Source organism: Eptesicus fuscus, chromosome 13 (assembly GCF_027574615.1).
Source record: "Eptesicus fuscus isolate TK198812 chromosome 13, DD_ASM_mEF_20220401, whole genome shotgun sequence".
Lineage (NCBI taxonomy): Eukaryota > Metazoa > Chordata > Mammalia > Chiroptera > Vespertilionidae > Eptesicus > Eptesicus fuscus.
Window position 1 is genome coordinate 51,942,224 of NC_072485.1, and position 64,898 is coordinate 52,007,121.

The following is a 64,898-nucleotide window of genomic DNA, read 5'->3' on the forward strand; positions in this document are numbered from 1 at the left end:
AATTGACCAAAGTCACATTATTTTGCTGTGTTCACACAAAAATAATTTCTTTTTTTATGGCAGTTAATTTAAAATGAAACAGACCTGTTCAAAAATAATGAGATGTCTGTTCCACGACAGTAGGATAAGAACAAACCATAAAGAGGAAGGCTTTAAAAGTTTCAGGAACCTGTCCTTGGAATTTTGTGGTTGCTAATAACCTCAGAAGACCCCAGAATCCTAGGACATACAGTATCACCATGAGGAAAAGAAAGATTGAGCTCCATTCTTTGCCCCTTCTTTTACACAGTGTTAATATGTGAGGACAAGACTAGAGACCGCATTAACCAAGTTGTATATATTTTTTACATGCTTGCTTTTCGTTTTTTAAAATATATATTTTTATTAATTGCAGAGAAAAGGGAGAGGGAGAGAGAGATAGAAGCATCGATGAAGAGAGAATCATTGATTGGCCTTCTCCTGCTCACCCCCTACTGGGGATCAAGCCCGAAACCCAGGCATGTGCCCTTGATGAGAATTGAACCTGGGACCTTTCAGTCCGCAGGCAGATGCTCTATCCGCTGAGCCAAACCAGCTAGGGGGATCAACTTGTATTTTTAAAATGAGATAGTTAAATCTCATGAATAGTGCTATCTTAGTGCTATAGAGTGGACATAATAGCAGTGCCTTCTCCAAGCGTTGTCAGTCGTATTGATAAAATTAATAGCTAATAGATAATGGCTATGTAGGTCACATTAAAAGACAGAATGTCTTCTAGACTACAAACACATAAAGAAGAACTTGATAGTATTAATATATTGAAAAGAAGGCGCATCAAAAGAATGAAATATGGTAAACATGGAGTCAAAGAGGAAGATTTTGGCGCCATTTATCCAGAGTTGTGTAAGGAATGGAGTGAGACTGAATCTGAGGAAGAAACACTGAAACTGGAGAAACACCAAAATGGTCATAACTTATATCTCCATTGTGGGATAGTGATTTTTTTTATTGATTTTTTATCATGACTTGAATGAAATCTCTCTCTGGTTCGTACAGTTTCTGTGCTTGCCAAGTAATTTTAATTTCTAAATTTGCCTCTTGATTAACCAGCTGCCAAGAAGTAGACACAAGTATACTATCAGTGGTGGAGATATACTCTACATTGCAAATTAATATATTTTCATGGGACTTAGGACATTTGACCTTCTGGTTTATATACCACTTATTGAGAATTTGAGGTCCACCAGCTTGAATTGATCAAAGGAGACCACAATCTTGGACAGTGATGCTTTCCCATGAGACTCCGTCTAGACAAATACTTCTTTTTTTTCTTCAATTTTTTTATTAAGGTATTATATGTGTACATTAATACATTAATGTGTACATTACCATTGCCCCCCACCCCACTCCCATATATGCCCTCACCCCCCAGAGTTTTGCAGCCATTGGTTATGCTTATATGCATGCATACAAGTCCTTTGATTGATCTCTTATCTCCCACACCTCTCCCTAACCTTCCCCCTGTAATTTGACAGTCTGTTTGATGCTTTACTTAGACAAATACTTCTTAACTCAAGTAAGTTCTTTCTGCTCACTTTCAAAATTGTCCTCTGACCTAAACTTAAGTCACATCATTGGAAAAGTGGAAAAATAGTTTCTCTTGTTGGTTGCTTGCCAAAAACTAAACTAAAATAAAATAAATTCCTCTGTCCAAATATATGGTTTTATCTCCAGTCCAATTATGAAAATCCAGTTCCCAAACTGTTACCTATCTATGCATAGTTGATTCAATATAATAGGCGTTTCATCAAGGAGAATTGAATTTGTCTTATAGATGCCAATTGAAAACTCCCAGATTTCAAACATCTATCTTTAATGAACTTTAGGAACTTCGTTAATACTCTAAGTGGTTTGAACTAGGGGAATTAGAAGCAATTAGGAACAATGAGTCAACATATTTTAAAGCTCTTTCTCAGACTTAACCCAGTTGGAAATCTGGCTTCAGTTGTATAATTATAACTGATTATCTATAAGCTAAACTCTAGCTATGACACAATATGTTGATCTAATGATACATCTGAAAATAACTTAATTTTAAACTGTTAATTCACAGGACGAGGAGTTCAGTGCTGAGTGGGTGGTATAGTTTAAGAAGCTTAGGAGTGTTCTTTTTATTGAATGCTTGATATATGACATGACAAAAAGTTAAAGGCAGAAAAAATTACATAAAAATTTTTATAAGAAGCTTAAGATAGAAAAGTAAGAAGCTTTAGGTCCTCACTATATAGATGGAAAAAAAACCATAATAACCCACTGATTACGCAGTCAGAAGAAAACAGAAAAACTCATTTCCTGGAATTAGAATTTTCAAATATCTTTTCTTTAATGGATTTCATTTTTAAAAATGTAAAAGGCTTTTTGTTTGTTTCTGATTATAAAAGTAATGGGATTGATGGGAAAGATAGTGGTATAAGTACACATTTATCTGTGCCTAACATTTACTGAAAGGAAGCAACAGAATCAACAAACAAAAAGAAAACTTCATTAATGCTGAACCTAGAGCAGGCTTCATCTTCACAATACAATGTCTGGATACAGGATGCGGAGGGCACACAATGGTGGCCCTGCTCGCGAGCACAGTGGGCTGGGCTGTGAAATGTGGTCAGAGATGGCGCAGAAGAACCCCAAGTGGCAATTCTCAGCTAGAGGAGCAGATACTGGTGCAATAAGTGCGCTGCAGGAAGGATGGCACACATCCTTTTTTTTTTTTTTTTTTTTTTTTTTGAGTGGAGGGGATGCTGGAAAAGAAGCTGTATGGCTAAATAATACCATTCTGGCCCTAGCCAGTTTGGCTCAGTGGATAGAGTTTTGGCCTTGGGGACCGAAGAGTCCTGAGCTCGATTCTGGTCAAGGGCATATGCCTGGGTTGTGGGCTCAATCCCCAGTAAGGGGTGTGCAGGAGGCAGCTGATCAATGACTCTCTCTCGTTATTGGTGTTTCTCTCTCCCTCTCCCTTCCTCTCTGAAATAAATAAAAATATTAAAATAAATAAATAAATAAATAAATAAATAAATAAATAAATAGTACCATTCTGTTTCTCTGACTTAACTTCCTAAGCAAGTAAAGCTCTATAGATGAACTTTACTGGATCTGTGGGCTAGAAACAATAATACCCACTCACAAAATTAACCCTGTAAAAGAAGTCTCAATATTGAAATAGATTCTACATCAGAAGAAGTAAAGTAAGTGCAAATTTAAGGGGTGCCCTGACCTCCTCCATGGAATAAGGAATAGCACAAAATGAATGATAATAAAAATTTTTGATAAATTCAGAAATAAAATTGAGAGTCAACTCTTCCAGACTATAGTTGTACATAGACACACTCTCTACCCTTCCACTCACCTCTACCACAGGCAGCTAAGTAGTGGATGAAAGAATATTAACTCTAATACCCACCCCTTAAGCTTTAGTGCATATGGAAATATAAAAATAATGCTTTGATTAAATATCTCAAGGAGGCTATACGTCCTAATCTAGGACAGATATTAGACTTACATTTATGAGACAAGTATGCAGGGAAACACCAGCATGCAAATAAACATTTTATAGCAAAAAGGAGTAAAGGGACATTTTATTCAACAGATGAATGAAAATACCATTTTGGAACATTTACTCTAGGAAACAAAAATGTTAACTGTAGCCATTTTGTACTTTCAGGAAAATTAAAATGGATCCAAGCAGGAGATTTTACAATAAAGTGAAGTGAAAAAGTGGGTGGAGGTGTGAGAGGGTATAAGGGAGTTAAATGGTGATGACAAAAACAACACACAAACACTACAGTAAGCCCTGCCTGGGCGGCTCAGTTGGTTGGAGCACTGTCCTGTGCACCAAAAGGGTGCAGGTTCGATTCTTGTCAGGGCACACACCTAGACTGCAGGTTTGATCCCCTGTTGGGGCTTGTCCAGGAGGCAACCATGAGGCGACCGAGAGATGTCTCTCTCTCTTTGTCTCTCTCTCTCTCTCTCTCTCTGTCTGTCTGTCTCTCTTTCTCTCTCTCCCTCTCTCTAAAATCAATAAACATATCTTCTGGTGGGGATTAAAAAAAAAAGAATTAAAAAAACCCTAAGGTGCTGAGGCCGGTTTGGCTCAGTGGATAGAGCATCGGCCTGGGGACTGAGGGGTCCCAGGTTCGATTCCGGTCAAGGGCATGTACATTGGTTGCGGGCACGTCTCCAGTGGGGGGTGTGCAGGAGGCAGCTGGTCGATGTTTCTCTCTCATCGATGTTTCTAGCTCTCTATCCCTCTCCCTTCCTGTCTGTAAAAAATCAATAAAATATATTAAAAAAATAAATAAATAAAATTAAAAACCCTAAGGTGAGAAAAAAGGAAGAGGAAGATAATCTTCTAGACATAAATAATGTTATACCAATGTTAATTTCCTGTTTCCTGTGTGGCATAGTGGTAAAGAGTGATCCTTAGAACTATAGAAGGAGCTATTTAAAAATACAAAAATGTAGACTTCCCTCATATCTTTAATTAAAGGCTCTGAGAAAATGATAGAAGTTGATAACATAATAGTAGTGAGAGACTTCAACATATCTTAGTCCTTGACAGATTACAAAAATAAGAAAAGTCCACAGAAGATCTTAAGCATATACTTAACAAGCTTAATCTAATATAGCAATTTTTAAACATCTTTAAAGCTGAGTGACTTTTTCTTCAAAATACACTTTATATAGATTCTCGAAGATTAAGAGAAGCAGTTCTGATACTTGTAATGTGGCTATTGATTTGGCAAATGCATTCTTTTCAATACCCATAAGTAAGGCGCCTCAGAAGCAGTTTCCCTTCATTTGGGATGAGCAATAGTTCACATTATGAAGTTGTGCTGTGGTCTGTGTCTGCCTCTGTCACAATCTAGTAGTCTGAAGAGACTTTGATAACCTGAACATTCTTCAGGACATCATATTGGTTTAATATCTTGATGACATCATGTTATTTGTTCCTGATGAGCAAGAAAGAGTAAATGCTCCAGATGCCCACATAAGACATATACACTCCAGAGGTGGGAGATAAAACTCGAAACACCCAAGGGCTTGCCACATTGGTGGAGGTTTTAAAGTCAAATGATCTGATACAAACTTTGGCATCAGACAGAATTGGCTTGAGTTCATGCTCCATTATTTGTTAGTTTTGAATAAGTTCCTAACCTTCTAAGTTGAAGTAAGGTTTAAATGATTCAATTTATGAAGATCTTCGAATGCTGCCTGGCATATGTTTAATTAATGTACATGACATTCTTCTTCTTCTTACTCATATTAGGAACCAGAATCTTGACTGCAATTGTTATTTGGGTCCAGCCAGTCCAGAAATCTATTTATAATAATGTGTGGCAGCATTTGTTAACTCAGAGTTATAGAATAATACAAAAGGCCAAACTGAGAAGATTGAGGCCACATTATGGAAATCGAAACTGGAGTGAGTTTAGTTATATGGATGACTTCAGTATAATTTATTTTTATGATTCATTATTATTTTAAATTAAATGTATTATTACCCATGCATCTTCTCAGAAAAGATGGAGTCTTGACCTCTCTCTTTTCTATCTCCTTACTTATTCCTTATAACAGGAGAAGTAAATGATCTGATAGATATAACCTAGAAGAATTATTATTTTTTAATTTAATAAATCTTTATTGTTCAGATTATTACAATTGTTCCTCTTTTTCCCCCCATAGTTCCCCTCCATCCGGTTCCCATCCCACCCTCTGCCCTTACCCCGCCACTGTCCTCATCCATAGGTGTACACTTTTTGTCCAGTCTCTTCCCATTCCCCCCACACCCCTTTCCCCCCGAGAATTGTCAGTCCACTCCCTTTCTATGCCCCTGATTCTATTATATTCACCAGTTTATTCTGTTCATCAGATTTTTTTATTCACTTGATTTTTAGATTCACTTGTTGATATATATGTATTGGTTGTTCATAATTTTTATCTTTACCTTTTTCTTCTTCTTCCTCTTCTTAAAGAATACCTTTCAACATTTCATATAATACTGGTTTGGCTGTGATGAACTCCTTTAGCTTTTTCTTATCTGTGAAGCTCTTTATCTGCCCTTCAATTCTGAATGATAGCTTTGCTGGGTAGAATAATCTTGGTTGTAGGTTCTTGCTATTCATCACTTTGAATATTTCTTGCCACTCCTGTCTGGCCTGCATAGTTTCTGTTGAGAAATCCACTGACAGTCGTATGGGTGCTCCCTTGTAGGTAACTAACTGGTTTTCTCTTGCTGCTTTTAATATTCTCTCTTTGTCTTTTGCTCTTGGCATTTTAATTATGATGTGTCCTGGTGTGGTCCTCTTTGGATTCCTTTTGTTTGGGGTTCTGTGCGCTTCCTGGACTTGTAGGTCTATTTCTTTCACCAGGTGGGGGAAGTTTTCAGTCATTATTTCTTCAAATAGGTTTTCAGTATCTTGCTCTCTCTTCTTCTGGCACCCCCATAATTCAGATGTTGGTACGCTTGAAGTTGTCCCAGAGGCTCCTTACACTATCTTCATATTTTTGGATTCTTTTTTCTTTTTTCTTTTCCAGTTGAGTGTTTTTTGCTTCTTTGTATTTCAAATCTTTGACTTGATTCTTGTGATCCTCTAGTCTGCTGTTAGGTCTCTGTATAATATTTTAAAATTTCAATGAGTGTATGCTTAATTTCTAGTTGGTCCTTTTTCATATCGTCAAAGGTCTCGCTAAATTTATCGGGCTGTTCTAGAAAATTCTTGAAAAACCTTATAACCATGGTTTTGAACTCTATATCCAGTCATTTGCTTTCCTCCATTTCTTTCATTTGTGACCTGTTTCTTTGTCTCCACATTTTGGCTGCTTCCCTGAGTTGATAGAGTGGCTTTGTGTGCTAGGTGTCCTATAGGGCCCAGTGGCTCAGCCTCCCCAGTTACCTGAAGCGGACACTCATGGTGCACCACTTTGTGGGCTGTGTGCACAGTCTTGTTGTAGTTAAGCCTTGAATGTTGTTGGTATCACTGGGAGGAATTGACCTCCAGGCCAATTGACTGAGGATCAGCTGTGTCTACACTGGGAGAACTTGTGTGCTGGAGATACCCTTATGAGACAAGACTTGCAAAAGCCTCTGTGCTCAGCTTTGATGGGGCAGAGTCTCAGGGCAGAGCAGACAGCATTGGCTTCCTGTCAGCCCTGCCCTAATAGGCCCCTGTGTCTCAGTGTCCCGTGGTAATTGCTGCAAGCACCTCTGAGAGAAAGCCACCCTCGAGTTTCATCCGCTGCCAGACAGTTCAGTTTCTCCCGGAATGAGTCTGGGTCCCCAGAGTCTTGCCAGGAACTGGAATTCAGAGCAGTAGGGAGCTTTTGTCTCACTCCTGCTTGAGAAAGCCAGCTGCGTACTCAATCGCCTGCCCTCTTCACATGCGCACGCCTTGGTACCTCTGCCTTCTGCAGTTCCTCTGAGTCTCAGTGTGCTTTTCTCTTTCCTGACAGTCCAGTTTCACCCCGTATAAGTCTGGGTCCCCAGAGTCTCGCCTGGAACTAGAGCTTTTGTCTCCTTCCCGCTTGAGAAAGCCAGCTGCACACTCAGTTGCCAGTCCTCTCTGCACGCATCTCAGTACCTCTGCCTTCTGCAGCTCCTCTGAGTCTCAGTGTGCTTTTCTCTTTCCTTCTAGTTGTAGAATTTCCACTCAGCCATCCTTCCTGTGGTTCTGGATGATGTCCGTTTCGTCTTTTAGTTGTAGTTTTGAAATTGTTGTGTGAGGCAGCAGTTTAGGTGTTTACCTATGCCTCCATCTTGGTTTCTCTGTCCCCTAGGAGAATTATTAACAGCAGACAAACTTTAATAGGGGCAGGATCATTGCAATACAAAGTAGGTTTGTCTTTCTTCCTCTCTTGGGCTACATGCTGATAAGGAGCCAGCTTCAGGAAAGGATGCTGATTCCTGCCCAAGGAAGGCAGATCAGGTTTCTGCTCTCTGGGTTTTGGCTTCTTCATTGTACCTGGAGAGTTGAGTCAAATTAATCCTTCATCTACAACTCAGAAGACAGGTTCATTTGGCCTCTGGTCTAAACCATTTTCTCCAATCTTTTTAAAAAGCTGATTGATATTTTGGCTTAACTCTATTGTTAATCTATACCATGATTACTATAAAATGAGATTCTGATATTCATTTTCTTTTCTTTAGCCATTGATTGATCATTGATTAATTTATTCACCCACACATTCATTGTGGATATTTATTACTCAATATAAATTGAGTTCCTATTATGTGCCAGGGATTCTAGTAGGCACTATAGCTACAAAGTGCACAGAACAGATTAAAACCAATGACTCCATGAGACTTATATTTTATTAGGGAACTCAGACCCTAAATAACATCAATAAATAAAACATAGAAGTGTATAAAATATAGGTAGTGATAAATGGTGCTAAGAAAAAATAAAGCAGGGGAAAAAGGTTAGGGAGAGCATGAGTAGGATGGAGTAGGATGGATTGAGTGGCCAGGGAAGATGTCACTGAAATGATAAAGGACTGAAGGAAAATAAGAGCATGGGCTGAGGCTGCTGGGGGAAGGATCCAGGTGGGATGACATGATGCACATGGGCCAGAGGTGGGAGTGTGAGGAGATGGTCTGTGTGTTGGTAAGGACTTTGACACTGTGAGTACAAGGGGAGATTTTGGAGGGTTTTGAGTGATGATATGCTCTACATACTAGGAGTGCACAGAACAGACAAAATTCCTGCCCTCATGAAACATATTCTAGTAGGGGAGGCAGACAATAACATAATAAATAAAATCTATAAGGTAGAAGGTGGTAAGTGCTGTGAAGAAAGAGTAAGGCAGGGAAAGAGGACTTTCTGGCTACAGTGTTGAGAACAGACTACTGGGGGCCCTGGAGAGGATGCGAGAGTAGGAACAGGAAGACAAGTCAGAGGTTGTTGCAGTCATCGAGGCAGGAGGTGGTGAGAGTGGGCGCGGGGAGTAGGGTGGTAGCGATGGAGGTGGTGGCAAGCAGGTGGCATGGGAGGTTAAGATACACAGTTGATAAGTGGCAGAGTTAGGGTTTAATTCCAGGCAATCTGGCCCCAGAGTGCATTCTGGATTCTCAGAACTTCTAGAACATGTTAGCTATCGGTATGATTTCCCTGTTTGTTTTTTTTATTCCTTGTATTAGGGCATCCGTTCCCTTTTTGAAAAATTTATCTTTATTATTGAAAGTATTACAGATGTCCTCCCTTTTTCCCCCATTGACTCTCTCCACCCCACACCCGTCCCCGCTCCCCAGGCCTTCATTGCACTATTGTCTGTGTCCATGGGTTATGCATATATGCATATAAATTCTTTGGTTAGTCCCTCCCCCCTTCCCCGTCCCTTCTCTCTGAGATTCGTCAGTCTGTTGCTTGCTTCCATGTCTCTCGGTCTATTGTCAGTTTATTTTGTTCATTAGATTCCACATATACGTGAGATCATGTGATACTTGTGTTTCTCTGATTAGCTTATTTCATTTAGCATAATAGGCATCCATTCTTAATTTGCTTATGAACCTGTTCAAAGTTCAGTTTAGAGTCTGCTATTTATCAATTTTACTTTTAAGAAGTATTGTTACCACCAATATACTTTGCAAAGTATAATTTCTAATTGCCCTCGAAATGACCTATCTCTATTTGCCAAGTCCTGTTGCTTCCTGTCTGCTAATTTGAGCACTTTGTCTTCTGTATCTGGCTGATCAGCATTCTGTCTTCGCAGCAGCAATGCAGGGATTCAGTTCTGCCTGCTTCAGTGGGAAGAGCCAATTCCTAGTTGAGATTCCATCTCCCCTGGCTGCTGCCACTTGGGGGCATTCTTGTTTTGCCATTTCATGTCCATTCTTATGTGGACAATAGTTGCATAGCTAAATGGCAAATCAAACCCTTAAGTTTACTTTGGTCACATCACATACATAATATATAGCATATATCATATATATTTTAAAAACAATCAAATGATTATTTCTTTTAAAAAATATGTATTATATAATATTGATTTTAGATAGAGGAAGGGAGAGGGATAGATAGAAACATTAATGATGAAAGAGAATCATCGATTGGCTGCCTCTTGCACACCCCCTGGTGGGGATAGAGCCATAACCCAGGCATGTACTCTGTCCAGGAACCGAACCATGACCTCCTGGTTCACAAGTCGATGCTCAACCACTGAGTTACATTGTCTGGACTCTAATAATTTATAAGATCCTTATCCAGGATCTTATTAGATAAAATATGATGTTTTAAAAATTTAGAAAATGTTTTGGTAATTGGTAATGTATATTTTATCTTCACTTATTCCTTTTTTTGATACTTTTTTTTTTCCTTTATGTAGAGCTGAGTTGCTGACCTTTATTATTTTTTTTCTCTTTAGAAATCTTTTAACATTTCTTACAAGGTACGTGCACTGGCAACAAATTCTCGAACTTTTTGTTTGTCTGAGAAAGTACTCCTTCTTCATTTTTGGAGGATAATTTTGCAGGGTATAAAATTCTCGGTGGCTGAGATTTTTTTCCCTCTCTCAACACTTTAAATATTTAATTCCACTCTCCTCTTGCTTGCATGTTGTGAGGAGAAGTTGAGTGTCATTCTTATCTTTGTTCCTCTATAGATAAGATGTTTTTTACCTCTGGCTTCTTTCAGAATTGTTTTCTTTATTTTGATTTCCTGTAGTTTGAAAAGGATATGTTTAGGTGTAGGTTTTATTTGTGTGTTTTGTTTCTGCATTTATTCTGCATAGTTCTCTGAAATTTCTGAATCTGTGGTTTGGTGTCTGACATTAATGTGGAAAAATTCTCAGCTATTATTGTTTCAAATATGTATTCTTTACCTTTTTCTCTTCTCTTGGTATTCTCAGGATGCATCTCTTTATTTTATTTTTTTTATTGATTTCAGAGAGGAAAGGAGAGGGTGAGATAGAAACATCAATGATGAGAATCATTATTCGACTGCTTCCTGCACACTCCTGATTGGGGATTGAGCCCACAAGCCGGGCAAGTGCCCTGTCCAGGAACTGAACCGTGACCTCCTGGTTCATAGGTCACTGAGCCATGCCGAACAGGCAGGATGCATGTCTTATACATTTTGTAGCTATCCCACAGTCCTTGAATATCCTCTTTTGTTTTTTCCAGTCTTTGTTCTCTTTGCTTTGTAGTTTTGGAAGTTTCTGTTGACATATCCTCAAGCTTCGAGATTCTTTTCTCAGCCATGTCCAGTCTAGTAACAAGTTCTTTAAAGGCACTCTTCATTTTGTTAACAGTTTTTGATCTCTAGCGCTTCTTTTGGTTCTTTCTTAGGATTTCAATCTCTCTGCTTACATTGCCAATCTGTTCTTGCATGCTGTCTACTTTATCTATTAGAGTCCTTAGCATATCAATCATAATTATTTTAAATTTGCAATCTGATAATTCCAACAGCCCTCCATGTCTGCTCCTGATGCTTCCTGTGTCTATTCATATTGTGTTTTTTTGCACTTTAGTATGCCTTATGATTTTTTCCTGATAGCGGAACATGATGTGCTGGGTAAGAACTGTTGTATATAGGCCTTTAGTAATGTGGTGGTGAATGTGGAGGAAGTAAAGTGTTTTATAGTCCTAATGAGGTCTCAGTCTTTTTTTTTTTTTAATATATTTTATTGATTTTTACAGGGAGGAAGGGAGAGGGATAGAGAGCTAGAAACTGATGAGAGAGAAACATCAACCTGCTGCCTCATGCACACCCCCCATTGGGGATGTGCCCGAAACCAAGGTATATGCCCTTGACCGGAATCGAACCTGGGACCTTTCTCTATCCACTGAGCCAAACCGGTCTCGGCGAGGTCTCAGTCTTTTAATGAGCCTGTGGCTTTGGACTGTGAACTTCACAAGTGTTTCTCTGTGTTTTTTACTTGTTTGCTTGCTTTCTCTGCTTGGGTAGAAGGGGATGGCTAGAGTGAAAAGGTTACAGCTGACTGTAGTTGGGAGGTTCCCTTCTTCTAGGTCTGTTGGGTTCTGATAATACCCCAGCAGATTAGGCGCTGGTTAACTAGTTTCTCCTGAGGGCAGTCTTTGTTAAGAAAAATAGAACGATCTAGTTTTTAACTCTCAGAGGTCAATTACAGCTCAGGTTTTCTCTCCCTGGCACTGATTCCCAAGGTTTCCCCTTCGGAGTCTCTTCAGTGAGCCGTGACTCCCTGTATTCGCCTGTCTCTTCAAATTTGGAAGCAGCAGTTTTTCCTGCGTTCTCACTTGTATATGGATCCCAGGAACCAGTCTGTTCAGATTTTTACTTGTTAGGATGGAGTGGCAAATCCCAAGCTCCGTATATGCCATGCCAGACCACCAGAAGTAGCAATCGATAACTTTTCACCAGGTAAGGATTCTAAATATTTAGGTTTAATCATAGTTTATGTACCATAACAACTTAAAGCAACAGCTTTACTTTGTATTTCTAAAAACAATTGAGCTGTATTTTTATAAGGGAACATTCATATTACATAGTTAATTGAGAGTAACAATCTATGCTTTTGAACTCTTTGTAAAAAAATATAAAGTATGGTTTATGGACCAAACCCACCTGCCTACTGCCTGTTTCTCTATGGCCCATGAGCTAAGAATTCCTTTTCATTTTTAAATTGTTAAAAAAAAATGAAGAGATAAATGCTATTTTCGTGACACATGAAAATTATGTGTCATACAACCTGCAGTATCTATAAGTAAAGTTTTATGGGAATACTGTTTACATATTGTAGATGGCTGCCTTCACACTACAATGATGGAGTTGAGTAGTTATGACAGAGATTGTATAGCCTGCAAAGCCTAAATATTCACTATCTTCCCTTTGCAGAAAATGTCTGCCAACTCCTAAAATAACTAATAAGCAAATAATGCTAAGGTATCCTTGGTAAGGCTGGAATCCTGCATCATCTTTTTTTTTTTAGAAATATTATTTATTTATTTATTTTTCTTTCTTTTTTTATTTTAATGAATCTTTATTGTTCAGATTACAATTGTTTCTCCTTTTTCCCCCCATATCTCCCCACCACCCAGTTCCTACCCCCCCTCTGGCCTTACCTCCCCCCCGCTGTCCTTATCCATAGGTGTATGATTTTTGTCCAGTCTCTTCCCATACTCCCCCCACACACACCCCTTTCCCCCTGAGAATTATCAATCCACTCCCATTCTATGCCTCTGATTCTATTAAGTTCACCAGTTTATTCTGTTCCTCAGATTTTTAATTCACTTGATTTTTAGATTCACTTGTTGATAGATATGTATTTGTTGTTCATAATTTTTATCTTTCTTCTTCTTTTTCCTCTTTTTAAATAATACCTTTCAGCATTTCATATAATACTGGTTTGGTGGTAATGAACTCCTTTAGCTTTTTCTTATCTGTGAAGCTCTTTATCTGACCTTCAATTCTGAATGATAACTTTGCTGGGTAGAGTAGTCTTGGTTGTAGGTTCCTGCTATTCATCACTTTGAATATTTCTTGCCACTCCCGTCTGGCCTGCATGGTTTCTGTTGAGAAATTAGCTGATAATCGTATGGGAGCTCCCTTGTAGGTAACTAACTTTTCTCTTGCTGCTTGTAAGATTCTCTCTTTGTCTTTTGCCCTTGGCATTTTAATAATGATGTGTCTTGGTGTGGTCCTTTTTGGATTCCTTTTGTTTGGGGTTCTGTGCGCTTCCTGGACTTGTAAGTCTATTTCTTTCATCAGGTGGGGGAAGTTTTCGTTCATTATTTCTTCAAATAGGTTTTCAGCATCTTGCTCTCTCTCTTCTTCTGGTACCCCCATAATTCTGATGTTGGTTCACTTGAAGTTGTCCCAGAGGCTCCTTATACTATCTTCAACTTTCTGAATTCTCTTCTCTTCATGCTTCTCTGGAGGAGTGTCCTTGGCCTCTTTGTGTTCCAAATCTTTGAGTTGATTCTTGCGATCCTCTAGTCTGCTGTTGGGTCTCTGTATAATATTTTTTATCTCAGTCAGTGTATGTTTAATTTCTAGTTGGTCCTTTTTCATATCCTTGAGGGTCTCATTGAATTTATCGGCCTTTTCCATGAAATTCTTGAAAAACCTTGTAACCGTGGTTTTGAACTCTATGTCCAGTTGCTTGTTCTCCTCCATTTCTTTGGTTTGTGATCTGTTTCCTTGCCTCCTCATTTTCTCTGCTTCCCTGAGTTGGTAGGGTAGCTTTGTGTACTAGATGTCCTATTGGTTCAATGGGTCAGCCTCCCAGTTACTTGAGGTGGACACTCTTGGTGTACCCTTGTGTACTGTGTGTCCCCCAGCAGGAGCTACAGCAAGAACTAGTTTTCTCCTCCTTTGCTTGGGCGGTTTTGGAGTAGTCTGACTGGAGCTGCAGTTAATTTGGTTGAGCTGCCACAGAACAGGCCATTTATATGCAAAAGCTGCTGTGTGGAGCCTGGGCGGGTTTGTAGAATGTGCGGGGCAGGGTCTCAGGGCTGGGCAGGGTCTCAGGGCGTCACTAGGCTAGGGCATGGCCAACGGCGATGGCTGGCGTCAGCCGTCTCTGCCTTTCCACGTTTCCAAGTCCCCGTGCCCCGCGCTCCAGCGCAGTAAAACAATGATTGCTGGGCACACCTCTGCAAAAAAGTCACTCTCACTTTCCGACCCGATGGCCGAGAGTCCAGCTTCTCCCCGTAGGTGTCTGGGTCCCCCGCATGTCCCCAGAAACTGGATTTCAGAGTGATCGGGAGCTTGTCTCCCTTTGGGTTGAAGAAAAGCCGCGCACCCAGTTGCCCGCCGCCAGCCCGATTCGCGCGCCTCCGTACCTCAGCTTTTCAGCGTTTGTGCTCCTTTCTCTCCTTAGTTGTAAATCTACCACTCAGCCAGCTTTCCCGTGGTTCTGGGTGGTAGACGTTTTGTCTTTTAGTTGTATTTTTGAAATTGTTGTGTGAGGCAGCAGATTAGTTGTTTAACTATGCCGCCATTTTGGTTCCTCCCAGCGAGAGATCGAATCCTGCATTATCTTGTCAGGATCTGTTTGTTGCTCTACTTACAACATGTAGATCCATCATTTGATGGTGGTGCTGACTGCAATCAGAGGAGACAGAGAAAAAAAATCAGCCTAATTCCATATAACTCTTTATCTTAATAGAAGGGCCCTTTGAAAATTAGATGGTTCTTCTAAATTGTTGCCTTGTGTTCTGGAAATAAAACTGTCATTGAATGTGGAATTGCATTTTGTATCCTATATAATAAAGGCGTAGTATGCAAATTGTCCCCTCGACCATGAGTTCATCTGGGAGTTTGACCAGGCGGGAGGGCTGGCCTGGGGAAGGGAGGGAGTGGAGTATGTGGCTGGCAGCTGGTAGCCGGCAGCCACTAGGGACCCTACCAGTGCATGAATTTCATGCACTGGGCCTCTAGTATATATATCATTGATTTCAGAGATGACGGGAGAGAGAGAAAGGGGGGAGAGAGAGAGAGAGAGAGGGAGAGAGAGGGGGGATAGAGAGAGTAAGGGAGAGAGAGATGGGGGGATAGAGAGAGAGAGGGAGAGAGAGAGAGAGAGAGAGATGGGGGGGTAGAGAGAGAGAGGGAGAGAGAGAGAGAGAGAGCGAGAGAGAGAGAGAGAGAGAGAGACATCAATGATGAGAAAATCATTGATCGGCTGCCTCCTGCATGCCTCTTACTAGGGATCAAGCCTGAAACCCGGGCATATGCCCTGACTAGGAATTGAACTGTGACATCCCAGTTCTTAAGTCGACGCTCAACCCCCTGAGCCACACCAGTCAGACTAGAATTACATTTTGAAAGCCTCAGTAACAGGATTTTTTTTTTTTCCTGGAATGAAAATTATTTTATTATTTATTTTTCTAATAAAACTATGCATTTAGTGTAAAAAGTTATAAAAACACAGAGAAGCATTATATAAAAGTAACAAGTGTCTAAAATCCCACCTCTCAGAGATAACCACAATTTGACCTCTTTCTACCCTGTGGCTCAAGAGAAAGAGCTCATATTGATTTTTTAGCCTGCCACTTTCCTACTCAAAGGGCAGCCCACTGGCCCTTTGCAGGTGGTGAAGGGTTAGCTGAACTTGGTGAGGCTCTAGCTACTGAGACTCAGGTGGGAAGCCAGTAGGTCTGGCTGCTATCTACACCTCGGTAGCTCAGTTTATACCCAGCGTAAAAGCAGGAAAATACTCAACAGAAAGCATTGCATGTGCATTCATTCAACCATTCAATCAACCAGTCAGTGACTAGTAGCATATTAGTTTCCCAGTTGCAACAAATGACCACAAACTAATGGCTTTAAATAATACACATTTATTCTTTTACAATTTTGGTGGTCAGAAGTCTAAAGTCAAGGTGTTGGAAGGGCTGCGTTTCTGCTGGAAAGCTTCAGGGAAGAAGCCGTTTCCTCACCCTTTTTCGCTTCCAGAGGTCAATGGCATTCCTTGGCTTAGGGCCTTTTTCTATCTTCAAAGCATGTTGCCCCAACAGCTGGTTTTGTGGTCACATTTCCTTTTTTTCTCGCTTTCCCTCAGCATCTTGCCTCCCTTTTATAAGGACCATTGTGATTATATTGGGGCCCCATTCAGGTAACCCGGGATAATCGCCCCACCTCAATATCCTTAATTTAATCACACCCGAAAAGTCCCTGTTGCCAAGCAAGAAACATATTCACAAAGTTCTGGGGATTATAATATGGACATCTTTGGGAGGACCTATTATATAGTAGACATTTTTCTGTCTACCACAGTATGTGAGCGCCTGCTTTGTTTCTGACACTAAACTGATCTCTAGGAAATTAGAGATCAATGAACATGGCTCCTCCCCCTTGAAGAGCTGAATTCCAGCCCAGAGGAGGGAGCTTGGGCAAAGAAAAGGCACAGAATCATGAAGTGGATGGTATTTGAGAAATGGTGACCAATTCAGCACTGGAAAATTCCGTATATTAGTAGGTGTTTTTGGCTGAAGCTTTAGATACCAACTTGATCAAATATGAAAATATTTTTCTTAAAAAGATGTAGGATGACAAATGAAACTCAAGGTTAAGAGTGCAGCTGGGCCCTAAGGAAGACCTGGACCAGAAGCTGGGAAGTGAACAGAAATGCAGGCAGCTTCTCTCCATGTGCCTGTTCCTGGTGCCCAGTCCTTAGGGCTAAAATGACCACGCTATAGATCCCGAGCTATGTTTTCTTTAAAAAAAAAAATTACAGTCACCTCTTTGTATGACTTCAGATTCTTAGGAAAGAGTCCAGTTTACTGTTGACTTTTGGTCCAGTTCACTCTGTCCTTGGTGATATCAGATAGTAATGTCAAAGGGAAACTCTTGAGAATGTCTTCACCTTGGAGGTTTGACTATCATATTGCTTTGCCATGAAATGACTTTTTCCTTCTCAAGGGGAGGCAGGTCCTTGATTTACTATCTTGGTTCTTAGATTATGCAGGGCCTAAAGGCACAGGACAAATGTCACTGCACACATTGTAAAATATCTGTCTGATTTTTCTGAGAGAAAATAAATAACGTATCCTAATTCCATTCCTTTGGTTGGGAATTTTGCTAGCTCACTTGATTGTACATATGTGTCTCTCTCTAACCCAGTGGTCCCCAACCCTGGCTGCAAAGTCACGTGGGGAAATTTTTGTAAAATAATCATGCTCAGGCTCCTCCCCAGACCAACTGCATTAGAATCTGAGGTGGGAGGAGATCTATGTTTTTAAAAAATGCCTTGGGTGAAATGAGTACATGTACCAATTGGTAAAGTTGAGTAAGGTCTGTAGTTTAGTTAATAGTATTGTACTGATGTCAACTTCCTGGTTTTGTCATTCAGGGAAGCTAGTGAAGGTACAGGGGACCTCTTTGTACTGTTTTTGCAACTTCTTATAAGTTTAGAATTGTTTAAAAATAAAAACAATCCACAAACAAACAAACAAAGGAATATTCTCCCTTCTCAAATGAAGAGTTATCAATTTGACAAATGATTTTTTGACAGTGTTAAAAACAACAACAATGTGCCCCAGGTAATTCTGAGGAGGATTCAGAATGACTGCCTTCATTTATTTAGGGGAAGCGAGTTCCTTTGTGTAAGATCAAATTGGATTCCCCTAACGAGGACCTCAACCAAACAAGGTTTTGATGGGATTAAATTCAGGAGAGTTTATGGGTAGAATTCATCTTCTCTCAATTTCAGGGAATGTAATTAAAGGTCAGGGCACCTCTTACCTGGCTGTAGAAATGACTCAGAAATTTTCTGTAGGGGTTCAGCTATAAGCTTCAGACACCCCACCAATGTTATTTGTCCACAACATGAATGCTCAATCCAGTTTGGGGTTCAGGCTGCCTGAATAATTGACATTCCGCCTCCAGGCAGTGTGCTGAATGCTAAAGGTGATACAAAAGGATTAATATGAAATAAAAGGGCACGTAAAACCCTCTGTCCTGTTTGTGGGTTTTTCTTAGTGTCCTGAGATTTCTGTCTGAAAACAATTTAACAAATAAAAGTGTAGTTAGGCTCAGAAAGGAGGGATCATTCTTCATCTGGAGCAGATTCTCAAGTACAGGATAACTATTTGGGTGAAAGAGATACTTAAGGAAGTTATTTTGAACTTAACAAATAATAAATTTCATTCCTAAAAGAGCTGTAGGTATTAGAAAGGGTTATGTTTTGTATTAGATTTCAGGCTTTGTTACAAGCAAAATGTAGGTACGACTATTGCACTAGTCAGGAGTCTTTTTGATATAACTGACAGAGTAATATGAAGGGGAAGAAAAGGAGTATTGATGACTGGGAAGTTGAAAGCATGCTTGCCTTCATCAATGGCTGGATCCAAATTTGAAGCAATGGCATTGGATTGACTCTATTTGACTCTGCTCTCCTCTATGTTAGCTCAGTTCTCAGCAATTTTTTTTTCCAGTGTGGTGGCAAGGATGTATGTCAGTTGTCCCAGGCATGCATTTGATCCCCAAAGAAAAAGAGTAGCATGTTCCCAGTGTCTCCAGGCAAACTCCCAGGCATGGCTTTCATTGTCCTGGCTTAAGTCACATGCCCATCTCTGAAGCAATCACTTTAAAAAATATTTTTATTGACTTCAGAGAGGAAGGGTGAGGGAGAGATAGCTAGAAACATCAATGATGACAGAGAATCATTGATCAGCTACCTCCTACATGCCTCACACTGGGTATCAAGCCCACAACCCAGACATATGTCCCAACCTGGAATTGAACCGTGACCTCCTGATTCATAGGTCATCACTCAACCCAGGAGCCACGACGGCCAGGCAGTGTTTTTATTGATTGTAGAGAGTGGAAGGGAGCGGGAGAAAGAGATAGAAACATCAATGATGAGAGAGACTCATCGATTGGCTCCTCCTGCACTTCCCCTACTTTGGATCAAGCCTGCAACCGGGGCATATGGCCTGACCGGGAATCAACTCATGACCTATCTTGTGTAGTTTGTTTTATATTCTATATACTGCTGTTTGGGAAGATGGAAGCAGATTTCTCATGGTGCAGAGGGGCAAGTTAGTGGGGAAAGAGAACAAGGCAGTGTGGAGGGGAGCTGGAGAGAAGAAGAGCAGAAAAATGGTGTGTATTTAGATAGAATTTAAATGTCAGATTCATGAATTTTTATGAATGAATGTTACACAGCCATAAAAAAAGTTGTAAAGTGTTAGTTTGCTTTATTGGCTCATCCTTAGTAGATTCCCCATGAATCGTCCACAGGCCAAAATGTTTCCACACATTTGAAAAAGTGCCCCAAACAATTATCATGTGCTCCTGCTGTTGAGATAAAGATGGGATAGAAGGATTCTCAGAGAGCTGAAACATTGGGGGGCATGCAGAAAGCTAGCAACCACAATGTAATTTCCAAAAAGAATGTCAACAACATGTGCTAGAACATATGCTTACCATGCTGAAAGCCTTGAAGTAACTTAAGAAAACTTCAGGACTTACAAAAATGTAAAGAGTGGTCTTTTGAGATAGATGTAGAGATCTATTGCTATCTTTTTCTGAGATCAATTACAGATTCAAGCAACTCTTTCTAGTACTATTTGCTGGGTTTTCATGGGTACTAAAATAGATCCACTTCCCCACAAAAATGTCCTCCACTCTTTTTATGGGGGTCTTTTCAAGCAGTTCCAGGTCAGTAGGTAGAGGAAAAAAGCTTATTTCCTGGGAAGATTTTCTTGTTAATTAGGAGTACCAAGGTAACTCTTGGAATGAATGGATCCTTTTTAAATACATATTCAGTTAGCTACTTTTATAGTGTTTTAAATCTTTGGTTGATTTAAGAAGCCTCTGGATTTGGTGAGAACAGAATAGAAATGGAATGGGAAGATTAGGATTCCCATCTTGGCTTTACCATACACTGGATGCATATCTTTGGAAAGTTAGGATATTCCAAGCTGTAAAGTAGTACAATACTACCTACTGCAGAGGCTTGCTTTGAACATTAAGTAGGTAAAGAAACCTGCAAAATGCCTGGCACAGTTTGGGAAACAAACATGGACAAAAGCTAATCAGGGGGTTATAGAAATAATAATCTCAGTTCCAGCTGTAGCACAGGGTCCCACAGATGTATCTGTGGGTTGTTCTTGTTGGTGAATTTCCATAGAGCCAGCAGTTTACTACATGAAGCCCCTGAGAGTGGTGAGCTCAAAGAGGCTTTCAGAAAGTATATCCACCACAGGAATTTTAGTTGCCTGTACGTTGTTCCAAACTATTTAGTCAGGGTTAAAGATGCAGGACCATCAATCTGAATATAAATACATATTTCTTTTTAAAAACCCTGGAGTCAAATTACAAATTATGACCTATAAATGAACCCAGGGCATTTATGCTTCTTCTTGGAAGATTTCCAAGATGCCATTAAAGAGACTTACAGTTACTTATTGGTGAATTTAAGCATTACCCTCCCCCAACACACCATGCCAAGGTATAGTGGTTAAGAATTGATCTTCTTGTTCCAGATAGACCAACAACAACAACAACAAAAAGTTGCAAAAACTACACGGGGAAGGTGGATGGAACAATGTGTGCGATCTTAATGCAGATGGCATTTGTCTGACTCTGTTCAGGCTGCCATAACAAAATATCATAGACTTGGTGGCTTGAACAATAAAAGTTTATTGCCCATAGTGCTGGAGGCTGGGAGTTTAAGATTTTATTCTGAAGCCTCTTCTCTTGTTGTGTAGGCAGCCACCATCTTGCTGTATGCTCACAAGACCTCTTCCTAGTGTGCATATAGCAAAAGCATTAGTCTCTCTTCTAATAGGGACATGAATCCCATCATGGGGGCCCCACCCTCACAACATCATCTCAACCTAATTGCTTCCCAAAGCCCCCACCTCCAAATACTATCACTTTTGGGGTTAAGGCTTCAACATGGGACACAAACATTCAGTCTTAATAGCATTTATGAGCGTCAAAAGATGTGAGAAAAATGTGGCCACGAATCCAAAAGGCACATAACCTCTTGAATCTGACTGTTCATCCCTCCACTGTAAAATGAATTGATTATCTCCTTAAGTCATCTTGCTCTTCTCCCCACCTACCTAAGCAACTTAAAACCTGTTCTACCTGTACCCAGATAATTATTTTAGAATTTACCAGTTACTCAACTATGACTTATTCATCACCAAGTATTGTGATTTTGACTGACAATATTACCTTGTTTATGGAGGGGAAGGAAACATAATTTTGCAAGAAATAAGTATTTGTATAAATAGTAGTAAACATAAATGTTGCAATCTGTTTGAAGTTATGTTTTGCAGGATTATTCCCACATGAAGTCTATAAAAAGTAAAACCAGAAGATAATAATTTGTCAGTATTGGTTCAGCATTACCCAAAGGGCACAAAGACTGTATCTTAAAGATAATTCTAATCAATGAAGAAGTAACCTTTCTTTGTAGAGCAGGATCCTATCAGTCATTGCCAGTGGTCAGAGAAAATATCCCTGTGGGCTGTCAGATTTCTTGCCCCTCAATTTTTTTCTGCCCACTAATAAAGATCCTGGTAAGTAATTTAGTTCCTCAGGTATCTTTTTAATATATTTTTTATTGATTTCAGAGAGGAAGGGAGAGGGAGAGAGAGATAGAAACATCAATGATGACAGAGAATCATTGATCGGCTGCCTCCTGCATGCTCCCCATTGGGGACTGAGCCCACAACCCTGGCATGTGCCCTGACTGGGAATCAAACAGTGACCTCCTGGTTCATAGGTCGATGCTCAACCACTGATTCACACTGGCCAGGCATTCCTCAGGTGTCTTAATGAGGAAGAGTGAGCTACAGAAAGTGGTAATTATACTTAAATAAATAGAAATAAATAAAATTTAAAAAATTCTGGTTCTTAGATTGAGGAAGGCATGTCTTTCATTGTAAATTACATACATCAGACTTTGGTGAATTCTGTTCACGGGGGGAGCGATGGGGTGGTCAGTTCCCCAAACCTGGTCAACTCTGGGTGAACTGAAAAAAAATTTTGAGTTTTTATACTTTAAATCTTAGAATTAGAGCCTAGATATAAAGACTATAATGCTTAACCACTGAGCCTGGCTGGTATGGCTCAGTGGTTAAGCATTGACCTATGAACAGGAGGTCATGGTTCATGCCTGGGTCGTGAGCTTGGTCCCCAGTGGGGGGCGTTTAGGAGGCAGCTCATCAATGTTTCTCTCCCATCATAGATGTTTCTGTCTTTCTCTCCTCCTCTCCCTTCTTCTCTGAAATCAATAAAAATATATTTTAAAAAAGACTGCACCAAGATACTGACCACAGTATGATCTTGCTACAATTGTCAGTATATCCATGTCTCTTAGACCTGCTCCCTTGACAAGTCTGAATGGGCAATGCCAGTTGCCACCTGCCAGCTATTGCGTTATCTTCATATACCCAGGGAATTATCTCCCCTTTCTGAACTCACAGAACAGCTCTGCTCCATGAATAGAATACTTGGCAGCACACACAGTAACTGTGCCAGAATGCCATAGGATGTCAAATAGAATTATATTTTCAAGATCTCTGACAATTTCTTCATACGCAACATCCTGCCTCCTCAAAGAGTACGCAAAACAACCTAGTTTTAAGGGGACACATTTTACACTAAGAATCAGTGTGAGTTTTTGGAAGCTGCAAAAACATTTAAAGGCAGTTGTGCTTTCCTCCTGTAAGTAGAAGGTTATACACAATACAGTTTCAATACTGAGTCCAGCAGGGCCTGTCTCGCCAATCACAGTCCTTAGCACTGGAAGTTAGAAACTGTGTTCTGGGAGAAGACTGGCTACAAATTTTGAGGCAAGTTTAGTAGAAGGTGTTTTCACTCATTCATATCGCAGATTAAACATCCTGGTAGTTTTCTGGCCACTAAGCCATTTAATACTGATATTCTTAATTCACTCTTTTATGCTATTTTTTTTTTTTAAATTCTGTTAACAGAATCTTGCTGTAGGTATAATTTCTCTAATTCTTCAGGGTACAAATTTTATTGAACTGCATGCATTGGTATAATCCCTTAAACAGACCTTTGTCCTTAGAACAGCTGTCTCTATGAATATTTTATTAGTGAATGTTTACTAGTAACACTTTTCCAATTCTCCTTTTATTTGAAACAACTTCATTGGTTTTCCTTTGTTACTGGATTTGTGTATTTTAAAAAAAAACCACACAAACCCACCAAAAAATTATTTCCAGAGACCATCTTTCAGATATGCTAGGAATTTATAAGTGTAACATCCATAAGTTTTTTCTAAGTAAAGATGTCAGTGACGTCCTGTGTATGTATTATTGACATAAAATAACTCTACAAAACCAATAATCCCTCAAAGAATGAAATAGTGAAGCATTTAAAGCACAAAAAGACAAAATTCAAGAATTTTTCCTTCCAAATATCTGTTGCTCTCAGACAGTGAACAATCCAACACCGAGTCCCATTGTGAGGTCTGCCCTCCCAGGGCCATCGCTGAGAGTGTCTTAGCATGTGTTTCCTAGGAAACAGAATCTGAGGCAAAACCTTACATCTGAACATATTAGAGGAGAGTTTAATCCCAGGAAAGCACAAGTGAGGGAAAATGAGAAGTGAGGCCAGGGAAGGAGGGAGGGCAAATGCGGGGGGATGTATTACTGAGCTGACACGACCTCGTGGATAACCAGCTCAGCCATTTGCTTGGCCTCATAGATGTCTTCAGAGCGGCCAAGTACTCTTACTGCACCTTTGAAACAATCCATGGTGTGGGGACTGGTGGGAGGTGGGGGAGGAAGAGAAGAAGGAAGGTAAATTTATTTATTTTGTTTTATTTTTTTTTAAATATATTTTATTGATTTTTACAGGGAGGAAGGGAGAGGGATAGAGAGCTAGAAATGTCGATGAGAGAGAAACATCGACCAGCTGCCTCCTGCACACCCCCTACTGGGGATGTGCCTGCAACCAAGGTATATGCCCTTGACCTGAATCAAACCTGGGACCTTCTAGTCCGCAGGCTGACGCTCTATCCACTGAGCCAAACCGGTTTCGGCAAGGAAGGTAAATTTAGTTGTCTCCACCGTCTTCTCCCATTCGTCTGGGTTGTGTTGCCTCATCTCTCCAGGCAGCTCTTGGGGAAGCAGAGCTTCTGCGGGTCCCTTCTTCTCAGTCAGCTCTATGTCTGGGTCCATGTGACCTGTGTGTGGGGTGGGAGAGAGGGGCAGTTTCAGGGACCTGCTCTATGACCATGGGGACTGTGTGAAGGTTGCTTGGTTGGGGATGGAGGTGGGCATAAACAAAAGTATGTGGTCGGGAGAATCTGGGATAATGCATAAACTGAGCCTGGTATTGGTGTGTTCAAAAAATAAGTGATCTGCCCCAGATTTATACCCCACTAGATTCTCTCTGGAAAATTCCACAGGAGTAATCAATAATACATTTCTAGCATGAATTCTCATAAAACATTTATACTTCTTGCTTTCCCTAAGGCACCCAGCAAAGTGCCTGCCACATAAAAGGCTCTGGGCAATTTGATTTTAGAAGCCTTGTAGTTCTTGCAAAGCCATCTCCAGTGTCCGATGGGCCCAGCAGACAAATTACCACACTAGTCTATGGAATTAGCTTCTCACAAAGCATACCTACTGGCAAGAAAGTGAAAACAAAACCAAACCCTGTTTCTGATATTTCACTTACTTACCTGGTTCAGTTCTATAGCTTAAATCTCAACCTACAGGAAATGATTTTTGTCCTTTTTGAAAAATTTGCTATTCTTTTTCTTTGAGCACACAGGCATCTAAACCACTGTTTCCTAGTTAGGATAGAACACTTGAATTCTTATGCCTTTTTAAAAAATAATTCAAAACTGTTTAATTTGAACTTAAAACAAGCAGAAATGCCCATTAGCTCAGGTTATATGTATAGTAGGTATATGTTTAGTTTTGGGGGAAGAATGAGGATTGGGGATGATAGTGGAAGGTAAGAGGGAATCCAAAGAGGACTAGAGATATATTGATTCTTATTTGGAAATGGAAGAAGGTGGGTTGTTGTTTGTTCTTTCTTTTTGAAAACCAAAGGATTCTTTTCTACAATTCATTAAGATTATTTACCAGCATTGATAAATTAGTTTTCTCAATCAATATTTCAGGTGCTTGAACTATCAGTTTGTGAAATTCACCCCACACCAGCTGTTATATGCTTCAAGAATTCACATATCAATCACAATCAATCATTGTGATGGTTTAGTTAAAAGTGTCAGTCATCTGCAATAATTCCTATTAAATAAAGGTCTTCGCTATTTTTTCTGAGGTGAAGATACATGGATATGTAAGGGGATGCCTGCCTATTCTATCCAATTAGAACACTAGTGCAGGAACTAAGATCTCAGCCTGTTCTACTGCACTCAGGTATTGCTTCTTAACAACCACTTGTAAGATTTTTAAAAACTACTTTTTAACAAGAATAACAAAATGTTATTGGACAAGGTTGAACTATATGAAAATGGGAGCTATTTAGAAAATGCTTACATGTTTATTATATATCCATGCTTTATAACATATATAATTTATATTGTAAATAACATATTATGTATATTTTCAATATTGTCTTATGTGACAAATACTATTTAGGCATTCCTGCAGTGTGTATTGGGGCTAACTATCAATACTTTCTCACAAGGGCATTGGTGAAACCCTTAACCAGAATTGTAAAAATTGTGGGTCCATTCTGATCCTTGTCTGGACCTTTTGTATCAATCTTTCAGGTTAAGAGTCTCCATCCCATGTCCTATGACTTAGACTGATCTCCCTCAACTGCCGACTTCTTGATACCTTTACTAATCTGCTTTTTACTGAGGATTCTCAGCCTGTTTGTCTGCAGTTGCCCAAATTTCCATCCCTGATGCAGAGTTTATTAAGAACAAATTTATGCAGCTCAAGAGATGGGACTTTGGATATACTTCCCTTGAAATGTCTGACATATATCCTTTGCTATGTGCCACCACTGTGGGGTTGTTTCCACAACTGATCTATTTAACATGTATTTATCAAGTGCCCACTTTGTGCCAGGGGTTGTGATAGGTGCTGAGAATACAGAGGGGAGTGAGATATGCTTGGGCCCTGGATGTTATGAACAATAACATAAGCAGTTATAGTAGTGAATGTGGGGTAGGGGAACCATAGGATGCCTTGAGGTTAAATAGAAAAAGAGGTCAATCAGGGTGGGTTTCCTTACAATAGGATGTGTTATATGACGGAAGAATGTGTAGGGATTAGCTAGATGTGGAGCATTTTATAGTTCTCAGAGACTTAAGTGATTAAACAAAGTTAGGTTAAGTGTCTCCTTTACTTAAGATTGTCCCTGTCTCTCAATGAAATGCAGGTTAAGTACTGGCCTCCAAGTCATATGAACCTGGTTTGCCTATTGTTTATTTGTTTTTAAGTCATTCAAATAGAAACCTATCAGTACATCTAAAATCAGCAAATATTTATTAGGTGCTTTCTATATGCCAGACACTATTAAGTAACTTGGTTTACATGGGAAAAACAGGCAAAGATCCTTGCTTAGAGATCTTACATTCTAACTGGGTAGAGGGGAAACAGACAATAAACAATAAGCACTATAAATAAGTAAATTATATGGCATGTTGGAAGGTGGTGTTATGCAAAAAGTGTAGAACAGTCTAAGGAAAATAGCATGAGGTTAGAAAAAAAATTTTCTTATTTTTAATGTATTTTTTAGATGAGCTTGGGTGTGAAATCCAGATCTCACAGTGATTATTCAGGGTGCTTAGTAGTAGATAAAATTCACAAACTCAGTTAAACAGAGAAGTGTTTGTTTACAAGAGATTAGAGAGTTAAAGAAACATTGCGAAGGCCAAGGATTCAAGCCTGATTACTACACAGCTAAGAACACAACAGCTTGGAAACTCTCAAGTACACCAGAGGGACTGTTGTAGGGGATTTCTGCTGCCTCTACTGCTGCTGTGCCTGTGACATTGGGGACCAAGAACTGAACCTCCACAAAGCTCCTCCAGAAGGGACATGTGCCTCAACCAGGAACAGTCTCCGTGCAGAGAGGCTCCACCCAGGTGTTGTTTGTGAAAACCTCGGCTGCACATAGAGCCCAGTTTTAGGGGGTCTGTGTAACGTAGTTTCTAATTTTCCAGACTCTATGATAGTGGATGCTATTTTAGAAAGGAGTTGGAGTGAGTGTTGAATGAGCCAGTTTTCTTTATATGTCACATTCAGTTGCTAGTCATGTGACTGTGAGAAAATTGCTTACTCTTTCTTAGCCTTAGTTTTCTCATCTGTAAAATGGGCATATCTCATCAGGTTCTTGTGAAGGTTAATAAAATAGATAATAACCCAGTTGGTTGGGCATTGTTCCATGCACCAAAAGGTAGCGGGTTCGATTCCCGGTCAGGGTACATGCAGGGAGCAGCCAATCAATGTTTTGCTCTCATGTGGATGTTTCTCTCTCTTTCCCTTCTGAATAAGTCCCTCTCCCTCTCTCTCTAAAAAAAAAAAAAAAAAAAAAAAAAAAAAAAAAAAATCAATAAAAGAATAAAATAGATAACAAATGCTGAGAAGATGAACACAATAGATAACAAATGCTAGCACTTAATTTAGATATAGGAAATTGTCAAATAAATGTCTTCTATTGGTGCTATTATTATTATTATTATTATTAAGTGGCCCTACCTCAAATGAACTACCTGGCCTTGGAAATAACCAAGTCAGGTTGTGTTTGGATTTTGCTGTTGAGCTGTTTTGTACTGAGCACACACATGGTACTTCGCTAAGTCTAAGGGGCATTATCGGTAGACAGAATAACTGAGATTGGGGGTGGAACAAGGAAGGGTTGGCAAGACTTACAAAGCTTATAAAAATTTCTGACTGCCTGTTTAGCCATCTAAAACTTGAGCTTGAGCGCTTTAGTCTTTTGGGTCTCTTGGGTTTTGTTCTTTGAGTTCTTTAAGAATTGCAACAAAAACCATTGTCAGCCTGTCTTGTATTTCTTGCCTACCTATTTTAATTATGAGTCCTCCATGGGAGAATAGTCTCACTGTGGCAGAATTTATCTTCATAGTGTCTGTCCTCTCACCTTAGGGGCCTGGGATTGTCATGTTCCTCAGACCATATGCCCCGCGGTTTAGCTACCAGTGGGCTCCATTTAGATTTTCTCTCTGCAGACTACCAAGTGTTTTGCTAATAGTTATAACTACTAGTAGGAACCAGTGTTTCAGGATCCTCATCTAATTCCGAATGAGCACTCTCCTTACCTCCCTTATGCCCCAACACTTAGCACTGAACTCCTGTGTTGGGCCCCATAAATTAGCTGCCTGGTTCTTTACTCCATTTCAGCACCTTCACAGTGGGAGGGCTAGTTCACAGTGGGAGGGGGGATTTTGGCTTCCAGTTCCCCCAGTTTGAGTGTTGGGATGAAGTCCATACTCTATGACTTAAAATATTTTAGACTCTTGATTGGCCCCTTCCCTTGTGGATTCCTGATCACTGGGTTTCTGACACTCAGTGTTGATTGCTCCTGGGGTAGTGTCCTCTTGGAGACTACTAGGTTGAACAACTTTGCTCTCTTCTGCCAGTTGCTGCATTTAGGTTGTAGTCCCTCAACCTCTATATAGAAGTCCTCTATCAGAAGATCCCATTCCAGATCCACCAGGCTTATGATCACAGTGAAATCTTTATGAGCACCCTGTGGCAAGTCTTATGGATAGATAGATAGATGGGATAGATACCTTTGGGGGAAAGGGCCAGCTAGCATGTCTGAGAAGATCTTTGCGTCATTGGTCTGCAGGGCCAGCCTTGGCGACATCATTGTTCAGAATTTGATGTACAGAGCAATTTGTATATACAGCATCCCTCCAGCTTTCATTTTCAAAAAGGGTTTATTTTTATCCCCCAAATATCCTTCAATTCATTTATCCTAAGGAGCCCTGCTTCTTTGGCAGTTTTCCTCTAGCTGCATTAGTTAGAAATCTCTCTGAGCACCTCCCCTTGGCTGCTGAAGCCTGTCTGACTGACAGCATTTAAGAGATGACCTCTCTCCGGGAATAAGCAGAGGGATTTCTCAGGAATAACTAAAAGTCTTTTAGAAAACAAAGCCCTTTTCCAACCACTTACAATTTCCCTTTGAGTGCTCAGTAAAGAGAGATAGCTCATGGAAATGTCCCTCCTTGCATTTGCCCTTTGTGGGCCAGCCAGCCACTTTCTCTGTCCATTATATAAGGCTCTTTGGTCAGAACAGTAACTTAGAGATGTCACCCTTTCATGGAAGGGTTCCGTCTTTAATATGCAGAGTAGATGGAAGCACGTAGAAATGTGAGTGCAGTGTAAAAAGATTTTTCATTGCAGTGTGAATGATGACAATGTTTTTAATTGAGAAGAGCATTGCTGTGCATGAGCCAAGAATCTCTTTCTCCGGCTGTTGGGAACTATTTCCTCCAAGACTCATCCCACTAGCTCTTCATCAGGTGAGAGTGTTTCTTGGGCTACATGCCAGTTCTTGGATGGCTGAAATACTTGCCTGGACTCTGGCTGCTCGCCCCACAGTGCTCTCTGAAACAGAGTTGCCCAGAGTGACTCACATAGAAAGCTGTTACCTCATTTTGTTGACTTCCATTGTGTAGGCTGAAGGTTGAGTTTAGCTGGAAGAGTGGAAAATGAGGGCCAGAGATGAGGCAACTAATTGCCAATCTCAATTACCAAATGACATATGAGAACATTGAAGCTCTTAATAAGGAAGGTAAGGTGACAGCTTTGCCCCTTACAGGATTTCTTTTGCTAAAGGTGCTTGTGAGTCACAGTTGACCTGGGGGCAGGTATGGTGAGTCCAAGGGGGTTGATGCAATAACATGAAGAATTTTCAATGAACAACTCCCAGTGGGACCTAACGGAGGAGTAGAGTAGGTGATGACTCCCACTAGGACCTCATAGAGGAGTAGGATAGGGGATGACTCCCATTTCTACTGAATGAAAGGCAATAACCTTGAGAAATCACTTCATTGAATGGCTATCTTGATGCTGATAGAGTCCAGATATGAGTTGATCTCTATCAACTTCTTACAACCCTTTATAAGACAGAGGAAGCTCAAACACTTATTTCATGTCTTTTAGTCTCTAGGTGTGTGCTGTCTTTGATTTTGCCTCTTGTATTCTCTGAGATCAAAGTCAACCCCTTCATTGGTTTCCTCAAACATATCCAGTGTAACAAAACAGAAAAAAATATAGTCAGCTTTATTAAAGATATGGAGGTAAAGGGAGAAGTCATATCATAAGTTGCTAGGTAAATAAGCTAAATTTTCATATCACCATTTCTCTTCTCCCCCTCACCTCCTCCTTTAACTACCAAGAAGAGTTTCTCACATTCTCTTCATCCCTCTGAGTTCTAGAGCTTCAGTTGTCTCTTCTCCCACCCCCAACCCCCTTTTTTTATATAAGAGAATATCCTACCTTATAATAGAGAAATATGCAAATTGACCGCACCTCCGCTATGCCCATGATTAGGCCTGCGAGAGGCTGGGGGCGGGACTCCGGGTGGCCTATCCGGCCGTTGAGAAGAGCAAGATGGCGGCGCCCAATCCTCTTAGTTCCGGGGGTCTGGGGCGGCGATCGCCACCCGGGGGGGTGTGTCCGGTCCCAGCCAGGCGCTGCCGGGGGTCTGGGGCTGCGATCGCCACCCTGGGGGGCGTGTCCGGTCCGAGCCAGGCGCTGCCGAGGGTCTGAGCCAGGCGATCGCCACCGGGGGGGCGTGTCCGGTCCGAGCCAGGCGCTGCCGAGGGTCTGAGCCAGGCGATCGCCACCCTGGGGGGCGTGTCCGGTCCGAGCCAGGCGCTGCCGGGGGTCCGAGCCAGGCGATCGCCACCCGGGGGGCGTGTCCGGTCCAAGCCAGGCGCTGCCGGGGGTCTGAGCCAGACGATCGCCACCCGGGGGGGCGTGTCCGGTCCGAGCCAGGCGCTGCCGGGGTCCGAGCCAGGCGATCGCCACCCTGGGGGGCGTGTCCGGTCCAAGCCAGGCGCTGCCAAGGGTCTGAGCCAGGCGATCGCCACCCCGGGGGGCGTGTCCGGTCCGAGCAAGGCGCTGCCGGGGGTCTGAGCCAGGCGATCGCCACCCTGGGGGGCATTTCCGGTCCAAGCCAGGCGATCGCCACCCTGGGGGGCGTGTCGGGTCCGAGCCAGGCGCTGCCGGGGGTCCGAGCCAGGCGATCGCCACCCTGGGGGGCGTGTCCGGTCCGAGCCAGGCGCTGCCGGGGGTCTGAGGAGGCGATCGCCACCCTGAGGGGCGTGTCCGGTCCAAGCCAGGCGATGCCAGGGGTCCCCGGGCGGCGATCGCCACCCGGGGGGGCGTGTCCGGTTCAAGCCAGGCGCTGCCGGGGGTCTGAGCCAGGCGATCGCCACCCGGGGGGGCGTGTCGGGTCCGAGCCAGGCGCTGCCGGGGGTCCGAGCCAGGCGATCGCCACCCGGGGGGGCGTGTCCGGTCCGAGCCAGGCGCTGCCGGGGGTCTGAGGAGGCGATCGCCACCCGGGGGGGCGTGTCCGGTCCAAGCCAGGCGCTGCCAGGGGTCCGAGCCAGGCGATTGCCACCCTGGGGTGCGTTTCCGGTCCGAGCCAGGCGCTGCCGGGGGTCCGAGCCAGGCGATCGCCACCCTGGGGGGCGTGTCCAGTCCGAGCCAGGCGCTGCCAGGGGTCTGAGCCAGGCGATCGCCACCCGGGGGGGCGTGTCCGGTCCGAGCCAGGCGCTGCCGGGGGTCTGAGGAGGCGATCGCCACCCTGGGGGGCGTGTCCGGTCCAAGCCAGGCGATGCCAGGGGTCCCCGGGCGGCGATCGCCACCCTGGGGGGCGTGTCCGGTCCGAGCCAGGCGCTGCCGGGGTCCGAGCCAGGCGATCGCCACCCGGGGGGGCGTGTCCGGTCCGAGCTAGGCGCTGCCGGGGGTCCGAGCCAGGCGATCGCCACCCGGGGGGGCGTGTCCGGTCCGAGCCAGGCGCTGCCGGGGGTCCGAGCCAGGCGATCGCCACCCGGGGGGGCGTGTCCGGTCCGAGCTAGGCGCTGCCGGGGGTCCGAGCCAGGCGATCGCCACCCGGGAGGGCATGTCCGGTCAGAGCCAGGCGCTGCCGAGGGTCCGAGCCAGGCGATCCCCACCCTGGGGGGCGTGTCCGGTCCGAGCCAGGCGCTGCCGGGGGATCCGGGGGCCATCGCCACCCTGGGTGGGGCGTGGCAGGACTCGCCCAGCCCCTCCCAGGGTCCCTGGGAACCTTGCAGGCATGTGGTTGCTGAGACCCAGACCAGGCCTCTGGCCACAGATTCATAGCTTTGCGGAGACCTAGGGCAGGGATCTGCTTCATCTGCAGAGAGACAGAGGTTCTGCAGTGCCCCCAAGATGTGGGTGGGCCCAGCCAGGGATCAAGGGGCATGGAAGGACTCCTGGCAGAGGGGCAAGGACCCTCACCCCTGAGGCGGGGGTTGAGGGATGGAGCCACCTCAGTGAAGGGGTACTGCACTGCAGGGTACTGGACTGACTGACGTGATTCAGAGAAGCTCCCAGTGCTAATGGGCCTCGCTCAGGCGGCCTTCACACTTCAGAGGCAGTGACTACTGCTCCTGCCTTCACCCAAAAGCAAGCTCGCTACACCCTGCCCCATAGCAGAGCATGCCTAGGCAGTGAGTGGGAAGCCTTCCACCTGCTTCGGAGAAGGGGGGGCAGTAAAGAATGGGGGGAGAGGAAAGAATGTGGAGCATCCGCAATGAAGAGGTGCTTGAGAAAGAGGCTCGGAAGCCTGACTGGAAGGTTTGTTCTGTTTGCTGGGCCGCTGCCCCTTAGGAAGCGCAAAGAGCATGGCTCTGAGGGCTTCCTGTGTGCTCTGAGGGCTTCCTGAGTCAAGTTCCACAGCCAACTGGAATTGGCCTCAGTTTCCTGGTCTGTAAAATGGATGAAGCGTGTCCCAGTGCCTTCACTGATCTTTGATGGCCAATTGAGATACTATATAAAGAAAATGAGGGAAGAAGTGAGAAAGAAAAGTAAGGACAAAAAAACACAAAAGAAAGATTGAAAGGAACCTGTAAACCCATTGTCACTTAAATAGGGAATATAGTCAGTAGTGTTGTAATGATGGTATGATGCCAGGTGGGTACTAGAAATATCGGGGAACACTTTGTAAAGTATATGATTGTCTAACCACTATTCTGTAACTAATATAAAACCTGAAACCAATACAAAATAATGTTGAATATAAAGAAATGAAAATTGGAGTGAAATTTTTATAAATTTCAAAGTTTAAATAAAAGCTGTAAAGGAAGGAAGGGGAGAATAAAAAGTGTTTTTCATTTTGCCACTTCATTAAAAAGACAGTTGTCTTTATGTGATGCTTTTATACTTTTCTAAGTCATTATCTCATTTTAATTTCCGGGCAACTTAAAGACAAGATAAGTATTCCCTCCACTATTCAAAGAAAGGAAATCTTGGTGTCTGGTCCTAATGATTCAATCGTCAAGCCCTTATTGTAAAGCAGGGTTAGTAAAATTTTCTGTGCAGGGTCATATCTATACTAATAAAAGCCTTGGGGGTGATCAGGCCAGCAGGGGAGGGTATTTGGGGGCAATCAGGCCCGCAGAGGAGCAGTTAGGGGTCAATCAGGCCAGCAAGGAAGCAGTTAGGGGGCAATCAGGCAGGTAGGTGAGCGGTTAGGAGCCAGCAGTCCCAGATTGTGAGAAGAATGTCCAACTGCAGGATTAGGCCCGATTCCACAGGAATGGGGCCTAATCCTGCAGTTGGACATCCCCCGAGGGGTCCCATATTAGAGAGGGTGCAAGCTGGGCTGAGGGACACCCTCCCCAGTGCACGAATTTCGTGCACCGGGCCTCTAGTTTATTTATAAAATCACAGAGGTAGAAGAAGTAATTCATAGAAGAAATGAAATGAGAAAACTAGTCATAGAGGCAAGGGAAGGGCCCTTGGAGCTTGGGAGTGAGGAAGCTAATGGTAAGGAGCCTGGGGGTAGGAAGGGTAAGGGAAAGGCGCTGCCAAGCTCCTGGGAGGGAGAGCACACTGGGTCCTTGGTCCTAAAGATTTTAAGGGTGGAGATTTTAGGGGAGATTCCAGGGGAGCATCTTAATAGAATATTCAGGATTGTGGTCTCCACTGCAGGGGGTCATTATTTAATGCAGCTGGTCCTGAGGCCAGTCTCGATGTCACTTGTCTGGTTTGGCTGCTTTTCTGGGCCTGGAGCTGAAATACAACTGAGATCTAAATGTTATCTCTAGGGAGGAAAGGTCAGGGGGTTCAAACCAACAGGGAAGGAAAAATCACTCTGGGGGCAAGTTCCCACCCTACAATTTGCAGCCTGGTGACCTTCTGTGCCTGACCCACTGTCCTTGCTCTGCCCTTGTCTGTCTAACTGCCTGCCACAGTATAACATTTACTTATAGTTTGAGGGCACCCCATATACCTCTTCAGTTTTCATAATGTGACCATGAAATGGGTTACCATTTACTGGTATTATTATTATTATCATCACCATTATTTTAATAGTAGAGGCCCGGTGCATGGTTTTGTCCCTCAGCCTGGCCTGCAACCTCTTGCAATCTGGGACCCCTCGGGGGATGTTGGACTGCTGATTTCAGCCCAATCCCCACAGACCAGGCTGAGGGACCCCACTGGTGCATCAATCTGTGGAATCTGTGCACCAGGCCTCTAGTACGCATATAGGATCTTTGGTTAATCTCTTCCTCCTCCCCCCTCCCCCCTTCCCTCTGAGATTCATCAGTCTGTTCCATGTTTCCATGCCTGTGCATTGAGCATCTTCCCCCTGGTGGTCATTGCACATCATAGCTATGGTCAAATGGTTGGACAGTTGCTTAGGCTTTTATATATATATAGATGACCCATGTACTTCCCAATGGAAGCATTCAACTGCCATTCATCAACTGATTCCTGCTAGGTGAGCAATTGGAAACTGTAACTTTAAGGTTTAATTGGGGCCAAGGCTATAAGAATACAATGGCATAAATTACAATTACCATCAAAATATGTCCAGAGGTCAGGAGTACAGTAAGGGTTTCATAAGTAAATGTCCTGTGCCTCAGCAGCAGTTATAGAGGGCCATTTTTGTAACTAGCCACTTCAGCTTCCATCTGAATGAACATAGTTAGTAGTCCTTATTGGGTTAGGGGTAAGCTTGTTCCCATAATTGGGTTTTAGTATCCCATATAATAAAAGCCTAATATGCTAAGTGTCCGATCATCCAGTTGTCTGTACAACCAATCAAAGCTTAATATTCTAATGATATGCTAAGGACAATCAACTGCTAACTATGATGTGCACTGACCACCAGGGGGCAGACACTCCGACCGGTAGGTTAGCTTGCTATTGGGGTCCCGCTGATTGGGAGTGAGCAAGACGGGCCGGACATGCCCTGGAGCCCTCCCACAGTCCCTCCCAAGGTCAGGGGGTTTGAAACCTCTTGGTTCGAACCCCCTGACCTTTCCTTCCTAGAGATAACATTTAGATCTCAGCTGACCAACCTCCTACATCCCTCCCTGGCCCTGATTGTGCATTGGTGGGGTCCCTCGGCCTGGCCCATGCCCTCTCACAATCTGGGACTCCCTGGCCCATGCCCTCTCACAATCTGGGACTCCTTGGGGGATATTGGAGAGCCGGTTTTGCCCCGATCCCACTCAATGCAGGAGCTGCCCCTGGTGGTCAGTGCACTCCCACAGGGAGAACACCATTCAGCCAGAAGCCAGGTTCACAGCTGGCGAGCACAGTGGTGGTGGCGGGAGCCTCTCCCACCTCTGCAGCAGTGCTAAGGATGTCAGACATCCCCCAAGGGCTCCCAGACTGCAAGAGGGCATAGGCCTGGCTAAGGGACCCCCCAACCCCACCTGAGCTCACGAATTTTGTGCTCCAGGCCTCTAGTTTATACATAAAATTCCTTTCTCAAGATTCCTTTTCCACTAACCTTCTACAATGTCCCTTGTCCTTCTCAGTTTGTCTCTTTTTATTCGTTCAGAAGTAACTAACTTATTAGGATAAACTATTTCCTTCTAACTTCTCTCAAAATACAATCATCCCTTTTCTTTCTTCTGTAATAATATTTTTTCTAAATTTCAAAAGAGAAACCATAAAGGATATTATTATTATTAATATAAAAATAATCATATACATATTTAGCAATTATTAATAGTTGGGCTATATAAGAACAAAGTTTTGGGAAAGTCCAAAGAACAAGTATAACTATTATAATGACTAATATTATCAGCAGATAGATAAAGATGATCAAATAAAGTTCAACATCAATTTGTGGGTATACAGGGCCTTCTTGAGGTCTTGGAATAGCTGCTTACCTCTGATGTCAGTGGCTTCTCATCCTCCAGGAGTCTTTGGTTTCCGCTGTAGGCAGAGGTAAGTGTCAGAGACAGGGGCAGTTGTCCATTTGCAGTGAGGCATCTTAAACAGTTGATGAGAAATGTAAATCCTTGAATTAACACCTTTACGATAAGATTAGCTGCACATGGATTAGTTAGTAATACTTGATAAGATCCCTTCCAACAAGGTTGGAGAGAGTCTTATTTATTTTTTATATTTTTTATTGATTTTAGAGAGAGAGGTAGAGAGAGGGAGAGAAACACTGATGTGAGAGACATTGATCAGTTGTCTCCCATAAGTACCCCAATCGGGGATCAAATCCACAATCTGGGTATGTTCCCTGACTGGGAATTGAACCAGTGACCTTTTGGTGCATGAGACAATGCTCAACCAACTGAGCCACACTGGCCAGGGGTAGAGAGAGTTATTACTTGATGTTTGTTCCAATGGACAATATTTCCTGGTTGTAGGTCATGATCTTTGAAGTCTTTATCTTCCAGGGCACAGTGTGAAATGAATCAGTTACTTGTTTATAATTTCCTTTAAGCTGGTTAATAAATCCTTTATAATAATGCAGAATGTCTCCTTTTAGTAAGGTTGATTCATATGCCCTTTTATCCAGATGCATAATGTGACTATTTAATGAGGAGAAAGACTGTTTTTACAAAAAGGAGTAGATCTCAGGTTGACAATCACTATAGGCTAAGGGAGATTTAAAAAATTTTAATTTTTACCTAGTTGAGTTTTAATTGTACCAGTTGTACATTCCACTAATCCAGAGGACTGGGGAAATGAGCCCAGTGAAAATTCCATAGCTTAGGTCAAATGTTACAGATGGATTGCATTATTTGCCCAGTGAAATGAACTCCTTGGTCACTATGTAACCCAGAGGGCATTCCACAATTGGAATTTTTTTTTCAATAATAATTTACCTACTGTTAAGGCTGTTGCTCTTCTGCAAGGTATACCTTAACCCAGTGAGAAAACATACAGATCATAACTAACACATATTTATATCCTTGAGATGGTGGCATTTGGATGAAATCCAATTACCATACTTCAGATTAACCTAAAGGAAGTTGGAAATGTACTTGGGACCCATGGAGTGATTTTCTAGGGTTATATTTTAGACACATAAAACATCTGCTATACCCTTTATGAGCTACAATAGGAAAAGGTTTCCAGTACTACAGGGGTGGGCAAAAGTAGGCTTACAGTTGTGAGTATGATAAACACGGTTTATTCTTATATTATTACTAGAGGCCCAGCGTGCGATTGAAATAGCGTGAGGAAGCGCCCCGCCTCCCGCCGAAGGGCCAGGACCCACGCCTGACTCACAGCGTCCCCCCCACCCCCCTACCTGTGTCTGCTCTGGGGCCGCCCAAGCTGCCACGCCAGCTCAGGCAGGCCCCCTGCCTCTGTCTCGTCTCTGCTCCAGGCCTCACCTGCGCGCAACCTCCTCCTGTCTGGTCGTGACCTGTTATGGAGTCCCAGCCTAATTTGCATATTACCTCTTTATATATACATATATATATATATATTAATTATTATATATATATATATAAATTATTGTATTATTTTCCACACGAACAGCTGCAAACCTACTTTTGTCCCACCCTGTATTGTTTACTTCATGAAATCATCTTCTAAGGACCTCAATGTATTAGCTCGTGTACATGTTGAAGTATAGGTGATTGAACCCCTCTAGGCAAGATTGGTTTTTGATTAGGTCCAAACCATATCTACTTGTCTGGATCAAAGTTTCCCCTTTTTGTTGCCATCTCTCTTTACTTCTTCTGTAGCTATATGTTGGAATTATAAAAGACAGTCTTTTATTAATTTAATAGGAAGCAAGGAGAATTCTCAGGCTAGATAATTTGGCTGTCTAATGCTGCCTGTCTAGCTGTAGCATCAGTTAAATTATTCTCTTTTGCTTCCACGATTGCAGCGCTGAATGTCCTGGAATTTTGATAATTGACAATTGTCTCAGTTGCTGTATAGCATCTAACAATTTCACAACCTGTTTTTTTCTTCTTTATGGGCTATTCTGAGGATGTTAAGAAGCCTCACTGCTTCTATAACATTCCAAAGTTGTGAGCTACCCCAAAGGCATAGGAGTGTCATGTAAATACTGGATTTTGATCTTTGGTGGATTGACAAGTTCGGGTTACAGTTAGAGCAATTAATTCAGCCTGTTGGTAAATAAGAACCTTCAAGTATATCCATCATGGAAGTTTTTGCATATCCAGCTGGGTAATGTTCCTGTTCATCTTTCAGATATGATCCATTTGTAAACCAAATTAAGTCAGTGTTATCAATAAGAGTTTCCTATAAACCATTCCTAGGAACAAGAAGGTGCTCAGTAAGCAAAACATACTTGTTGGATGTCTTCATCCTGCAAAGAAGGTAGCAAAGTTGCTGGGTTAAGATTGTTTCATCCTTCTTCTTCTTTTTTTTTTTTTTTTTTAATATATTTTATTGATTTTTCACAGAGAGGAAGAGAGAGGGATAGAGAGTTAGAAACATCGATGAGAGAGAGACATCGATCAGCTGCCTCCTGCACAACCCCCACTGGGGATGTGCCCGCAACCAAGGTACATGCCCTTGACCGGAATCGAACCCGGGACCCTTCAGGCCGCAGGCCGACGCTCTATCCACTGAGCCAAACCGGTTTTGGCTCATCCTTCTTCTTTAAGAAAGCGCCAAATGATGGATAACTTTGGTGCTGCAGGAAGGCCTGGAGGCCCTAGGACCCTGGAATGAGAGCCTACAGCATCTCCCTTGGAGGATTTGGCAACAACATCCAGGAGAAGGTCATGGCTGGGTCAAGGCAGGGCCAAGCATGTGAAGTTCACAGAACTGAGGCCAAGGACAAGGAGTGGATTTCCATCACCACCCTGGGCCATCTTAATATAGGGAGGTCCAGAATTCCAAGAAAAATTCACCCAATTTCACCTGATATAAAGTGGGGAGCTGGGCACAAAGGGCCCCTGCTGGTACCTAACACGGGGTCCAGGTCTGCAGGCTGGTCCTCGGTGTGCTTCTTTGGAATCCTACCCACTATGCCAAGTAAATGTCCATGAAAGAAGGTCCAGCCTCAAGTTCCCCAAGGCTGAGGCCTCAGCTTTCCTTCCTCATGGTTTTGTTATAGAGTCTCTGGGTGATATTGCCAGGCCTGCCTTCTCATTTTCAGTGGCTTTTTCTGATCCTTCCTGGCATTTCCTCCTTCTTTCTGCCTTCCTTCACCCACCTGTTGAGACCAATCCAAGAGAACTAGAGATAAATGTGACAGTGACTATTCTGTGGAAAAGCCTCAAGTTACACATGCCGGTGGGGACATTTTTGGAGAACTCTGAGCAACTCTTCCTCCTCCTTTTCCAAGACGTGGGCTTCTCTGAATTTTGAGTGTGTAAAGAGACTTGGAGCAAACTTCCAAGCCTCTGCGGGTTCAGATCTGAGGCAAGGGCTGGGTGTTCACTGGTCTCCCTATATCCACAGCCTCCTAGGAGTCTTCTCCACAAAGGTTCCCTTCACTGGGTACAGGAAGGCAGCTCCCAGGCAGGAATTGAAGGGGGTGGGGGAAGGGACAGTTAGTTCACTTTTCTCCTTTCATCCATCCCTTCCACACTGCCCTAAGGGAACTTCAGTTTCTTATTCCTTTATTATACAGAACAATGCAATTTTTCTAACTTCAGATCATAAACTTGGATATTCAAACCATTCAAAGACCCTACATGGCAGCAGTGATGATAAATAACCAAAACAGTCCCATCCGGTGTGGCTCAGTGGTTGAGCATCAACCTATAAACCAGGAGGTCGCAGTTCGATTCCTGGTCAGGGCACATGCCCGGGTTGCAGGCTTGGTCCCTGGTGTGGGGTGTGTGGGAGGCGGCCAATCAATGATTCTCTCTCATCTTTAATGTTTCTATCTCTCCCTTCCTCTCTGAAATCAATAAAAATATTTTTTGAAAAGCAAGGATAACAGTATCACTACGTAGGATTGTTGTAAGGTGTGATGGTTAATTTCAAGTGTTAACTTGACTAGGTCACAGGGTACCTACACCTTATTTCTGGGTGTGTCTGTGAGGGTGTTTCTGGATAAGATTAACATTTAAATTGATAGACTGAGTAAAGCAGATTATCTTCCTCTAGGTGGGTCTCATCTAATCCATTGAAGCCTGAATAGAATAAAAGACTGAGAAAGAAAGAATTTTTTTATTCTTCTGCCTGACTGTCTTTGGGCTCAAGTATCAGTCTTCTGCCTTCTGACTTGGACTCAGACTGGAATTATATTTTCTGCTCTCCTGAGTCTCCAGCCTGCTGACTATAGATCTTGGACTTCTCAGACTCTATAATTATGTGAGCCAAATATATTTAGATCTATGTATGTATATAAACTTATCCACTTATATATGTACATATAAATATTTATATATATTTATGTACATATATTTACATCTACAGAGATATTTATGTACATACTAGAGGCCCAGTGCATGATTAAATCATGTGTGTGTAGGGTCCCCTAGGCCTAGACTGCCATCAGGGCCATGTCCGCCACCCCGTGATGCCTCGCACACTCCACGGATGCTGGCACCCTGCGATGCTCTGCCCATGGTGCCGGCACCCCGGGTGGGGGTGGGGGAGGGCCCAAGAGGTACTCCATGCACCTCCTGGTGACTGGTAGTTTGGTTGTTACAGTGTTATGACCATTGGCCTTTTATAATATAGATAATATAGATATTTATAGGTATATATATATATAGGGGTGGGCAAAAGTTGGTCTACAGTGGTGAGTACCCAAAACGCCGACTTTATTCTTGTATTACTATCTATGAATTATTGTATTATTTATTTGTATTATGACTGTAAGCTTACTTTTGTTTGCCCACCCCTGTATAATATATATTATGTATATTTTTTTCTTCCATTGATTCTGTTTCTCTGGGGAACCCAGATTAATAGATTTAATTATGTAAAATGATCTCAGTAGAACCCTTTGCATACTGCTAAGTGTTGCAGAGTAAGCATTCATATACTTCTACGATTCTTCAGATGTTTATTAAGCTCAATCTTTGTGCTGAACACTGTGCCAGGTACTGGAGATATAGTGGTGAACAAGATATTCAAAGAGACTGCTCTCAAGGAGCTTGCATTTTAGTGAAAGAAGACAAAAAACATGCAATAAGTATATTTTAGAGATAATTTCAGAGAGTGGTAAGTTCTGTAAAGAAAGTTAATGTCATAAAAAGATTGAATGAATTTTTTTAGCTAAGGTGGTCAGGGGATGTTTTTTAAAAGTAGGTGATATTTTATTTTGAAGTTTAAAACTAAAGAGTTGTAAGGAGCTAGACATCAAAAGAGTGATCGAGTACGTGAGTGTTGGGTGGGACAGTATCATAGAAGGGCAGGATTGACAGATAAGAAAGACATTTCTAGGCAGAAGAACCAGCTAGTGCAAAGGCTCTGGGGTGGAAAAGGTGTGTTAGTTCTTGGACTTTTCAAAAGGCCAGTCTGGGTATATGGGTGAGGGGAGACTGGTATTGATAACGGAATGATGAGTTGAGGGTTTTTTCCCTGGGGTCGTGTCTCGTGACGCCGAAGAATGAGGTCCACAGACCAGAAGATTTAAGCAAAAGTGTGGAAAATTTATTACAAGCAGATTCAGACTCCCTTCATGGGCTGCCCATTAAAGCCTCGTAGTCCAGGGGTATATATTTGCTACAAGCCTGCTTCTATATCTATCTGTGTTGTCACTTGATTGATTTCCTCAATTGTTCTTGCCCAGCAAAGGACCTGACCTTTCCCTGTTTCTATGTGTTCTTTCTCTGTTCCTATGCTGAACTTTCCCTGTTTCTGTGTGCCAGTACACTTTATTATTGCAGGCCCTCCCTTGGTTTCCCATGCCTCCCGCTTTGAGTCCAGAAACATTTTATTGTTTCTGCATGGTTGGTTCTGTGATTAGGCTCGCTCAAACTGCCGTGTCTGCCTCTGCCTCGGTCCCACCTGCCTTTGTTTTCCCAATGGACTCCTGCCATGCCTGTGTTTCAAGCTAATTTCTCTTAGTATTAGAGGGCACTGGAGAGATACATAGGAGCTAGACCAGGTCCGCCTTAAAATCTATGGAAGAGCCCCAGCTGGTTTGGCTCAGTGGATAGAGTGTTGGCCTGCAGACCGTTGAAGGGTCCCAGGTTCAATTCCAGTCTAGGGCACATGCCTGGGTTGTGGGCTCGATCCCCAGTAGGGGGCAAGCAGGAGGCAGCCGATGAATGATTCTCTCTCATCATTGATGTTTCTATCTCTCTCTCCCTCTGCCATCCTCTCTGAAATCAATAAAAATATACTTTAAAAAATCTATGGAAGAGTATTTACATATTTGTCAATTATACTGAAGAGTTGTAAGAAGAATAGTGACTAATACAAGCTATGCCTTTATACAAGGCTGCTCTGCCACACCCCAGCTTCCCTGCAACGGTTTCCTGGTGGGCGTGGTCAATGGGCGTGGCTTGGTTGGTGGGCGTGGCTTGGGCATAGCGAAGGTGCGGTCAATTTGCATATTTGTCTATTATAAGGTAAGATACAATCAGCAGGGGGAGTCATCTTGGGAGGGCATGTGTTTACATTGTCCTCTAGGCAAGGCCATCCAGAGATTAAGCATAAGGATTCCAGTAAACATCTGGGGATCTACACGTGCACGGACTTGTTTGGAAAGGTCAGGGAATAATCAGGGGCGCCACTTTCGACACTCCCCTAAGTCTCTCCTACGTTGGAATTCTGATAACAGGGCAGGCACACACTTCCTGTGTCTCGGAATGTCCTCCTTACAACCTTTCCAACCAAGTCTCCTGCGCTCCCCAACAGACTTCCTGTTAGATCATTTCCATGGTTTAGTTGGTTTCTCCTGACTTTGTTATTCCTGGCTGTGTGGCATCCGAACCCGATTCCCTATTTCTTAAAGAAATTCTGTTAGTTATTCGATAGCCTGTAACAAATAATGTCCTGTTTAATTTAGCTTAGAGGGTTCTGTTATATGCAACTAAGCACCCTGATGAATATACTGTCAAATGTTAACAATTAGCTTTATTGCTAAGAGTCATTCTGCCATTGCCCATACCCTCTATCCTTTCAGGAATATGAAATTTAATTTTAACTCATCAAGGTAGAGAGCTGGAAACATCCATACCAAAAATAAATAAATAACTCAATAAATCTGATATAATTATCTTCAACAACAAACAGAAGAAATTCTCCAGAAATTTCCTTGCCAAGAAAATGTCGAAGATGTTAGATTTGAGAAAACAGGGTCTGCTCAACAAGAAATAAATCGATTTATGGAAACTAGTAAATCAGGCTTGGGAATCCCTCCCCCCACACACAGATCTTTAGCCAGCATTAATGAGTCTTTGGCAGCTTGTCCTTTATATTTGCCTTTGAATGGAGGGCTTCTGTGTGGGTTTGATTTATTGCTGCAAGAGTCTAGAGGGCACTGATTTTTCTGAATTTGCCTACTGATGAAAGGGGCACTTAAGATAACTGGCTCTAGGATTCAGGGGCCACTCAAGGGCTTTCTAGAAAAGACCTCAAGAATTAGATGGATGAGGGAAGCCAATGAGGTGACATCAGCATATTGCAGCCTGTTTGCTAATCTTTCACAACATATTGCAGGTGGGAAACTTATTTCTTCCTAATTCTAGGGATGGTCACTAAGCAGTGCAGACTCTTTCTCCTAATAATATGGAGTCTAGCAGACTCTCTTGGTGCCACACTAGGTTTACCATTCCCAGCTGCACCTAGAGCTTCCTGTTGCAAGCACCTATGACTCTCTGCCTGGGAATTTTCTCTGGTCACAGAAGCTTGGCCATGCAGGACTGGCTAGACTTGCTGAAGAGTTAGCTCTCCCGGGAGCACCCCTTCAACTAGTGATGGTGAATAAATAACGTATACATTGGGTGAAACAATTCGGAGGCTTTCTTTCTTCAGCGTCCCAGTTGCCTACAGCAGTAACTTTCTTATTATCATACTATATAATGGTTACCTTCCCTTCCCTGTCTCACTTCCCTGTTCCCTTACTGCCAAATAAATGGTTTGTATCCAAATTCTTGTCTTAACTAATGTAAGACAATGGTTAACATTTATGTACCACTTACTAGTTGCCATACACTGTTCTAAGCACTTCATATTTAATCGTTATAGCAGCCCTATGAAATAAGTGATATCATTGTCTCTTTTTTACAAAGGAGGATACCACACCTCAGGAAGTTCAAGCGGTTTGTCTGTGGTCACACACTAATAAATTGCGAGAGCCAGAATTTGAACAACAGGCAGTCTGGCTCCAGCATCTCTATGCATTTAACTATTTATACTATACACAGACTGTGATGTCTAATGCAATAGGCACTAGCTAAATGTGGCTACGTACATTTACATTAATTAAAATGAAATTAAATTAAAAATTCAGCTCTTCAGTTGCACTAATTATGTTTGACTTACTCTAGAGGCACATGTAGTTAGTGGCTATTGTATTAGATAGCAAAGATCTGGAACATTTCCATTATTGTAAAAAGTTCTATTGAACAGTTATGCAAGACCCTCTTTTAGACCTATGATCTATCTCAAACTTTCTTAACCCCATAGAAGCACTCACCCAGAAGCACCCTCTATATAAGACACTGTTAAGGGCAGAAAAAAATAGGAAAATGTATTAGGGCTCTTTAGCATTTCTCATGAGAGATACTTAGATCTTAATAACCCTCCTTACTTCTGATTTTCTTCGGCCAGTTCTATTGATCACACTTCTACTGTTTTCCTGATGACACTGAATTAGCAGGTGAAAATTCAGGTACACTGGGCCTCAGGCTAGAGGCAGATATATTAACAGTGATCAGAGGAAACCATCAAAAACCAAAATAGTGCAGCCAGTGTGTCTCAGTGGTTGAGCATCAACCTATAAACCAAGAGGTCACGTTCGATTCCTGGTCAGGGCACATGCCCTAGTTGAGGACTTGATCCCTAGTAGTGGGTGTGCAGGAGGCAGCTGATCAATGATTCTCTCTCACCATTGATGTTTCTGTCTCTCTGTCCCTCTCCTTCCTCTCTGAAATGAAACAAAACAAACAAACAATCCAAATCATGACCCTGAGATCCTGACTATGAGAATCTTATAGCCAACTGGATATAAATAACTAATATTCTGATACAAATATAGAGTAACTAAAAACGATGGACCAAGAACTCAAAGCACAGTAGTTGTGGGTCAGCAGATGTGGAGGTAAATGGCCCCGCTACCTCGGGCCCTTACTCAGGGCGCAGCAGTGTGACTGATGTTCTTTAGATGATGGCTGTGAGTCATCCAGAAAAGGTTAAGAGGAGAAGGTCACGCATTTTAAAGGGGTTTCCATCCAAAATGGCTTCAAAAAAGGTGGGTTTTTCACATAAAGTGGGTTTCAGTTACCTGAAAATTTACCTTAGCAAAAACTTATTTTTTGGGGGAGGGTTGAGTGCAGGAGATTTTACTCTAATTAGCTTTACAAGAAAGTTTACTTCCCTTGCAGTGTGGAACAATGCTCTCAGACAGGGAGGAGAGTCAATTTGGGTCTTAGGAGTCTGAGCCAAAAGAGAATTTTAATCATTTCAGAGGAACCCAACCTGAGTAATTCCTTGACGTCATTCACTAAGTCTGTCCATCTCTCAGAGTGACCAGCTTGGGTCTGGGCCACCATGCTTTGCTCATTCTCTGGCAGGCACAGACAACTCTAAAAATATTCTCTAGAAGGGACTTCTGAGGGTTAGGTGTTGGCATCTCCACTTCTCTGGGGTTTGGAGAAAGAAGCCTTCAGAAAGATGAGTGGGACTTAGAATTAGCTGAGGTCAAATGCCCAATAGATTGAGTCTAATTTGAGGGCTCTGCAAAGAGAGTCTGTATCTCCTACCTTTCAGCCTGCCTTCTTACCTGGTTTAGCAGAAGAGAAAGCAGTGCAAAAACATACACTTCTAGTACCAAGTCTAGTAGGGCAGGGAAAGCCATCAAGAAGCAAGGACACTAGTCAAGCTCAGGGCTCTGAGCAATTGGTTGCCTCTGTTGGTGAAGTTATAGAACAGCCTGAGAACTGGAGTGATTGCAAGTCTTTAAAAGGAGTAGTCAAACCCAAGATTTCCTTCTAAGCCATATATAGTTATGTGACAGTCCCTCCTGGTTCCCAGAAAAGACTAGAGGATTACCAGAATGAACGGTAAAATTGTCAGTCTCATTTCTTACTCACTGGCTTACACTGCACCCCACCCCCACCCTACTGACTCACATTAAGCAAATGAGAAGCCCATGGAAAAGGCTTGTAGTTATTCATAATTTGGGGTTCCCCTAAGAAAACGGTGAGGTTGTTTCTCATCTAATCACTCTATATTCAGGCTCATTGATGGACAACTCTGCCATCCCCATTTTCCAATTAGCATTTTATTACCATCCTCTTAAACATAAACCTGTAGCCAAGGAGAACTAGAAATGTGAAGATAGCCTCTAATATGAGAACAAAACAAACAATCCATGTTTAACAGCTCCAAAGAGCTAGAAGATGGTGTACCCATTAAATAAAAACAGGAATCCATAAAAAGTAACACAGAATTTTAAAAAAAGCCTCTTAGAAATTAAAAATATGACGAAAAAAAATAAAAAACAGTGTTAAATTGAAAAACCCCACCACATCCCAGAAAGTTAAACCAGAGAGAAAGAGAGAGAGAGAGAGAGAGAGAGAGAGAGAGAAGAGAGAGAGAGAATAAATTACCAAAGAAATAAAGCAAGAAATTTCCTGAAAGTGAAGGACATGAATGAGATTGCAAATGTTCTGTCAGTGTTCAGAACAATAAATAAAAAATAGTCCACACCAAGGCACCTCATCATGGTATTTTAGAACACCAGTGAGAAGATTCTGAAAGAGAAGGAGAGGGAGAGAAATAAAAAGACAGATAGAGATACTATGCCAGATAAAGAACAAAGAGAAATGGATTTCTTACAGTCACACTTGATATAGAATACTTTTAAAATTCGGAGTGAAAATGATGCTCAACCATGAATTTAATTTCCAGAAATCTATCTGTCATGGAATGGTGAATGTACTCCACTGAAGTGAGAGAGTAAAGCAAAAATGAGGAACAAATAAGATCTAGGAAAAGGAATAAACCAGTGATAGGCAGAAAGAAAATGAAGCAAATGAAAAAAGAAGGAATTACTAACACAAGATAAAACAAATGTACAAGAAAATGTAATCAAAGTATACTTTGTGGCTCAACTGGGGATACTATTTATATGATCTTAATAATGTAAACCCTGAACAAAGGAAACTACATCAAACTAAAAGGGTTTTGCACAGCAAAGGAAATCATCAACAAATGAAGAGACTATCTAGTGAATGGGAGAACATTGGCTGATACATCTCATAAGGGGTTAATATCCAAAATTTATAAAGAACTTATAAAACAACACCCTAAAAGCCCTGGACAATCCAATTTAAAAATGGGTAAAGGATCTTAATAGACATATGAAAAGAGGCTCAATGTCACTAATCATCAGAGAAATGCAAATTAAAACCACAATGAGATATCGCCTGACACCTGTCAGAATGGTTATCATCAATAAATCAACAAACAACAGTGCTGGTGAGGACGTGGAGAAAGGGGAACCCTCCTGCACTGTTGGTGGGAATGCAGATTGGTGCAGCCACTGTGGAAAGCAGAATGGAGATATCGCAAAAAACTAAAAATGAAGCTGCCTTATGATCCAGTGATTCTACTTCTGGGAATTTATCTGAAGAAACCCGAAACACTAATTCAAAAGAATATATGCATCCCTATGTTCATTGCAGCATTATTTACAATAGCCCAGATTTGGAAGCAGCCCAAGTGTCCATCAGTAGATGAATGGATACAACAGCTATGGTACATTTTACACAATGGAATATGACTCAGCTGTAATAAAGAAGAAAAATTTACCCTTTTTTTCCTCCTTAAACAAAAAAATATTTTTTACTGTATTTTATTTACCATATAAATTATATTTAAAAATATGCTAAGTGAAATAAGCTAAGTCAGAGAAAGACAAATATGATTTCACTCATATGTGGAATCTAATGAACAAACCGAACAAGCAAAATAGAGACAGTGTCATAGAGAGCAGACTGACAGCTCTGAGGGGTGGAGGGATTGATCAAAAAAGAAATAAAAGAGAGAAAGAACTCAGAGACACCCATAACATTGTAGTTTTGAGGGTGGGTTGGAGGAGGTGGAAGTGGAGAAGGGTATGGGGGGGATAGAGGTGGTGGCAAAAAAATAGTAGTATAAACTCTGAATATCTATTTGACAAACAAATAGATGATATGACTATATTGAGAGGATGAATAGAATAGGGATGTGTTTTATTTGGGTATAGGGTGATATAAAAGGACTCCTGTTAAAGACATCATGGTAATCTAAGCAGTAAGGGTGTAGGAGGGTTTTGTTTTGTTTACCTTGAACGCTAGTGCCTAGAACAATGATGCTTGGCACATAGGAGGTCTTCAATAAATATTTGTTTGAATGAATGAAAATTTCCCCTAAGCAATATGTCTCCTAGGAAATTTGTAAAGAAAACACAGTAAGTTAAAGTAAAAAAATAAACTTTAAAAGCTGTAGTATCTGGAATCTGATTTTCTCTAAAAATTTAAGATTATCATTTTCAAAATTTAAAAGTAATTACATTAAATAGTTAAATCCAGCATCAAAATATTTGAGATTATTCAAAAGAGAAAGATATTCATGGGAAACTATTCTCTGTAAATTCTTATGCTGTTTTGATTGGGGATGCCTTGAAGCTCTGAACAGTTCCAGGGAAATCAAAATGTAATTTTCTCGGGTTAGAAAGTAAATTATTTTATTGACTTTTTCTTCCACAACTCATTAATATAATACAAAGATGGGTTGAGGAAAACTGCCCCTTGTTTTGCTTTTCAAGTTGCTAGAGAAGAGAAAAGAATCTCTTGGTACTACTTCCTCTCATATTAAATTCCAGAAAGTTTTCACCAGGACATAAATTCCTTTTATTAAATAGATAAAAAAAATCTTTGGATCAATTATTTGCTCTTCCATCTAATGAATCTAAATTGAGTCTGCAGCCCAAATTATCTTGGCTGCAAATTTACTGCTGACTCTTACTGTAATGAACCCATGGAACTGTTCATTCATTCATCCCCCTCTTTCTGCACATTTGCTGTGCACCTACTATGCGCACCAGTGGAAGAAGATTAGGTCAAATAATTCTGGGGGCATCTGCACCCAAGAAGATATTCAAAGCCTAGAACCAGATATATTTGTGTTCAGATGGGTCTCTGGGTTGGAGGTGCACTCTTACTTGTCAGAAGGCAGGGTTCCCAGTCTCTGTGGCCTTTATAGAAATTTCAGCCTACTTTTCCCCAAACAGGATTTCTTCTGGGGTTGTGGGCCACCCAGCACTCCTCTTTGGAGAGCAAGGCACAACCAGGGATTGTGCCCCCAGGGCTGTCGGTCCAAATATGTCAAAAAGGTCCTAGTGACATAGAGTCTCTGGAAAGGCTGCCAGCTTTCCAGCGCTCAGCCCCAAGGGTTCAGAGTTCCTCCCAAATTCACATTTTGGGCCTCTGGGGAGGCCAAACTCCAACCCTACTCCTCCTGCACTCCCCGCCAGCTTCTCCTGAACTCAGCGCCCCTGATAACTTCGTGGAGGTGAGGAAGCTTGGGGCTCTAGGGTCTAGGGCCTTCCGGACCTTTTTCCCCACCCACCCTTTCCCTGACACTCCAGCCTGCCGAGCTATTTCTCAGCGTCCCCAGAGCTCTGTGGGGCGGGGTGCATGCTCTGCCAGACCCAGAGGCGGTGGGTAGAGGTCCTGGAAGAGGCGGCGTAGAGGGCAGAGGCTTTAGACAGATGGTGCCTCCCAGCTGCGCCTGGTCCTTCAGCAGCCCCTTTCCCGGGTCGGAAATGGGGAAAGGGGCACAGAAGTCTCCCCTCGTATTCGCAGGGCTTTGGGAGAAAGGGCCTCCTAGTAAAGGCCGCTTCGAGGTGCCTGATTACATCCAAAAGCGAGTTCAGTACTTTGGGCGCAGAGAGAAATCCTCACGGTGCAAAAGGAAGCCCTTGGGGAGCAGCGCTTTCTGGTGCGGTTCCCGAGGTCCCGGGAGTGCCGCTGCCCGGCGCCGCGTCAGCCACAGCCCCCAGGCACGTTCTAGGTGTCCGGGACCGTTCCTGGGGGGCAGGGGCGACTCTGGCCCGTGCAGCCTCTGAGCACTCTGCCTGCCACAGACATCGAGGCGCGGAGGGCCCAGGCTGACATCTCCTGAACTCTCTTCTGACCCGCACAGACCACAAGGTCCCACGAACCTCTGGCTACTCCCTCCCTGCCCCGCGCCTTCGGCCAAGGCTTCCCGAGCTCAGGAGGGATCGGCGGGCACATTTGGGGGCGCAGCTACTACGCCAGGGCAGCCTAAGGCCCCGATGGTGCAGGGCGCTCCCTCACTTAATTCCGCACGGCTTCTACCTCCAGCCTAATCCATGGCCAGAGCTGGAGTCTTCGCCCCGTGCCCCCGAGAACCAGGCTTTCCTTAAGAAAAAGGGAGAGGCCGCGTCCATGCGCGTGGATGGGCGTGTGTCAGTGTGCGTGCTTGGGGGACACTGTGCACCGCTGTGCATATGAAAGAGCCGGTTTCCCCAAGGAGAGACTCGAGGGGGTGCTTTCGGGTCCCGGCGAAATTGGTCTGGGTGGGCGCGAGCGCTCATTTTGCAAACAGCTCCTGAGGGCGCATAGGTTTCAGCGAGTTCTGGCTTATCTGGGAGGCGCTGTGTGTGTGTGTGTGTGTGTGTGTGTGTGTGTGTGTGTGTGTGTGTGTGTCCGTGTGTGAATGCGACTGCGACAGGCAGAGCGTTTGGCTGGGGTCCAGGGACGTGAGTGCGGGACGCGAGCCGGGCGGGGAGCGCGAGTGCGCGCACCCGCCCGCCTGCAGCTGAGTGGAGCGCGTGTGAACGTCCGAAGGGCACCTTTGGGCTTACACTCTCCTTGGGGCCCCCTTAGCAGCCCAGCGCTTCAGGAAAAGCGTGTATGGGGTGAGACAGGTAGAGACGGGGCGCAGGTGGTCCCGCCCAGCAGTTGGGCAAACAAACAGAGGTGCAGGGCAGTTGTGTAAACCCAATAGCTGCGCTGCAGTGGAGGGTCCCGGGTTAGGAGGATGCTAAGCTCCCCTTCTGAGGATTAGGGGGCTAGAAACTGTGCAGGCTGCGCCAGTTTAGCCCCTTCCCCAGTCCTCTCCTCTTCTCCACTTCTACCCGTCCCAGAGGAGTGAGGTGAAGGAGGCTTGGCTGCCAGACTGGAAATAAACTCCTTTGTGGGGCCCAGGGCGCGCGGGGTTGGGGTAGGGTACCCTAGTGTGTGGGGGGAGGGAGGGGAGGAAACTGGACGGCATAGGAGCACTCCAGGTGGTCCAAAGAGATCACTCTTTCAAGGCCCCTCTCCCCCAGGACCTCCTCCTTCCTTCGCCCAGGGCTGTTTCAGCAGAGCGCCTTTTAGAACCCGGGACTACAGCTCAGGCCCTCCCCACCCTCCGGGGTTCAGGTGGGGGCCGTACTGGAGCGGCAGGAGGCAGGTGCAAGGCTAGAGTTCAGGCATCAAGAGAGTGAGAAAAGCTTTGGCTTCTTACTTTTGGTGACGCCAAACTCCCCGATTTGTCCCCACTTTCTGGACGTCGAAGGCTCTCCAACCTCTCCCAGCCCTCAAGCTCTCCAAGCAATGACCTCATTGCAAAAGACAGTCTGAGCGGGTGGCTCCCTCCCTAGTGGACCGGTGCGGGGAGCGGGAGCAATGACGCAATCGGAGCTGGGTCGGTCCTGGCCACTTTGGATTGGCCACGCAGGCTCGTGGGGAACCCCTCCCACTATCACTGGAATAAGAGCCAAGAGCTCCGCTGGGAAGACACCCACAGCAGGCGTTGTGTCCATCCAGGGGGACCGGCTGCTTGCACTCTCCTGCAACTCGAGTCTCCAGGTGAGGAACTTCCCACTCCACCCTAATCCCCTGCTTCTGGCTTAGTTCGTCCAGTTTGCTGGAACTGCCTGCCTGCCTTTCCTTTGCCTCTCACGACCATCTCCTCCCATCTCCAGCCAGGTGCTCCTAGCTCTCTGTCCCTCTCGGGAGAGGGCGGTGCATTCTCCTCTAATAACCACCAGTGGAATCCCCAGCATCCCCAGGGCTTCGCCTGGGCGCTGGGAGCTCCACAAGCCCGGATGGGTGGGTCTGCCGGCCCGGCATTGGTGCCCCTCGTGCCTGCAGGATCCTGCAGGAGTTGGGTCTGGGAGTGTCCTTCGGGGTCTATGTCCTCAGGGACCACATTTGGTTCCCAGGACGGGGAGCCCGGAGCCTTCCTCTGAGGCGCCTCCAGCCCGCCAGTGTTCCTGGGGCATTGGCAGGGACCTGAGGCAGTGCAATTGGTGAACTGGAACAGTGGGCTCAACTCGGGGTGCTGGCACCCAGGATCTGCTGCCAAACTGCCCTCCAGCACAGCCCTGAGACATCAGTAACTGGCAGTGTTAAAAATTTCCCCCCAAACCCAAACCCAAACCCTCAGCACTCTCTTCCCGTTTTCCTCTCCCTGAGTTAGTGGTAAGTTCAGCGGAGGGGAAGGGGCTCCTAGATTTCTCAGCCCTGAGAAGACAGGAGATGCAGTCTGCAGCAGGGGGCGGGGGGGGGGGGGGGGGGGGGGGGTCCGCACCTGGTTTCTACCTAGGGCAGAAGGTGTGGGTTTGTGTGCATGGCCACCTCTGTGGCTTCTCTGGCTTCCCACAGAATAGAGCCAGAATTCTCCCAGTCCTCACCCAGGACACTTGTTTCTGCTCTACCACGCACATTCACAGGAGTCCATCCAACAAATGAACAGAACCAAGCAGATTCACAGCAGCCTATCTGGCAAATGAACAGAACCAAGGTATGAGGTCACAAGGCAGTTGTGGCAGAGGCAGGACTGGAATCTAGGTTTGCAGGCTCTAGGCCAGGCTTGGTCTTGGTGCAGCCGTAATGTTCTTCTCCTTTTACAGAGAGGCATCATGGGCTTCGGGAAGTCCTCCCCCTTCTTGGCTCTCAGCATCTTGGTCCTGTGCCAGGCAGGCGGCCTCCAGGCAACACCGCTCAGGTGAGAGGGCCTGAAGCTCCTAGCCTCTGCCCCTGGATCAGGCTATTCTGTGCCTCTGAAGTCACAACAGTGAGGCTCCCAGTGAATCAACACCCTCAGGTGGACACTGGCCTCAAGCCCTGTGGGCTAGGCGTGGGGAGAGAAGGTCACGTTTCCAGGGCATGCCCCAGTGAGCGGGAAGCCTGGCGGCTTATCCTGGAGAGAGGCCAGACAGGGACTCAGAGCCTGTATTGGGTTTGCTTCCCCTCCCCAGGTGGGCCTTGGAGAGCCTCCCAGACTCCGAACTTGCTGCACTCAATGAGAAGGATGGGCACCTCCTGCTGGCTTCACTGGTGAAGGCCTATGCACAGAGGAACGCCAATGAGCTGGACCAGCCTGAGGAGCAGGAGCTGGAGGCAGAGGACTCCAGGTAAGGTTCCCTACTCACCTTGGCATATCCAGGAGGAAAAACAGCTGGCCAGAAGTCCAGCAGGCTGGCCTTGTTCACCAGGCTCTGGAGCCCGGCCATTCTGATGCTCCACGGAAGACAAAGGTTCAGGGCAGCTGGAGCGATTGTGGTTAGACACATTGAAAAGATCCATTCCTGAAAGCTGCTAGAAAAGGAAATGAGGTGGTATGGAATCACTTTCTCTGGGAATTGGTCTTGCTCTACTGAGGAGACTTCCCAGCATTGGATGAATTAAGACTGGTCAGTTTGAAGCCAGCAGATCTTAGGATGTTTTAGAAATGTAACCAGTGTGTTGTTATCTCACACCTGCAAGGCGCCTTCATTGCACATTTGCAAAGTGAAGCCAAAAGCCTTGCAGAGGGTGGGGTCACATAGAGCGGTGTCTGAGTTAGGTCTGGGGCCTTTACATGTATAGGATCTGTGAAGATGTATATGTTTGTCATGAGGCTGGGGAGAACACCCTTCCCCAGCCCCACCTCCCTGTTGCACCCTGAGCTTGGAGCACTGCCTAGGCAGAGGCATGGGTTGCACTTGCACTTGCTCTGAGAACCTCTCTGCAGAGCATAAAGACCTGAGCAGGAAAGAGGACCCCTTCCCCACTGCAGCCCTTCCCCACACTGCGCTGACTCAGCAAATGTTTGAGTTCTCTTAATGGGAGATGTGTGAGCTGCCCTCCTGCCTGCCCCTCCTGCTCCTGCTCAAAGTACCCCCTCCCTGCATGACGGCCCCTCACTGGAGGCCAACCTGGTGCATGGTATTGTCTGGCTTGTCTTCCTTGCAGCCTGGACAGCTCCATCACTAAGCCGTGCAGTAATCTGAGTATTTGCGTGCTGGGCACATACTTGAAGTGTCTGAACAACTTTCATATGTTCTCTGGCATTGGCTTTGGGGCTGAAACACTTGGCAAGAAAAGGGATATAGCCCGTGGTTTGGAGAAGAACCGCTACCCCAGTTTTGGGGTGCCCAAGGATTCCAAGTGAAATCCCTTCTGATTTTCTTTCTTGCTCTCATTGATGAACTTAGTGCATGCAGCTTTCACTCTGATTGCTTCTCAAGCTGGTATTGGTAGCTTTGCTCATGACAGAAAATGTTGGGGACCTCAGGATGGAATAAAAGAGAGCGGGACTCATAGACCAGGTGAGAGATAAGAGAGTGTGAGGGAAGCTTCTTGAGATCCTAGAGGATATCATAGCAGAGCCCTCTGGTTTCTGCTTTATCCCTCAGCATCAATTTTGATGAATAAACCCATTTTCTAAAAGGATGTACACTGTGATGGCCATTACCATGTTTAAGACTTGAAGGTGCCCAGGGCCTATGGTTAAAAGTAACTTTAGTCTGAGGATAGCTGGATGCAGGGCTTGGTGAGTGGTCCCTGGGAACCAGCTCCAGCATCAAGAAGAGGTGTGCTGCCCTAGCTGATTTGGCTCAGTGGTTAGAATGTCTGCCTGCAGACTAAAGGGTCCTGGGTTCAATTCCAGTCAAGGGCTCGTAACGTGGTTGCAGGCTGGATCCTAGACCCCGGTCAGGGCTCGTGTTGGAGGCAACCAATTGATGTGTCTCTTTCACATCAATGTTTCTCTCTTTCTCTCCCCCTCCCTTCCACTCTCAAAAAAAAAAAATTAATGGAAAAATATCACTGGGTGAGGATTAACAAAACAACAACAACAACAAAAATATTTGTTGCAATGTGGAATCTAAAAAAAGAACAGGTGTGCTGAAGAGCAGGTAAGCACTTCGTGTAAGCCCGGTTCTCTGAGCCTCTCCCAGGTAAAACGTCAGGGAATTTTCATTTTCCCATGGAAAGTGGTGTAAGCCAGACAGGAGTGCTCATGGCTGAGGTATGCTTTCTGTATGCTTCTTGTATGTCCTGAGGTGGGCTAGGTCTTTGCCGAAAACTTCTTCCCGGTCCCAAAGAGATTATATGTAAGGGACAATAAGTGCAGGGTTTCAGCATGTGCCCCATGGTTAGGAACTGGGTTTTATCATGAAGGGCTCCTAGCAAAGGCTGCGAGGCCATTTCCTCTAACAACTTTAGTAATTGCATATAGAAGGAACACTTATTCTCCGCCCTTCTTCCCCGCCGCCCTCCCCCCCCCCCCGCCCCCCCGGCCCACACACTTTTTTATTTTTATTTTTGTAAGATATATCTCAAATTTTTGCCATTTTAGTTTTTATTGTTGCTATTGTCTTTTAAAAAAATCTTTATTATTGAGAGTATTACAGATACCCTCCTTCATGAGGTTCCTGTCACTCCCCAAGCCTTCACCACCCTATTGTCTGAGTCCATAGTTAATACATATCTTTGGTTAATCTCTTCCCGGCCTCTCTCCCCCTTCCCTCTGATATTTGTCATGTTTCTGTGCTTCTGGTTATATTTTATTTATTAGTGTATTTTGTTCATTAGTTTTCTTGTTCATTTACTTTGATTTTTAGATTCAATTGTTGATAGATATGTATTTATTGACATTTTATTGTTCATATTTTTATTTCTCCTCCTCCTCTTCCACGCCCACCCCCATCCTCCTCCTCCTTTTCTTCCTTCTCCTTCTTCTTTTCATTTTCATTCTCATTCTCATTCTTATTTCTCTTCTTAAAGAATACCCTTCAACATTTTATGTACTATTGGTTTGGTATGCTCCTTTAGTTTTTTTCTTTTCTGTGAAGCTCTTTATCTGACCTTCAATTCTAAATGATAGCTTTGCTGGGTAGAGTAATCTTGTTTATAGGTCCTTGCTATTCATCACTTTGAATATTTCTTGCCACTCCTGTCTGGCTTACAAAGTTTCTGTTGAGAAATCAGATGACAGTTATATGGGTGTTCCCTTGTAGGTAATTAATTGCTTTTCTCTTGCTGATTTTAAGATTCTCTTTTTGTCTTTAATCTTTGGTATTTTAATTATGATGTGTCTTGGTGTGGGCCTCTTTGGGTTCCTCTTGTTTGGGGTTCTCTGTGCTTCCTGGTTAAAGGGGAAGTTTTCTGTCATATTTCTTCAAATAGGTTTTCAATATCTTGCTCTCTCCCTTCTCCTTCTGGAACTGCCATAATGCAAATGTTAGTATGCTTGAAGTTGTCACAGAGGCTCCTTACACTACCTTCATATTTTTGGATTCTTTTTCTTTTTGCTTTTCTCATTGGGTGTTTTTTTGCTTCCTCATATCCCAAATCATTAATTTGATTATTGGGATCCTCTACTCTACTGTTGAATCCCTATATATTACTCTTTATTTCAGTCAGTGTATACTTAATTTCTGACTTATCCTTTTTCCTGTCTTTGAAATTATTACTAATATCATTGAAAGTCTCATTAAGTCCCTTGAAGAAGCTCTCTTTAAGATCTTTGAGTAACCTTATAACTATTGTTTTGAACTCTGTATCCAGTAGTTTGCTTGCTTCTATTCCTTTCATTTGTGACATGTTTCTTTGTCTCCAAATTTTGGCTGCTTCCCTGTGTTTGCTTCTGTGTGTAAGGTAGAGCTGCTTTGTCTCCTGGAATTGGTAGAGTTGCCTTGTATAGTAGGTGTCCTGTAGGGCCCAGTGGATCAGCCTCCCCAGACACCTGAGCTGGACCTTCTAGATACACCTCTGTGTGGGCTGTGTGCACAGTCTTGTTGAGTTGAGCCTTGATTGCTGTCAGCATTACTGGGAGGAGTTGACCTCCAGGCCAATTGACTGTGAGGACCAGCTACAACTACAGTGGAAGAGCTGCTGTGCAGGACACACCCCTATGGAGCAGGACTTGCTTCAGTGGGGCTTTGGTGCTCACTGAGTCTGCCCCTTGAGTGTGTCCCCTATGGATATGTACAGTTGTAATCTAGTATGGTCTGAAGTTGTCCACTGGGTGCACTGGCTGTGGGGCCTCCAGGGAGGTGCAAAGTCAGCCACTGCCTGGGGCCACCTGGCAGGAACGACACAAAAATCTGCAGGTGGCTGCTATTTGTATTGGGCTTGGAACTGCCTAGGCAAGGCCCACCTGTGAAGCAAGGCAGGCTGATGCTAGTGCTGGGTCTTGGGCCTTTTATTGATATGTTTGGGGCATGCTGTTGCCAGCTGCTGCTAGTTTGAGAGATTTTAGGAAAGTCTGAAGCCTGAGCCAAGACAGGCCATTCGTATGGAAAAATAGGTGCAAAAGCTTGGGTGGGGCTGCAAATTGGATGGGGCAGAGTCTCAGGGAATCACCAGGACAGAGTGAACAGTGTGAGCTATGGTTATAGAAATTAAGTTATGGCTGTCAGTCAGCCCTGCAACATGGGAGGTCTCAGCATAGGAACAATGATCCCTGCAAGCACCCCTTCTGGGAAAAAACCACTCCTGAGTTCTTGCTCCAATGCCAGACAATCAAGTTCCTTCCTGTATGTTCCTGGATCCCCCAAAGCTGCCACCCAGTATTGGAGCCCAGAGGGAGTGTGGACAAGTAATGTGCCAGACCTTTAAGAGGAACTGCCTGGGTCTCTAGCAGCCTCCATTTCACTAGCTACAATCCCTGCTTGTTTTTACAGCCCCAAATTATGGGGACTTCTCTTCCTTGCACTGGAAACCTTGGCTGGGGTTCTGGTGTGGGGCTGGAACTCCTTGCTTTTCATGGGAGGCCTCCACAGTGGAGATATCCCTCCTGATTAAAAAAACACACACCACATGTGGGTGTTGAACCAATCCATTCCACACCTCTGCCCCTCCTATCAGTCTTGATGTACTTTATTCTTTACTTCTCTTGTTGTAGGACTTTCATTCAGCCAGATTTCAGGCAGTTCTGAATGATGATTTTTCTTAATTTTAGTTGTAATTTTGATTTGGTTATGGGAGGTGGCAAGTACCAGAGTTTATCTATGCTGCCATCTTGGTTCTTCCAGAAACATTTATTTATTTATTTATTTATTTATTTATTTATTTATTAAACATATATTTTATTGATTGCAGAGAGGAAAGGAGAGATAGAGAGAGATAGAAACATCGATGATGAGAAAGCTGACTCCTGCATGCCCCCTACTGGGGATCAAGCTGCAACCCGGGCATGTGCCCTTGACCGGAATCAAATCTGGGACCCTTCAGTATATAGGCTGACGCTTTATCCACTGTGCCAAACCAGCTAGGGCCAGAAACACTTATTCTTAAGTTGTATGTTGAAGAGCTACAATTTCTTTGAAAAGGTCCCATTGAGTAGGCTCCAGACTCCAGAATCCCACCAGCAGGCTGTCTCTTCTTTCTCCATCTTGTAAATCAGTGCCACGCTCCAGAAGAGATCCTGCAGCACTTCCACCTGTACGATCCATCGCCTGGAAGACGCTCTGAGACAATATGTGGGGATGCTTAAGGAAGACTTCGTGCCCACTGATGTGGGCCCCAATTCCTATGGCCGTCGCCGTAGGGAACTTCAGGCCTGAGCTGCTAAAGGACTCCAGGAAGAAGGTGACTGCTTTTGTTCTGTTGGATGGGAGGGGAAGGTATTTGGGAGTTTTTAACATCCACATTTTGAAACCCACTGGACCTGGTAGGTTCCTCAGATCCTTCTCTCCTGAGGTAGTGAGTTCCTTTTACAACTCAGCTTGAAGTCAGAGCACTAGGGCAGGCTGCAGAGATGCAATTTTGTCTTTCTGAGAAGAGAAATGAATAAAAAAATGCTTGTTGAATTCAGAAAGGGAGAGCCCTGTAAACCTTAGCCAGGCCACTCCTCATTAATGAACCTAGGTTCAGAAAGCCTTCAACCCTTCAGTGTTCACAGGTTTAGTCCAGAGGGCTATCATCTTAACACTACTGCTAATGTTCATAGTGATGGTTGAATTGTTTTTTTGTTTGTTTGATTGTTTTTTACTATCATTTGCTTTAGAAGCCTGCTTATATCTCATATCCATAATTTATAAATGCTGTTTACTTAAAGAAGCACTTCTATAAATTAATATTCTTTTCAGTAATAATTGTGTTTATTCCCTTCTTGTTCTTCTAGATCTCATTCTTCTCTTTCTTCTCCTTCTTCCTCTTCTTTTAACTTTTTTTTTTTTTTAATCTCAGGTTACAATGAAGCTGAACTCACCACTTCTATTAATTTCTGTTGACAACAACTTGGTGAGAAGACCCCAGGGAAGATATACATGTTTGCATTCAAATAGATTTAAAAAAAGCACCTTTTCACTCAAAAGAGCAAAATAAACAAATTCCATATTTGTTGTGCATCCTTTTTATATTTGATTCTATGTGCAATAAACGTGATGACATCGCTCATCAGCTTACCTGGTAGCAAACTGGTTCTTTGAGAGCTATCCTATTGTTCATGGCAGCTTTGCCAAACCATAGGGGGACATGATATCACTGCCTCTTGTGGTCTCTGGGGTGATGCTATGCTTTGTTTTAATGGTGATGCTATGCCTTGTTGTCTAAGAGCCTGACTGTATAATTTATTTAAGGAAATGTCAATATTGTGCCATTTGTGAACTTCATCAAGATTAAAAACATATTTTGGATACATGTGTTTCAAAACCCTGGTGGTTTATTTCAACTTGTTTTTCAATGTAATAATAATGATAGTTGACATTTTTTGAGTGCTTATTCTAGACCATACAATGTTCTGAGATAGTGCTTTATACCTATGAGTTCATGTAATCTTCATGACAACTTTATGGGGTAGATACCATTTTTATTTCCACTTCTCATCGAGAAACAGGCACTGAGAAGTGAAGTCCAAGGTCACACAGACTCAAGTGTTGGTTTCCAGAGCTTGCCATAGAAACCACTGTGCTGTATGCTTCCTAACAATGGCTCCTGATGTTTTCCAGACCTGTGAGCCATTCTCTGACCTAGCCGCCTCACCTGATAGACCATCAGATTTTGAAGACAAATGGGAAAATTTACACACATAAACAACCTAATCTTCCACACACAAATAACCTAAACAACCTTATCTAATTAAATGGACCCCTTCTACCCATTACTTTGTACTACAGGGTGAATGTATGTATACTTCCCCCTAACCCCTCACCAAAACGTGTATTTTAAAACCTAACGCCACAATGATGTTATTAGGAGGTGGGGCCTTTTGGAGGCGAGCAGGTCATAAGGGCAGTACCCTCACCAATGCAATGAATGCCCTGAAAATAGAAGCCAGAGAGAATTCCCTTGCTCCTTCCACTGCAGTGTGAGGTTGCAGTGAGAAGACTGCTGTGAATGAGGAACTGGGCCCCCCATCACGCACTGAACCTGCTAGTGCCTTGATATTGGACTTCCCAGCCTCCAGAACTGTGAGAAATATATATTGTTGTCTATAAGCTTATCCAGTCTGTGGTATTTTGTTATAGCAGCCCAAATAGACTAAGATACTGACTTGCTTTCGATGATCTATTTATGGTCAATGTTATTACATATATACACCATCTATCCCCCTCACCCATGTATTATTACATCAATATACCCATAACAATTTCTTCATGTATCTCTAAATGGGAAGTACTCTTTAAAGACAACCACAATCCCATTTAACAAAATAAGTTAATAGTAATTTCTTCGTTGTTTAATATCTCACATCTAGTTATGGCTCACATTCTTCCATTATCACATATATGTATATGAATTACATATATATTATAGAGAATATGTTCATATGTACATATATGTATAAAACCTAAGCTCAAGGTCTTCACATTGCCGCCAGTTGATTTAGCTCCATCTCCACCTCCCCCTCCCCCCGCCCCCCAACTGCAATTTATTTGTTCAATAGAGTTTCTCATGTTCTGAGTTTTGATGATTACATCCCTATGGTGAGGTTTATAACATATTCCTTTATCTTCCATTTTTTCTGTGAGTCAGATCTCTAGAGAGTGAGAGGAAAGAGAAGTGAGAGATGAACTCAGAGAAGTAATGGAGGACTGTGAGGGGCATAAGAAAGAGTGGCTTTCTATCTTATTGATATTCTATATTGGTGAGATAGCATTCTCATACTTCCCTTTATTTTGTTAGATATTAATTCCCTTAGTTATTTGAATATATATAAAATAGCTGACTGAGAACTTTTTGTCTGCAAAGTTCAATGTCTGTGCTTCCTAAGGAACAGTTTTTATTAACTGCTTTTCTTGTGCACATAGACTTTTTCCTGCATGTCTCATAATATTTTTTTTTGAAAACTGGACATTTAAAATAATCTAATGTGGCAACTTTGGAAATCATATTTCCTCCCTACCACCAACCCTAGGATTTATCATTGTTGTGTGTTTTTTTTTGTAGTTGTTGCTTGTTTGCTTAGTGACTTCTCTGAAGTAAATTTTTTAGTCTTTATTCTTTGTCATGTGGCCATTGTTTGGTTAGCTTAATGGTTAGGTAATGATTGATCGAATATTCCCTTATTGTCTAGAATCAATAAGTCTTTTAATCTTTACCAAGGGGCTCCGTGTGTATGTTGGGACATACCTTCAACACTCAGACAAGTAGTTGACAACTTTGCCATAGTTTTGACTTCCTGCTTGCAGACAGCCTCAAGGTCAGTGAGAGGTGAGAGCTCTGGGTTTTCTCAGGTTCTTCCTGAGCATGCACGCAGCTTCATGATTTCCAGATTCCCAGAAATATGTTAGAGTTTTTCTAAGTTCTTATAGATGTCACATTCCCCAGATTTCCTTTTAAATGTTTTTGGTCAGTCTATTATTTACTCCCAAGTATTATCCTCTAGTTCAGGCACTTGTGCATTTAAGTAAGTGCTTGTTTTCAACAAATGCTCCTGAAGAAAAGGCTTTATGCACTGGGCAAGCTCTATGTCAGATCAAAGAAAGACAAAATTGCAGATGAGGTCTTCCAAGGAATGACCAGAGAGATCAAATAATGATAATACTTTTGGAATGAGGCTTTGAAAGAGGTCCACCCTCATTTGCTAGATTGATGGTTTTTACCATGAAGCTGAGTTATTAGTATTCAAAGCTACCACAGAATTGGAGAGCAGGACATGAGACTAAAGCAAGTTAAAATACGACAGGCCCTGGTTAGAATTGGTTAACTAGGGAAAATGATGAACAACATAGACTGATGAACAAGACTAGACCCAGAGACAAGGAGGCATGGATCAGACTGTCGGACCTCAGAGGGAGGGTAGGGGAGGGTGGGGATAAAGGGGAGAGATCAACCAAAGGACTTGTGTGCATACATATGAACCTAACCAGTGGTCAAGGACAACAGGGGGGTGGGGGCATGCGCGGGGAGGGGGTGGGATGGGAATGGGGGGATGAGGACAAATATGTGATACCTTAATCAATAAAGAAATTTAAACAAACAAACAAAAAAAAGAATTGGTTAACTAGCTCAGTTGGTTAGAGTTGCAGGTTTGATCCTAGGGCAGGGCACATATAAGAATCAACCAATGAATACATAAGTAGAACAACAAGTTGATGTTTCTCTCCCTCTTTCTCTAAAATCTAATTACACTAATAAAAGAGAAACATGCAAATTGACCATCTCTCTGCTACACCCACCAGCCAATCAGGAGAGTATGCAAATTAACCCAACAAAGATTGGCAGCAGCCCTGGAGCTGGAGCAAGCAGGAGACTTGGGTTGCCCCCAGTGATGGAGGAAGCCAAGCTTCCCGCCCACCCTGGTGTCCGTTCAAGGAGGGGCTGGAAGCCTGGGTCACCGGGAGGTGTGGCCAGCCTGAATATGGCCCTCAGCCCCTTACCCAGTGTGGCCACCCCCCCATGGGGTGAGGGTCCCCGTTGGGGGGCTTGGCTAGCCTGCAAATAGCCATCAACCCCTCACCCAGGCTGGCCAGGAACCCCAGCAGAGACCCCCACCCTGACGGGGGTATGGCCAGCTTGAAAACAGCCCTCAGCCCATCACCCAGGCTGGCCACGCCCCCCCCCAGCAGGGACCCTCACCCAATGGGGGCATTGCCAGCCTGCAAACCACCACAGACCCCTCACCCAGGTTGCCCCATGCCCCAAGAGAACCCCCACCCTGATCTGGGACACCCTTCAGGGCAAACCAGCTGGCCCCCACCCATGCACCAGGCCTCTATCTATACTAATAAAAGGGTAATATGCTAATTAGACTGGGAGACCTTCCAGGAGACCTTCCGAACGTTCTTCTGGACAAAGCCATGGTGGTGGGGCTTAGGTAGAGGCAGTTAGAGGCCAAGAGGGGAGGGCAGTTGTGGGTGATTAGGTAAGGATGGGACAGCAGTTGTGGGTGATCAGGTCTGTGGGGGGGCCATTGGGGGTGATCAGGCTGGTGAGTGGGGGCAGTTGGGAGTGAGCAGACTAGCAGGGGGAGCCAGTTGGGGGCAAGCAGGTCGTCAGTGGGGGTCAGTTGGGGGTGAGCAGGACAGTGGGGAGGGCAGGTGGGGGCGAGCAGGCCAGCAGGGGGGACAGTTTGGGGCAAGCATGCTGGCACGGGGGGCAGTTGGGGGTGATCAGGCTGGTGAGGGGGGCATTTGGGGGCAAGCAGGCCGGCAGCGGGGGAAAGTTGGGGGCAAGCAGGTGGGCAGGCAGAATAGTTAGGGGCAATCAGGCAG

General features: G+C 43.6%; 1 protein-coding gene across 1 annotated transcript; it reads left to right on the forward strand.

Annotated features, from left to right (window-relative positions):
• The first annotated feature begins 25,768 nt into the window (after window positions 1-25,768).
• Window positions 25,769-60,570, forward strand: LOC103294673 (calcitonin gene-related peptide 2-like). Its single transcript, XM_028159927.2, has 6 exons — window positions 25,769-25,834; window positions 52,544-52,836; window positions 53,883-53,977; window positions 54,231-54,386; window positions 59,645-59,829; window positions 60,430-60,570. Exons 2-5 carry the CDS (start codon window positions 52,654-52,656, stop codon window positions 59,802-59,804), a joined length of 594 nt encoding a protein of 197 aa, XP_028015728.2. The 5' UTR covers window positions 25,769-25,834; window positions 52,544-52,653; the 3' UTR covers window positions 59,805-59,829; window positions 60,430-60,570.
• The last annotated feature ends 4,328 nt before the right edge of the window (window positions 60,571-64,898 follow it).

Excerpts from the sequence above, each read along its gene's own strand:
- LOC103294673 (XM_028159927.2), top strand. The coding sequence starts at position 52,654 with ATGACGCAATCGGAGCTGGGTCGGTCCTGGCCACTTTGGATTGGCCAC. Across the intron at positions 53,978-54,230 it reads CTCCAGGCAACACCGCTCAG|GTGGGCCTTGGAGAGCCTCC; the intron begins GTGAGAGGGCCT and ends TCCCCTCCCCAG. Across the intron at positions 54,387-59,644 it reads CTGGAGGCAGAGGACTCCAG|TGCCACGCTCCAGAAGAGAT; the intron begins GTAAGGTTCCCT and ends CTTGTAAATCAG.